The 72,089-nt window shown below is 46.6% G+C and overlaps 2 protein-coding genes across 2 annotated transcripts in view; one reads left to right on the plus strand and one right to left on the minus strand.

Annotated features, from left to right (window-relative positions):
* The window catches only part of LOC122937450 (DNA polymerase iota-like), a 9,316-nt gene extending 5,633 nt beyond the window's left edge, over positions 1–3,683 (minus strand). The window contains exon 1 of the mRNA XM_044292664.1: positions 3,506–3,683. The gene's annotated coding sequence lies outside the window, so the exon portion shown is untranslated. The remainder of the gene's footprint in view (positions 1–3,505) is intronic.
* A 12,652-nt stretch (positions 3,684–16,335) lies between these two features.
* Positions 16,336–55,680, plus strand: LOC122924865 (methyl-CpG-binding domain protein 2-like). Its single transcript, XM_044276380.1, has 7 exons — positions 16,336–16,531; positions 28,872–29,031; positions 33,560–33,697; positions 35,425–35,515; positions 36,939–37,116; positions 51,202–51,326; positions 55,222–55,680. The coding sequence occupies exons 1-6, from the start codon at positions 16,422–16,424 to the stop codon at positions 51,311–51,313; spliced, it is 789 nt and encodes a 262-aa protein (XP_044132315.1). The 5' UTR covers positions 16,336–16,421; the 3' UTR covers positions 51,314–51,326; positions 55,222–55,680.
* The last annotated feature ends 16,409 nt before the right edge of the window (positions 55,681–72,089 follow it).

The raw sequence follows: 72,089 nt of genomic DNA on the forward strand, positions 1-72,089 counted from the left end.
ATTTTTTCTGTAATTCTTCCATGAATTTGCATGTGTTTGGACATTGTTCAGGTTGACTAGGAAGGCAGTTTCTAGAAAATTTGGCCAACAGGCACATCAAATAATGCTACCTGGCTGTGGGGGGCGCCGTCCCTTCGGTTGTTCCTATATGCTGCTGAAGGCTATAACTGTGGCAACGGCCTGCAATGAGATACAGACAGACTGTGTTATATACTGATGGAAATGGACGAAAAAACTTCTGCAGCCGCTGATCTTCATTCTGTAGAACACCATGCCTCCAACACAATGAGGATCAGCAGACCCCACACCATCCATTTACATCTCTATATAACACAGCCTGTGTCTCATCACACCTCATGGGGTGTTCTTCATTATGAATGCATGGGGTGTTCTGCAGCTTGCTACAACCAGTCCACCATGCATCAGACCCCAAATTCATACAGACCCGAGACCAGCCTCAAATTCATACAGACCCCAGACCAGCCTCAAATTCATACAGACCCCAGACCAGCCTTAAATTCATACAGACCCCAGACCAGCCTCAAATTCATACAGACCCCAGACCAGCCTTAAATTCATACAGACCCCAGACCAGCCTCAAATTCATACAGACCCTAGACCAGCCTTAAATTCATAGAGACACCAGACCAGACTCAAATTCATACAGACCCCAGACCAGACTCAAATTCATACAGACCCCAGACCAGCCTTAAATTCATACAGACCGCAGACTAGACTCAAATTCATACAGACCCCAGACCAGCCTCAAATTAATACCCACCCCAGACCAGCCTCAAATTCATACAGACCCCAGACCAGCCTCAAATTCATACAGACCCCAGACCAGTCTCAAATTCATACAGACCCCAGATCAGCCTCAAATTCATACAGACTCCAGATCAGCCTCAAATTCATACAGACTCCAGACCAGACTCAAATTCATACATACCCCAGACCAGCCTCAAATTCATACAGACCCCAGACCAGCCTCAAATTCATACAGACCCCAGATCAGCCTCAAATTCATACAGACCCCAGACCAGCCTCAAATTCATACAGAACCACAGACCAGCCTCAAATTCATACAGACCCCAGACCAGCCTCAAATTCATACAGACCCCAGACCAGACTCAAATTCATACAGACCCCCAGACCAGACTCAAATTCATACAGACCCCAGACCAGACTCAAATTCATACAGACCCCAGACCAGCCTCAAATTCATACAGACCCCAGATCAGCCTCAAATTTATTCAGATTCCAGAATAAAGTCCAAATCAGCTCACAAATTCATAAAGACCCACATGTATGCCATGCACACCCCTGGGCTGCCACTGCTCAGAAATTACCCCTTCGGCCCACCCAACACCTCATTCCCCTAAATGCAGAGTTGCAAACCTCAGACCAGGTGGAATTTTTTTTTTAAATACTCACCTCTCCTTCACTCCACCAAGCGCCGCCACTCCTGCTCTTCACACTGATATGCAGGACCGTCACCTGCTGAAGAGGACCATGGAGCGGTGAGTAAAGCGCATATTCACCACTCCCTGAGGCCTCCTGACCTCTAAGGCCTCTTTCACATTTCTGTTTTTCACTGACGTGTGCTGTCTGCATTTTTCATGGACGGCACATGTACCCATTGATTTTAACACGCTTGTTCACACATCAGTATTTTTTTGCTGACCTGTGCTACTTTGGTCTGTAACGCCCCAGAGTGGCATTACCACCTTTGCGCCTTGCTACTGTCTTCTATGGTTAACCTAATGTTATTGCATGTATTAATTTCCAGGTCGTGCAAAATGTGTATTGCTATTTCTTGTTATGTGACTGTTTCAGTGTAATGTAACTGGTTCACCAGCAGATGGCGGCAAGCATGGCAGAGCTACATTTGCAGAGAATGGAACCTCCTTTCCATTCTAGATCTCTCCAAGAGAGGGAGAAATTTAGTCAGTTAGAAGTCAGTCTAGTTTACCCACTGCCAAGGGAGGTTGTGCTGCAGGAGCTCATCCCTGCCTAAGCCAGCTAGAGCACCTTCAGGTCTGCTGGACACAGAGGCCAAAGCCTGAAGCCTCAGAAGCCAGGAGGAGAAAGCTTCCTGGATAAAGAAAGTTAGAGACCAGATTACAGAGGAAAGTACAGCTAAAGCTAAGTTTTACAGTTATCCTGTTAGCAGAGCAGAGCCAGAGAGCGACAGATGTAGCAGGGTTGAGTTTGTTTGCCTGCCACCGTTAATGCCAAAGCCTGCTGGAAACCAAGACAAAGCCTGTAAATCGTGTTGGAAGAAAGTTTATTTAATTAAAGCTGTTATCAAGTTCATCACAAGGTCTGGACTAAATTTGTTCTTCATCCCACCATTCAACTACCCCTTTTTCTGCTTTCGGACGGCCACGCCTGGTGTTCCAGCGTATCCAGGTAGGAGCACCGTGACAAGTACAACGCCATTAAGGGACATTAGGCCATCCTACACCACTTTGGCATTCCTACCCTGGGTACCATCCATTTCACTAAAAGGGGCCCTGTGCCCTTGTTGCTTCACTGCAACTGGCGTCACGACAAAAATGTGTACTTTAAGGGACCCCAAGTAGTGCGTCTGAGGTTTGCAGGTCCACGATGCAGACCAACATGCCCATTGAGGCCTATGGGTCAATGCAAATCAACACCTGTGTAGCGTCCATTTTTCACTGATGTTTTTTAAATAAATTTTCAACTGAGAAGTGTCAGTGGAATACGGATGACACGTGGAAGGAAAAAACAGGCACGCGGACTAAACATGGATCCTTCACGAATGAAACACGGATTGATTTTTTTCACGGATGTCGAATGAACAGAAATGTGAACAAGGCCTAAGACTAGTTATAGCGCCTCCCCCCTTGAGAATCCTGGATATTAATCCCGGACAGTTTTTTAGGTTACAGAAAGAGGACATGTCCGGGACGAAGAAGACGCCTGGTCTCCCTAACGTAGTATAAGTGACAGTCAGGACGTTGTAACCGTATTCTGAAGTCGTCTCCCTTTAATCACCTCAAAAATAACCGCGAACCGATGACGGCGTCCCGGGCGGATCTTCCCACGGTGCAGTCACTTATGCCAGGAGGAGACGTCTCGTCCTGTCTCCGGCCTGAGAGTGACTTTTCCTGCTCCTCGATTTCCATGATTCCCAGGGAGACAATTCTCCAGAAGTTTCCGTAACAGATTTGACATGAAAAACTTCAGAACCTTTCGTATTTTATAATAAAACCGCACAGATTTCCCGATCCTCGGTGTCACACCCCTAGGAACTGGTTTCAGGGAGACTTTTTACTACACGAACCTCATACACACGTACAGTCCACACCCTGACGGCAGCCATGGTGCCTCCATGACAAGCAGAGCGCCTCTTAAAGTGACAGTAACCAATACTTATACCTAAGTACGAGAGACCGCCATACAGCGCTCTAATAAAAACACCATATAGCGACCAATGTGATCTCACAGCTTTCCACAGGGTGACAGAGCAGACACGTACCTTCCTCACGCCCATGACAGCCATAGTGCCTCCACGACAAGCAGAGTATCTCTTAAAGTCACAGTAACCAATACTTGATTTGCTCTGCGATTGTCTTCTCTTAAAGGGGAACCCCAAAACCGAAGATACCCCATGGTGCAACCTTTTTTTTGGCACCAGGCAACCGGGGGTTGACAAGTCTGGAATGGATAGTGAGGTACTGCCTGGGGGGGAAGCGTGTCATGCGCTCATGATGCGGTGGACTTTCATGGGTTAAGTTTGATCAGATCCGCGGTCAAACCATATAAAAGGAAAGCAAAGGTATTCGCCATGACCAGCGCCAAGCCCGTCTCGTCCTGACCTCTGATCTGGCAGAACGTTCTGTGCTAGCGGAAAGAACTGCACACTCTGCCTGGAAAGGGTTAACCCTTCACTGCCTGTTCTGGTTGGAGACGAGGGATTTAATGGCCATAGGGTTTCTTTTTTTTTTCTTTTTAATAAAAGGTGCAAAAAAGTTTTTGCGTGATATTGCATAACTATAGTGTGACTCAGCAAGGGCTACGGGCCAGAGAGATAGCTGGCGGTCAAGAGCGGGGAAGTTTTACGGGAAATGTGACAGAACGCGAGCACGTGATTTGGTGTTAACTCTTCGGGTGCTGTAACAAGCGAAGCTGCTCGACGAGATTTAGGAAATTTGTCTTAAAATAAAACGGTCTCTGTTGCCCCCGTAGCAAACAATCACAACCTGGCTTACATTTCTGATTGTGCTCCTGGAAAATGAAAGCTGCGCTGTGATTGGTTGCTATGGGCCACAGAGCCAGTGAGGCAGATTTATGAAAACTGGTTGTCGCCCATAGCAACCAACCCCGCCACAGCTTTCATTTCATACTTTGCTCCTGGAAAATGAAAGCCACGCTGGGATTCGTTGCTAGGAGCAACAGGCAGTTTTTAGTTTAGACGTTTTTTTTATATATCTGCCCCGCTGTCTTTGTTGCCCATAGCAACCAATCCCATCGCTGCTTTCATTTTGCATTCTCTTCCTGTAAAATGAAAGCTGTGCCGTGATTGGTTGCTATGGGCGACCAAGATAGTTTTTCTTTCACGCAGTTTTATGAATCTGTCTTACCACAAAGGGTACCGCAACCCATATAGTAGAAGTGTTATCCAGTTTTAAAATGGTTGTCTCATCTTAGCCACGGGTGGCATATCGCTAGGCGCATTTATCTCCAGAATGGCACCCTGAAGTGAGCGCAGAGCAGCCACACATGCACAGCCACCCTCCATTTATTTCCATGGGAGTTCCGAAAATAGTTAAGCACTGGTTCCGCTATCTCCGGCAGTCTCATAAAAGCTTGCGCAGCGCACTCTCCATTTATTCCTATAGGACTTCCTCACATAACCAATCGCTCTCGCTCGGCTATATTCGCGCTCCCATAGAAGTGAATAGAAGGCACACGGCGCATGCGTGGTGCGCTTTCCTTCACTTTGGAGGTCTGTTCTGGAAATAGGTGCGGGTCTCAGGGGTGGGACCTGTACCTGTCTGACTTTGATGGCACCCTCTTTAGGTCCCTGCTTGTCCAGACCCTAACTTGTCACCTCACCCAACCTCCTGGTCCCGACGCCCAAAATCGGCCTCAAAGTGGTCAGTGGAATTGACCATTACCAAAGCTTTGATTATGGTACCCAAAATAGGCACTTGTATGTGACGCGTTTCAGGCCCCTCCTGCTGCTCAGCCCATACTTACCAACATTATAGTTGGTAAATTTGGGGCATGAAAGCCCTACGCTCAGGAAGGACCCCAAACACACCTAGTTCTGTCCACTCATGGGTGGAAATAACATAAAACCCACTTATTTTCAGCTTGGAAAAGCCCTAATTTGCCAGGACTGTCTCAAAAAATTAGGGAGAGTCCCTGCAAATAGTTGGCAGCTATGTGAGCCCCATACCAGAGACGTAATATCAATGATCTGTACATGGAGGAATGCAGGGAAGACACAGGTCACGTCCTCCCGGCCCCTATCCCAGCTTTGTGTGACGTCATTACGAAATAGAAACAGCCCGAAAATTACGGGAAAACTAATATTTCAACCCTCCGTCAGGCTAGGCGGTCTGTGTGATGGGCTGTGCATCGCAGGATATATGCTGTATGGACCCATATGGTCCTTAAAGGGTTAGGGTCCATTCACATGTCCGTATGTGTTTTGCGGATCCGCAAAACACGGACACCGGCAATGTGCGTTCCACATTTTGCGGACCGCACATCACCGACACTCTCATAGAAAAGGACATGCTCTATTTTTTGGCGGAACGGAAGTGCGGATCCGCAAATGCGGATGCGGACAGCACATTCCGGCCCCATTGAAAATGAATAGATCCGCACCTGTTCTGCAAAATTGCGGAACGGATGCGGACCCATTTTGCGGACGTGTGAATGGACCCTTAAAGACGACTGTACTAATGAAGGACGACATATAGCTAAAGACTTGCAATCGCTATGTGAGTGGCGCAGCTCTGACCAGAGGGACCCCAACTGATCACAGCAAAGAAGGGGGCGCTGTGCTCGGTGAATGGGGCTGAGCAGCAATATCAGGCCCGGAGCATGGGCAAAGCTGGCGCTTAAAGGGCCCGCAGGGCAGCTCCACTGAGCACAGTGCCCCCTCTGTTGATGTCAAACCTGCACTGATCACAAGTTCTTATCAATCATTGCTCATAAGGAGGTCCTCCGAGGTGCTGAAGTGGTCGCTGCCTTGAACCACTGTCTTCAAGAGGGGTTCTTCATATCCTTTGTTTTGCGGATGTCCTGCTGGGTGAAGCTTCCGGAGCGTCCCCATTTACCCTCCTGAAATACCATACACACCTGACACCTAATCCATGATGGTTCCCCGGACCAGTAGGTCTTTTTGCCCTTTCTCTGACACCTGTAGGAGGCCCCCTTTAATAGACTCTGCTACCCCTTTGCAACAATTTTTTTTACCAGCTTTGCAAATAGTCTTCCTTGAAAATCTCCTATCACTTTTAGGTCTGCAGCTCCCATGCAAATCTATGCCCCTCCATGGTTGCAGACCACAAACAGACCCCGTGTAGTTGGATCCTGCAGTTCTCTGTCCTCCTTTTCTTGTAACCTTCAGTCAGTTTGCAAAAAGTAGAGGACAGTAGATTAACGCGTGTCTGCTGCATCAGGCTACTCGGGATTTGTTTTGTAGTCTGTACATAGAGACACATAGATCCGCGCAGGAGCTGTATACACAAAACGATAGGAGATTATTATGCATCCATGTGTAAAGTTGCTTCATTGGATCAATATATAAATGGTTGCAAAGGAGGATATAATATTGTCATGAGGCAGAGGGTATCGATAAGACACTGGGTCCTGAGCCCCCCGTTCCAGAGGAGATTGATTGAAGCGGCGGTCAGGCATGCCATTGATAGAACTGATGGGGATAGCCAAGTACAGTGCTCTGTGATCTCAGGGAGCGGCAGCGAGCACGTGTGACCACCACTCCATTCAGTCTCCTCTACTAGTCTAGTGGGATTTTGAAGTGGATGAGACTCATGGACCCCCCCCATTCTCCTAAACAGTGGGGTCTCAATGGTTGCACCCTCATCCATCAAACCCCTGACATGTCTACATGCATTCCCCATGTACTAACAATTCTGGAGCATCTCTTCTTATGGCTCTATAGTGTGCCATTCCTCTATTATTCCTGCTACAAGTTATGAATGAAGGGTCAGCTGGGTGTTACCAGTTTGGGGTGTGCCCCTATACAGTCTGACCTTGACAGCACTGATTGGATAGTGTCAGACTGTGCAGAGACACAGCTGCAACTGGTAACACTCAGCTGGACCTTTTTTTTTTTTTTTTTTTCATTCATAAACTTCCAGCAGGAATAATAGAGGAACAACACAACATAGAGTGGATGCTCCAGAATTATTATTACAAGGGGGATGCAAGCAGTTACTAAAACAGACATGTCAGGAGAGGGGGTAGCTCCTCTTTAAGCTAGCAGGAGTTTGAGCTGGCCCCTAATAGAACAGCACTATCCTTGTCCGTAATGCTTACAATAATAGGACATGTTCTATTTTTTTGCGGAACGGAAATACGGACATACGGAAACGGACACAAGAAGAAAATACGCTCTTGTGCATGAGGCCTTATTTAGATCCTGGGAAAGCTGGGTGGCAACCTACGTAGCCTGCACTGCAGCTTTGATAGGCCTAGCAATCCAGCTTTCCCAGAGTCCTGATTAGCGGATGTACTCAGCGATGCAGCAGTGCGGAAAATGAAGAATGTCAGAATATCAGCTCAGGAGCCTGGGAAAGCTGGGTGAGAATCATAACCCTGGGAGAGCAGGGGGAGAAACGCACTGACATCAACAATTTGTGATGACTGGAGATGTTCTTACTCCATTGAAAGCAAACATTAAGGGTTCTTTTAGAATGACAGCAAGCAGAGATCTTGAACATCATGCGAAATTGATACAGGATGTAAACTGGACAGAGCTGTCAGCTGCAAGCTCATCGGATCGACAGCTATAGATCCTGAATCCTCAGATGAGCTGAACATGTACGCTTACTGCAATAGGGAGAAAAGTGGCCGCCGACCGCTTCTGTTTGCTGCTTATCTCTCGTCAGAACAGAGGATGAATATGTTGAAATCCAGATGTTAGGCCACCGGTATGCATAGAGACTATTGGTTAAAAGCTAATGTTGTGGAGCCAACAGATGCCAGTATAAATATACATGTTCAGATTGACAGAGGATGCATGTTTACTGCAACCAAGAAATTGCAGTAAACATGCATACTTTGCCAATCGACTGACAAAAAATGGCTGGTGCTACGTATCCCCTAAGGAGCTTATAATCAGTGATTGAAAGGGTTGTCCAATCATCAGCAACATTGGAGACAAATTCCTGTCCATGAGGAGCTCTCATGCAATACCACATGCTCAGATTGGCAGAGGATGCATGTTTACTGCAACCAAGAAATTGCAGTTAACATGCATACTCTGCCAATCAACAGCAAAAAACCTCTGGAGCTTATCATCGGTGATCAAAGGGTTTATCCAATCATCAGCCACAATGGAGAAAAGTTCCTGCCCACGAGGAGCTGCCATGTAATACCACATTCTCAGCCTGGCGGAGGATATATGTCTACTGCAGACAAGAAATTGCAGTAAACATGCATACCCTGCCAATTGACTGACCAAAAACCTCTGGTGCTATCCCCGAGGAGCCTATCATTGATGATCAAAGGGGTTGTCCAATCATCAGCCACATTGGAGAGAAGTTCCTGCCCACGAGGATCTTCCATGCAATACCACATTTCCCCTGTAGTGGTCGCCAGCTGTAATCTTCAGTTTTTTTGTTTTCAGCAGCTGACCACTAGGGTGGCTTGCTGTGGAGAAGGGGCTCCCCATTTGAGGCCATCCCTTTAAGCTTTATTTACACAACATATATGTATTCAGACTCCTGTGACCATCATAACATATGAGCGATAGCCCTCCATGATCTGAACAGCAGGCAATTACGCTGAACCCTCTGGATCAACAGAAGCCGGCATCAAAGTGTTAGCTGCGTCTCGCCTCCTCCCTGATGGGTGAATCCCATGAGGCGCAGCGGCGGCGTGTATATTCTTGCAGATGTTTGTGGTGACATGTGCAGGACTCAGCGCTATCGGGCGCACATGGAAGGCAATGAGGTACAGGTTGTGGCTTGCAAGGGTTAAGGAAGGCGAGATAATTACTGGTGAGAAGAAAAGCCGACACCCTGACAGCCAAACTTTAAGGTGACGCGACCATAATGGGTATGTCGAGGAAATGTGCTGTCCCCTAGAACACAACTAAATATCATCGGCGCATGCACAGGGTCCATCCATGGTGCAGTTTATAGTATCCCTAATAGTTTAGAGTGTTTTAAGAATTAATACTTAGTGTCTCCGGTGGTCTAGGGTGGTGAGGACTGCTGATTTATTTCACTACTTTATATTTTTACACAGGTTCCAGCTCCAGATTTCTGATACAGATTTCTTACTTCCATATTACTTCAAAGACACAATTGTGGTTATCTGCAGCCACCACTAGGGGGAGCTCAATGAATTCAGATTTTTACAGCTCCCTAGAAACTTAATACTGGCTGTATAGTATAGATCTGTATGCAATCAGCTCCCCCTAGTGGCTGACGCACACAAATAATTTAGCAACTTCTTAGTTGTGAGAAATAGCTTTACAGTCTTCACCTCACCATTCGCTGGCAGCAATCAGAGATCTTACAAATGGTAAAGAAGGCTTCTTACATATAAGAAGAACCCCCCCCCCCCCCCCCCCCCACCTCAGACTTCTACCCCCCTTCATGAGCAGAAATGGAAAAGATCTTTCCTCTTGCTCACTACATTAGCATGTAAAAGGTAGGTTGGATCTGACCAGATGGTGACACCACCCCTCTGTCCTATGATGGCTGTGGAGGGGGATGGGTGGGGGTGGGGGTTGTGATGGGTGGAGGGGTCATACAGGCACTCACCTATCCTGTGCTGATATTGGGCGAGGTATGGCAGAGTGAGCCAGCAAGCCCACCGCCTCAGGTGTGCCCCGCGACTTCTGGCACACTGACATACCCAGATAGGTACACATTGCCTAAATGGATCAGATTCTACAACCGTTGCCTGTCAGCCCGGAGATTGATAAGACTTCTGCTGCCGCTTATCAGGGTCAATACAGTCAGATCAAACCCTCCTTGTCCAATCAGATGGAAGATGGCAGCTCAATGCAGAAAGCACTTCACAGTGAAGCTCCTCCTCCTGTACACCTGCAGGAGTAGAAACCTGGCAGAAAACAACTTCCTATTCACACTACTCCTGCTAATTAAAACTACACAGAAGTTATGTTTCTCCTGCTCTCCCCAGCCTCTACCTACTGCTGGCAGCAGTTTAGAATGATGAAAACTGCTGACAAACTCCCTTGCAACCATTTTCTTTAAAAAAAAGACAGAAATTCTGGGACATCAAGCGATGACATCAAGCAGTCAAGCATAATTTCCAGGGGTCAAACCTGTGTAATGGTCGATAATACTGATTAAAGGATCATGTAATGTTAAAGGGCATCTGTCAGCAGGTTAGTCCCTATTAGTGGCGTGCCTAGGTTGTTTGGCACCCGGGGCGGTTCCTTTCTCTGACACCGCCCCCTCAATACTTTTAAAAAATCGTACCCCCCTCAAAGTATTATTGCCCTCATTGTACAACCTTCACAGTAGTTTTGTACAGATGTGTGCCCCCTAACAGTAGTTATGCCCACATTGTGCCTGCTTAAAGTACTTATCCCTTCTTTGTTCCCCCCTCACAGTAGTTGTGCCCTATCTGTGCCCCTTTACAGTTGTAATGCCCTCTTTGTGCCCCCTTCACAGTAATAATCCCCATTGTGCCTTCTTCACAGTAATAATGCCCCTTAAAGCGGTTGTCCGGGTTCAGAGATGGACCCGGACATACCCTTATTTTTTACCCAGGCAGCGCCCCCCTGATGTTGGCATCGGAGCATCTCATGCTCGGATGCGCTCCCTTGCCCTGCGCTAGATAGCGCAGGGCACGGGCTCTTTCGTTTACTATAACACACTGCTGGGCGGAAGCTTCCGCCCGGCAGTGTGTTCAGTGACAATACCGGCTCAGATAGGCGTGATTTAGCGCTGCCCTAGCCGTTTAGTGCAGCGCTAAAGCCCGCCTATCAGTGCTGGTGATGTCACTGGGCTTCCTGGCAGTCCCATGGAGAGCCCGGTACGTCACCGGAACTCTTCAAGATGCCTTTGCCCTGTGCGATTTAGCGCAGGGCAAAGGAGAGCATCGGAGCATGAACTGCTCCGATGCTCAAGTCAGGGGGGCTGCCTGGGTGAAAATGGAGGTATGTTTGGGTTCAGCTCTGAACCCGGACAACCCCTTTAATAGTAGTAATGCCCACTGTACCCCCTTCACAGTAATAATGCCAATTGTGCCCCCCTTAATAGTAGTAATGCCCTCCGTACCCCCTTCATAATAGAAATCCCCATTGTGCCCCCTTAATAGTAGTAATGCCCTCTGTGCTAGTAATGCCCACTGTGCCTCCTTCACAGTAATAATGCCCTCTGTGCCCCCTTCATAGTAGTAATGCCCTCTGTGCACTGTGTCCCCTCCAGAGTAGAAATGCCCATTGTGCCCCCTCTGTGTTAAAAAACAAAAAAACACAGTACTCACCTTGTCCCGTTCCTGAAGGTCACAGTCCTCTCTCCCCTGCAGACACAGATTGCTCGGCAGTACAGTATGGGCGGAGCTTATGCAGATTTCCTTGCTACAGGCTCCGCCCACACAGGTCGGCAGCGCGATGGAGCGGGGAGAAGGCTTCCTGCCTCAACATTCAGAGCGCCTCGGCCTGAAGGAGGGGAGGAGCGCAGGGAGCTGAGCGGTGAGTGACAGGACCACAACTCCCAGCGCTCCAGCAATGAGAGCTTCTATCTTTATTGATGGAAGCGCTCATTGCTTCTGGACTCTGGCACCCCCGAGAGCATCACTCGGGGCGGAATGCCCCCCACACCCCCCCTTAGCACGCCACTGGTCCCCATGACACTGGCTGACCTGTTCCATGTGCGCTTGGCAGCTGAAGGCATCTGTGTTGATCCCATGTTCATATGTGCCCGTATTGCTGAGAAAAATGAGGTTTTATTATATGCAAATGAGCCTCGGAGCAAAGGGGGCGTTGCCATTACACCTAGAGGCTCTGCTCTCTCTGCAACTGCTGTGCCCTCTCCACTGTGATTGACAGGACCAGGCAGTAGAAACATCATCACACCTGGCCCTGTCCATTAAAGTGCAGAGGGCACTTCTGCTGCCGCTTATCTCTAGAAAGGGGGGGGGGGGGGACCTTTAAATTCGTAGATGCAGCAGTTTACATAACAAGAGGAGGCCTGGCATGTTCTCTGACCCTGAAGGCTTCTCAAACACGTGGTCACCTCTCACCGAATCTTAAAGGGGTTGTCTGAGATTTTGATATTGATGGCCTACCCTCAGGATAGGTCAATAACAGATCGGAGAGGATCCGACTCCGGGCACTTCCTCTTTCGTAGGCCAGTGACTCCACTTTCCTGCTCCTCAGTCTCATTCAAGTGAATGGGCCTGGGCTGCAATACCAAGGACAGACACTATACAAGGTACGGCGCTGTGCTTGGTAAGATGTGAGAAGGCTGTGGCGCTTCGGTGAGCACCATGGCCTCTTCAAGCAGCTGATAAAGGGGGTCCCGGATGTTGGACCCTCACTGACCAAATACTGATGACCTGTCATGTGTATACGTCATCAATATCAGAATCTCGTATGCTCACACCCTCCATTCATTTCTAAGGGAGTGCCAAAAACAGCCAAGCAGCTGAATAGCAAGCAAAAGCCCTATGCAGACATTGAGCCAGTAGTGAATATTAGAGCTCAGCTCTGGAGTATAATACAGGATGTAACTCAGGATCAGTACAGGATAAGTAATGTAATGTATGTACACAGTGACTCCACCAGCAGAATAGTGAGTGCAGCTCTGGAGTATAATACAGGATGTAACTCAGGATCAGCACAGGGTAAGTAATGTACAGTATGTACACAGTGACTGCACCAGCAGAATAGTGAGTGCAGCTCTGGAGTATAATACAGGATGTAACTCAGGATCAGTACAGGATAAGTAATGTGATGTATGTACACAGTGACTCCACTAGCAGAATAGTGAGTGCAGCTCTGGAGTATAATACAGGATGTAACTCAGAATCAGTACAGGATAAGTAATGTATGTACACAGTGACTGCACCAGCAGAATAGTGAGTGCAGCTCTGGAGTATAATACAGGATGTAACTCAGGATCAGTACAGGATAAGTAATGTAATGTATGTACACAGTGACTCCACTAGCAGAATAGTGAGTGCAGCTCTGGAGTATAATACAGGATGTAACTCAGAATCAGTACAGGATAAGTAATGTATGTACACAGTGACTGCACCAGCAGAATAGTGAGTGCAGCTCTGGAGTATAATACAGGATGTAACTCAGGATCAGTACAGGATAAGTAATGTATGTACACAGTGACTGCACCAGCAGAATAGTGAGTGCAGCTCTGGAGTATAATACAGGATGTAACTCAGGATCAGTACAGGATAAGTAATGTAATGTATGTACACAGTGACTGCACCAGCAGAATAGTGAGTGCTGCTCTGGAGGTACTCTATGTGAAACACACTTAGGGCTCATGCACACGACAGTATTTTGCGTTCAGTATACTGGACGTTTTTTTAGCTCAGTATACGGAACATATACTGAACCATTCATTTCAATGGTTCAGCAAAAAATACTGAAGTGTCTCAGTGTGCATTCCGTTTCAGTATTTCAGTATTTCCGTGCCGTGAAAAGATAGAACATGTCCTATACTTGTCCGCAAATCACGGTGCTTGGCTCCATTCAAGTCAATGGGTCCGCAAAAAAAACGGAACACATACGGAAATGCATCCGTATGTCTTCCGTTTCCGTTCCGTTTTTTCCTGAACCATCTATTGAAAATGTTATGCCCAGCCCAATTTTTTCTATGTAATTACTGTATACTGTATATGGCATACGGAAAAACGGAACGGAAAAACGGAAAGGAAACGGAAACACAACGGAAACAAAAAACGGAACAACGGATCCGTAAAAAACGGACCGCAAAACACTGAAAAAGCAATACTGTCGTGTGCATGAGGCCTTACATTGTTTTTGCCTTTCAAAGGGGTAAAAACGGCAGACAGATGCCAGAGATACAAAAGGAAACAACAGGGGCTCAATAACGCACAGTGTTCGGCCGCATTGTGTGAATGGGAATTTGTGACCCCCGTTGTTCCACCTCTGGCCGCTGGCGGGTTGACATGTGAAGGAGGTCATCAGGCAGACGCCCGTATTGTGATGGCGCTATGAATACAGGCTTTGTGGGTCGGGCGTATGGTAGGGGTCAGCAGGGAGCCTGCGTCATGTGAAGTCTAGCTAACTAATGCACCAGGAGGTTCTAGTCCATGCGGGATGATGGGAGTGGATGGGTGTGTATGGATTAACCCCTCTACTGCCGACGCTGGCTGGTGATGTAATGGAGGAAAATATGCTCCTGCGCTGGAACGGATCCCAGCAGAGGATGGTTTTCATCCTTCCCTCTACTGGGACCCATTCCCACTCTGTGAGAAAATCCAAAAATTAAAATCCGCACCCTGGGTCGATTTCCGTGCAGAATTTTCACCCAAAAAGCTGTGGAATATACCCCCCATGTGGATGCAACCTAAAGAGAGAGCAAATGGCCCCAGAAAAGCCCCAATTACAGCACCCCCTATAGGCATAGAGCGTATATACACGCTCTGTATACATCAGATCAGTGACTGTCGGGACATGTTGGGAGTTGTAGTTTCACTCCCTTTACCGATCCCCGCATTCAGTATTTGACAGTGGATTCTGCCAGTTTCTAACGTCTACGGCAGGAGTCAGAAGTGAAACTATAACTCCCAGCATGCACCATTCACTTCTATAGGAGTTCTCACGACAACCAAGCAAGTGTGCATGCTGGGAGTTGTAGTTTCACTTCCATTACAGGTCCCCGCAGTATTTGACAGTGGATTCTGCCAGTTTCTAATATCTATGGCAGGGGTCAGCAGTGAAACTATAACTCCCAGCATGCACCATTCACTTCTATAGGAGTTCTCATGACAGCCAAGCAAGTGTGCATGCTGGGAGTTGTAGTTTCACCACAACTGAATCGCCGGAGGTTGCTGATACTTGGTCTGTGGGGTCAAGAAGGTCGGACGGGTTCAGGCGCCTAGCTTAGGCGGTCGGCCCACACCATGGTACGTACATGCAGGGCCAAAAGGTCACCAGTATAGGTAGAGAAGGGGGGGGGGGGCGTTTCGGATTTAGCATTGGGACCAGGAGATTCAGGTTTCACCTCATGCAGACGGATGATGAGGGTAGAACGGATCGCACCCGGACTGAACCCCAACCCGTTATAGCCAATCCGGTCCGCGAAGAGAAAATCCCAGCAGGTACCATTCAAGTCAATGGGTGCATGACAAAAACAAGACCGCACACGGACGCCGTTCTTCTGTGGTCCGTCCCGAAAAATAGTCCTTCATTTTGGACAGATCGCACATCTGAAAGAGCAGCCAGGGGTGACCGCTCTCCTCCACGTGAGGCGGTTTACCTTTATAGTGTAAAGTATATGTATAGTTAAAGGGGTTCTCCGAATGTTTGCTGTCGATGAACGGAAAGGTAAATATAGGCTTTAAATAGGTTCAGACGCGGCGGAAATTATGTGACGTGGCCTAATACCGCTCACAGCTGAGGCTTTGTTACAACCGTATCCAGTCCGATACCTTTCTCTCTAGTCTGATACACTGTGACAAACCCTGAAAATGGAAAAGACAGAACGTTTCCAGCAAATTTTTGAAAATTTTATTAGTATTGGACACGACGTGGCGCGCGTTTGTAATTGGTATCTGGCAGCGTAAGGGTTAAACTGCACCACAGAGAATATAAAATCCCTGCCCATTCCTCTCGGAAGAACACAACGAAATTCGTTCTGGTACCGATTAAACTAAAGCTCCCAGGAACCCACAGCCCCCCCCCTCCCCCCTGCTTGGCTGATGGGAGTCGTAGTTCATTCACACAAGGGATAAAGGGTTTAATCGATACATAAACCGAGCCCGCGGACTATTTTGCGTCACCGCACCAGGAAAGGGTTAAACGAGCGCCTGTCACCGTGGGGACTCAGCAGAACACCGGTTTCCTGGTCTGCGGTATCCCTCCGCCAGCTCAGGGCCCGGGACTAATTTGCGGAAGAGTATCGCGGCTGCTAGGGGGCGCTGCTGTCACTTGACAGCGCCGTGTGAGGCGGGGGGCAGAGAGGAGCCGCCGGGCTATGGTGTAGGTCGTGTGCTGGTCCATGGAGAAGAGGAGGATGGACTGTCCGGCACTGCCGCCGGGCTGGAAGAAGGAGGAGGTCATCAGAAAGTCCGGGCTGAGCGCTGGCAAGAGCGATGTCTACTACTTCAGGTGAGGGGGGGCACGAAGTGACAGGTTGTAGGGTGGCACTAGAGGTGTGGTGCCCAGGGGGTTTGTCTAGGTGCTGGCCCTTGTCAGGGCCATATGACCTTTTTTTTTTTACACTCCCCCCCCCCCCCCCCATTTTCCGTTTCATATGACTCGTCGAGAAGTGTTAAGGCGATATGGTATTTGTAGTCCGCCAGATAAAGTCGTTCTCCGGCTGATCTGTTAGGTGATCGGGGGCGCCACCCCAAAGTCTTTTTTGAGGCATGTTCACACGTCGTGGGCGTCGACGCGCGTCCGGCGCGGTTTTCCAGTTAATCACGTCGTAGACTGATGTTAATAGTCGCGACTTAACTTTCCAGCAGGGGTTGCCCCCACGATGACCACTTACCGCCCACCTACAGGATGGGTCGGGGGTCAGCGTGAAAACGACAACTCCCAGCAGGCACACTTGGCAAGCTGTTCTGGGAAGGAAGTGAATGGAGCACGCTGGGAGTTGTAGTGTCACGACCCGTGGTCATGGACGCGCACTCCCGCTCCATTGATTTCTATGGGAGATGACCGACCGCCGCTCCGTTTAGATGGGGGCAGGAGACCCTTGTTCTCTTTATCGGTGGGATCCCCAGCGATTAGACACTCAGTGATAAGAAATCATCCCGGGACAAACCTTAAAGGGGTATTCCTATTTTAAATATTTTTTACATATCCGTGGGGGTCCCACATATCTCCAGAGCGAGACCCCCCACTGCCGGAGCGGGCTGTGCTACGCTGTTTCCGTAACTTCCATAGCAGTGCTGTAAGTGGGCGCGGTGTCCTGGTCCCGAGATCGGAGTTCCCCTTTAACCACTGTATAATGTAAAGTTTGGCAATTTTCTAATTTACTTTGCGCTTAATTTTATCACCATTTTCAAGGTCTCTGCTTGTTATCAGTGAATGGAAACTTTCCTAGAACCCCCTACAGACCTCATTCTTCTCACAGCTGATTACAGTGGTGGACCCCTTGGCAAACCGCCTGAACTCCAGACCGATACATGTTCCCTCCGTTGATACATTGTAACAAAATTGCTGTGAGAGGATTTCGGGCTGGATACAACTGTAGCAAAACCTCAGGGGTGAGAAGTGTTAGGGCCTCTGGACAGGTTTTTCCGCCTCTGGGTGTAAACAAGAATGCTTCCATTCACTGACAGCAAGCAGGGATCTTAGTGGTGAGGAACTGAAACCCAAAGCAAATCAGAAGGTTGTAGACATTTTCATGATACGTTGATTTAAAGGGGTTCCTCATTTCTCTATGGCAGGGATCAGCAACCTTCGGCACTCCAGCTGCTGTGCAACTACAACTCCCAGCATGCACACTTACTTGCAACTCACATAAAAGTGAAAGGAGGATTCTGGGAGTTGTAGTTTCAGAACAGCTGGTCCCTGCTCTGATCACTGGGAGAAGGGGGGTGTGGGGTGGTATTGCTGCAGCCCCATCACTTATTTTTTTTGGGGGGGCGCTACCATTGTGTCCATATTTAGTCTGCCGCCTTAAAATTTAGTATTACGCTGTGCCCCTTGAACTCAATGGATAGTTGTGCCAAGTGCTCAAGAGACTGAACAGTTAGATCTAGATCAGGGGTCCTAATTTTGGAGTCCCCCTTTATGACCATCCATAACGCATGTGGACAGGGGCTCCCCTGACAACCCCCTCTTATCTAATACTTACCAAAAAGCTGTTAGTGTTGGGCATGAGAGGGCATGTATGCTGGTGGGAGGGTGGCATGGTGCCCGGGGGCGTGGACAGGATCTGTGCAGTCCTAGCGCCACATCTAGAAGGAGGGTGGCCTTGGTGGCATGGACTATATTTGGTCTCAGACCCTTGTGTCTTGGGGGGTGTTCTCTGCCCCGTTCCTTGGCAGACGGTGCAGTCTACAGTGGGAATGCGCCACGCCATCTGGTGCATGTGGCAGTAATCAAGACCTGATGGAATATGAGAGGGGGCCACGCGGAAAAATCCAGAGTGGTCACCTCCGCTGGAAGGGCTCAGGGCGAACCCATCCCTGCTCAACCAGCGCCATGATGATGGAAGATGAGTTGCAGTACCCTGGCACGACCACTGCACACTGGGTGGCGCCTTCTGCTTACGCCTCAGTCAACTTTTGTTGTTTCCAGCGACTGCTGCAAACAGCGGTTTGGTGGGGGTGCCGGGTGTCGGACCCCTCCACCGATCAAACTGTTAGATCCGACCATTAAGACCCCCATAGATCACAAGAAGGGGGGAAGAGTCCTAAATCCCTTGTTTGAATGGAGCGACCTCCATTCAAAGACTATGGGACTGATGGAGGCCGCTGAGCACTGACCAGTGCCAGAGGTCAGACCTCCATGGCACTCCTTTAAGGCTGTACACACATGCATTGGGGTGACCCGACTGCCCTTTGCTCTTGTCCGGTGGACGCCCCTCAGGGCAGACATGCTTCCAGCTCCTCATAGGCGTCCTCGTTCCCCTCCGTTTGGGTATGAGTCTTTGCAGGTGTCTACATGGCTTCTGCCGCCCCCAGATGCCTAACGGTGGGCAGAAGTATCGGCTCCAGACACCTTCCCGTGATTGTTATATGACGTCGGACGGGTGGATGAGTCACCAGTCACGCCCCGTGTCCTGTATTGATGATAGGAGGGTGGATTTATGGCGGGCGTGGCCCTTTCATTTGACTCTTCTCCTTGTCTTCGTTCTCTGTCTTAGGCCTCCTGCACGCAACCTTACCCCTTTTCGCGGATCCGCAAAATACAGATGCGGTCCGCACTTTTCACGGGACCCGCTGTAAAGAAGCCTTTGCTTGTCCGCAAAACGGACAGGTTCTGTCATTTGCAACGTTTTTTTAATAATTTTTTTTTTTGCGGACCCACAGAAATGCATTTTTAGCAGATCGCACCCAAACCAAAATTACGGTGCTGTGCATGAGGCCTTCCTTGTGACGTTTTCACGTGAGCTGCGGACCCCCTTCTGAACAGACAGGATGGACAGGGCTCGTCTTCATAGACCGACCCTTTAACTAACCGACGAGGGTCTTGATTATGGGACCCCCCTCTTCATGGCTGCAAATTGTATGAAAATGGAGCATCCAAAGCAGACAACCCTTATAAGAAATAGCGTACGGTATTATTTATTTGCTCGTGAGGGGTGACGCTTCGGGGGGCAGTGTCTTCTCCTGGGCGGTGGGGATCAGCTGTGATGGTTGGAGGCTGCACGTCTGCTCTTAAGTTTAGAAGCGGCAGAGATCTAATCCCCGGACGCTTCAGCAACAAAGACCGTTCATTGCAGCATGCGGGCGACATGTGGTAAGAACGGCGATCTCAGTGGGGAGTCGCCGTCTGTTTAAAGGGGCGGTCCGAGGGTTTAATACCGATGGCACAATAGGTCATCAGTATGTGATCTCTGGGGGTCCGACACTCGGATCAGCTGTTTGAAGAGATCTCGGCCCTCCATGAGTGCTGAGGCCTCTTCTAGCCCTAGTGACGTCACGTTCATCGGTCACATGACCTAGGAGAAGCTCCTTCAAGTGAATGGGCCTGAGCTGCAATACCAAGAACAGCCACTATACAATGGACGGCGCCGTGGACAGGATATCGGGTCATCAGTATCAGAATTTCCACTGTGGGATTTTCTGCAGCAGCAAAGTCATGCGGGTTTTGGCGCGGTCTCTATATTGCAAATAGCGCCGGAATCTGCCGCGGAGGTTTTCGGTAGATTACGTTGCGGATATGTGCAGCGGATTTCACCCTTTGTAATGCGGAAATTTAAATCTGTAACAAATCCGCCCAAGATTTGACTTGTGGTGCGGATTTTAAAGGGGGTTTCGATAGCTTGTCAAGGGGCTCTGTCTCCTCCGCCAATCAGCTGTTTGAAGAGGCTGCAGCCTACTCCTAGTCCAGGGATCAGCAACCTTCGGCACTCCAGCTGCTGTGAAACTACAACTCCCAGCATGCACACTTACTTGCAACTCACATAAAAGTGAAAGGAGGATTCTGGGAGTTGTAGTTTCAGAACGGCTGGAGTGCCGGAGGTTGCTGATCCCCTGGCCGAGGGCCAGCTCAGTCCTATTGAAATGAATGGGCCTGAGCTGCAATACCAAGGACGGCCACTGTACATCATATGGCGCTGTGAGGAGGCTGCAGAAACGGATGATGTCTGTAAAGCTAGAGAGTCTTTTGTGTGGTGTGCGCGAAATGTCCAGATAATGTTAAAAATGTTTTTATTTTTCTGCTTTGAAGCCATCAATTAAAAATACCAGAACCAAGGTTAATTGCATAAAAAAAATATAATTATTTTTTATTTATTTTTTCTTCTCCGGGAGAGGACAAGGGACGGTTATAGTAATGTAAACTGAAAAAAAAAAAAAAAGTATAAATCAGCTCCAGTACTGTACGGTATTTTTCTTCACCTCCACTTCTGATTCATTTCTTTCCGTCACAGTGGATGTGCGCAGTATAATGTGCTGCTGTCATACACAGCCCGGCCCCCGATGACTACTTCACCCCTTCATGTTGTAGATGTCTTTTGTAATGGCCTCTACAATTACTATAAACAATGCCGCTGCTTTCAGAAAGAGCGCCACCCCTGTCCTGCAGGTTGTGTGTGGTATTGCAGCTCAGCCCCAGTCCCTTCAATGGATCTGCAATACCAGATACGACCCATGGACAAACGTGGCGCTGTTTTAGCAAGAAAGCAGCCATAGTTTTCTTCTTATATTTGCAGAAATGTAGTGTCCTGTGAACCCCTGTGTCATGCTCTGCCCCCTCAGACCCTGCACAAGGCAAGTCCGAGTTCAGACGCCTCGTTAAAAAAAATAATAATCCACCGACCTAATCGGTATGCGGTGGATTTGACCGTCCATTCACGTGCATCGTGCGGCTGGACATTGTGACTTAGCTCATGGAAGCTGCAGGAAATCCTCCAGGTCTGAACGCAGCCTTCAGTTTTCTTCATGGAATCAGTCACTACTACTGGATTAGAGCTCGGCGACACTGAGACAACCTGTTAGGTGCAGTAGTACAGGCCGCGCGGCGTCTGTGTGTGTATGAAGATCAGGCCTCGCGTCTGCTCCGATCCTGGGCTTATGGGTCTGTAGGCGCTGTGTGTGTGTCTACTAAGGCCTTGTTCACACACATTGCGTCAGTGTTTCGAAGCCAAAATCAGGAGTTAATGCAAAGAGAAGTCAGACTCTTCCCATTGTGGGCCCCCTAAGTGCGCCCTCTCTTTGGTCTTCGGTGCACCGAGGGGTGGCCCTGAGCCCCTCGCAGCCCCAGCGTTCCTCTGCTCTGCACTTAGCGCCAATCCCCCATCCCCTTGATTGACAGGGCATCTCACCGGGCCCCTGTACCACCAGCTCATGCGCAGTGCATCTGCTTCCTTCAGCAGCACAGATGACTACTGGACATGTACGGATGATGTCATCCTCAACATTAAAGAAGCCAGGCGTCTCCTCCTCCAGGTGGTGGATGATGTCATCAGCGCATGCGCTGCTGGGGAAGCAGAGGCAGATGTTATGATGGAGGCAGATCACACAGATATTTGGCGTTCCTCGCGGGCAGAGTCACCCTGTAGCCTTATGGTTCACTTTTATTTGTTCACATGGCTTGGAAAGCCTCACCACTACGTGTAGGTGCTAAGACGGCCAGTGAGGGGTTAATTGCTCAGTTCTTCTGGGCATCCCATGATGAAATCCTGCAGCAGCAGAGTCATTAGGCTATAGACGATGTCCGGGGTGATTCATCGCTTCCCCATGTTCTCGCTTACAGTAAAAGGACCGGAGATCTACACCAGTGACCGGCCTAATGTCCTCAGTCATGGTGATCACACTCGGCTATTGTTCTTTTCACCTAACATCTCACCATCCTTTGTGGAGTGGAAGCCGTGGACACTAAGCTATTCTTCCTCACCCCCCCCCCACCCCCACCCCGTCCCATACACGCGTTCGCTCAGTTTGGGCGTGCATGCCTGTGTTTTCAATGGGGGAGATGGGAATAAACCATTGCCATACGCCTCTGCCAACAACTTACGTCCTGTGGGTCAAAGAATCAGGCAAGCCCAGCGTGCCCAACATCTGCCCTCATGGCAGTCCTGAAAGAAAGGTCTCCTGTTCTGGACCCTCCTCTATCTGCTGTCTAGACCAGTGTTTCCCAACCAGTGTGCCTCCAGCTGTTGCAAAATGACACCTCCCAGCATGCCCGCACAGCCAAAGGCTGCCCGGGCATGCTGGGAGTTGTAGTTTTGCAACAGCTGGAGGCACACTGGTTGGGAAACACTGGTCTAGAGGGCCAGGTGGTTCTGTGCGTTAAGAAGCGTAATACTGAATTTGTCCTGCGGGGGCGCTGTGGGGGAATTAAACACTTGCTTATGGGCTCACTGACAGGTTACAGCCGATTGCTGGGGGGATTGGGACAGAGCAGCAGGACTCTCTGGGACCAGCATATCTTTGAGAGACCTTTCAACCCCCTTTTTTTTACCTGCAGAGGCGCTATTTTATTAGAGGGCACCTAAGAACAGCTGCTCGCGGTCAAAGTGCAAAGACTGGACAACGAAGACCTAAAGGATAATATAAAAAAAACACATTTATTGTAATTTTTTTATATTTGTCTAATGTGACGGGAAGTTGTCTCTGAAAGGGGTCTGGAGAGGAATCGTCAGCCCGGCATAATGAGCGGAGCTGCAGCCGCGGACCCTCTGGTCACTATATATTAGTAGTCTATCATGGTTGGCCGTTTTACATCGTACCTATTATGCCTACAATTTTTACAGATGAGTGTTTTGGTGGATTTCACACTTACAAAAGGATGAAATCCGCACCGAACAGAAAATATTACCAGTTTTTTTTTAGACTTTAATTGATACATATTACTTTTTCTTGAACCTGTTTTTATTTTATTTATTTTGTTCTATTTTCTGTACATAATTACAGGGGCGGGTCATCTTACATGAGCCGCTGTCAACAGCATTCATAGCCACATGGACCCTAGAAACCTGTTGTCTGGAGATGACTCCTTGTCATTGTGCAGGGAGGGGGAGGAAGCGAGCTGTGACATTACCTATTGTGAATGGTGGGTTCTGTGTTATTGCTATATAGGTGTGGACTGTCAGTATAATCCTGACTGTAATGATAATAGGATGACTGCTGAGGAGTGATCTCTCCAGGACAGGAAGCGTTGGTGGCCTAGTGGCCATTGTGAAAACAAACTAAAGGACTTTTTTACTTACCGGTATATAAATTTGGATGAGAAAAACAATCACCAAAAAATGTAAAAAACGATTCATGTTCAGGTCATTTTTTGGATGCGTATTGCATCCCTTCCCGTGCGTTCTTTTTTTTCCCCAGTGAACGGGTCAAATTCGGCCGCAGCCAGTTGTCTCCTCCGTCGCTTCCTTTCGTTTGCATTCTCCCCATTGTCTTCCATGTTGATGTATATGTTAATTTACACTTCACTACGTCACAGTTTGCTATATCCACAGTCCGGGGGCTGGTTTGGCGGTTGGGAGGGCTACACCATTGTCCGCCCATGTTTTGGCTTCTAAGACATGAATGACCCCATTCATCCTATGCACAGTCAATAATGGCTTTGTGACATCCCAGGGGAGCGACGTTTTGTTAGATTGACTGCTTTCTATGGGCAGTGAGTCAGTAAACGCATTATCAAGGCTCCGGCCACTGATCACATGTGGACACAAGGACTAGCTCTGAAACCTGAGCCGCATCTCAATTGCACAAGTAGGTCATTGGCTATAAGGCTGCACATGGCCAGGCCTCCCTGCCTAGGACTCCTCGTGTCCCCTCCATCAGCCAAAGAGAGTCCCAAGTGCCCAGCTGGACGAATGAAAGCAGTGAAACCTGCTTTTGCTTTCACTTTCAGCTGCATTCACTGCCATTCCTTTTTCCAAAAGCTATATCTTCCGATGTAATTGATATAATGCTGGGATTGTGCTATTGGTTGAAAGCCAAGGCTGATAGCTCTTCCAATCCTCAGATACTATGAGCAGCTAAAGGCGCCCTCCCCCCTTCTTGTGTCTGGTTAGCCTTGGGCACTTTGAGCAGCTCACCCCGCCCAGCCAGGCACTTGGGAGCTGGTTTCTAGCTGAAAAGCACTTTTTCTGGACACAGAATGAAGACACCAAGTAGCCACAGGTATGTTTGGGATGCGTTTGCAATCTTCTGTGGGGTAATGCTGTTAGTTATATTTAGTGTTGAGCGAATCGGGTTTGGATACAGCAGTTTGAAAACTTCATTAACGATATAGGCTCCGTCCTACCGTAAAATGTATGGGCTCCACGGAGGGCTTTGCGATCTTGCTGCAAATATTGCGATCCAGTGAGGTACTGGGCTAGAGAAAGCTAGGTGGAGGCTTCTGCCTAGCAGCGAGCCCGGAGACGTCACTGGCACTAACGGGCGTGCTTTAGCGCTGCCCTAGCCTGTAAAACAGCTAGGGCGGAGCTAAAGCCCGCCCATCAGAGCCGGTGACGTCACTGGGAACACTGCTGGGCAGAAGCCTCCACCTAGCTTTCCCTAGCCCAGTACCTCACTGGATCTAGCAGAGTAAAAACCTAAACAAGAAAGCCCTATCGTGGATCATCGCGCAGGGCAAGGGAGAGTATCAGAGCATGAAATGCTCCGATACTCATGTCAGGGGGTGAAAATGGGGATATGTCCGGGCTTAGCTCTGAACCCGGACAAAACCTTTTTTAATGAAGTTTTCAAACGAATTGGGTTCGGATACAGCAGTCTGAACCCGATTCGCTTAACGTTAGTTATATTAGCTAAAACAAGGGGAATCCGTCACCTATTTTGAGCATATAAAACTGCCAACATAGCAATGTTCAATAAAGTACCTTCATTCCAGCATGGGTCTTCAGATTTTTCTGATCTGCTAATTAAGCTTCAAGATGCCCAGAGGGACGTTATTACTCTCCTCTAGTGCCCAGAATCGCCCCCCTGCAGTGCCCAGCCCGCCTTTCTTCCAAGCCCAGCACGCCTCCTTAGGGCTCTTTCACATTTGCGTTCTTTTCTTCCGGCATAGAGTTCCGTCGTCGGGATCGTTCTCTGCTGGCCCTGCCTGTTTGCATTTAAAATCTTGCGCCTGCGCCGCGGCCGTACCTGTCTTCAATTGGCGCAGGCGCACTGTGAGGCGGCCGCTCGCTCGGCTGCTCTATCCTCAATGCGCCGATGACGTCACATGTACACCCGGCGCAGGCGCATTGAGGATGGAGCGGCCGCCTCTCAGTGCGCCTGCGCCAATTGAAGACAGGTACGGCCGCGGTGCAAGCGCAAGATTTTAAATGCAAACAGGCAGGGCCAGCAGAGAACGATCCCGTTCCCTGGCCCTGTCAATCACAATGCGGAGGGGGCGTCTTTACGATCGGAGGATGCGGCTGCTACCAGCAAGTAGCCGCCCTACTTGCTGGTAGCAAGGTATTTAGCATATTTTAAAAGCTTGTTTTAAACTAAATCTACAGGACCAAAATGAATAATTAGATCATATAGGCATAAATCGCAGTGTAGGGATTATAAGTAAGCAAAAAAAAAAGGTTTAGTGGGGTGACAGAAGCCCTTTAAGCTAAACGTCGTTTCGGCGCATTGCCGGATCCGATGTTTAGCTTTTTCTCAATGGTTACCATGGCTGCCGGGACGCTAAAGTCCCGCCAGCCATGGTAAAGTGTAGTGGGGAGCAGCATACTTACCGTCCGTGCGGCTCCCGGGGCGCTCCAGAGTGACGTCAGGGCGCCCCAGGCGCATGGATGACGTGATCACATGGCACGTCATCCATGCGCATGGGGCGCTCTGACGTCATTCTGGAGCGCCCCGGGAGCCGCACGGACTGTAATTATACCGCTCCCCCGCTCCCCACTACTACTATGGCAACCAGGACTTTAATAGCGTCCTGGCTGCCATAGTAACACTGAACGCATTTTGAAGACGGATCTGTCTTCAAATGCTTTCAGTTCACTTGCGTTTTTCCGGATCCGGCGTGTAATTCCGGCAAGTGGAGTACACGCCAGATCCGGACAACGCAAGTGTGAAAGAGACCTAAGAAATAAATTTACTCCCACATCCTTGCCGGACGGCGCCGCCCCCTCCACTACGTCATGTAATTTATTCACCCCACCATCCTTGCGTCCTCCTTTCGTGGCCTCCGAAATCTCGCGCAGCCGCAGTATCGCTGACTGCCTGCGCCTGTACGATACTCTGGCTCCTGTTGCCGGAATATCGTACAGGCGCAGGCAGTCAGCGATACTGCGGCTGCGCGAGATTTCGGAGGCCACGAAAGGAGGACGCAAGGATGGTGGGGTGAATAAATTACATGACGTAGTGGAGGGGGCGGCGCCGTCCGGCAAGGATGTGGGAGTAAATTTTATTTCTTAGGAGGCGTGCTGGGCTTGGAAGAAAGGCGGGCTGGGCACTGCAGGGGGGCGTTACTGGGCACTAGAGAAGAGGAATAACACCCCTCTGGGCACCTTGAAGCTTAATTAGCATATCAGAAAAATTGCTTTTTGATCTAAATGAAAAGTTGAATAAAAGAAAGAAGACACGTGCTGGAACGAAGGTAGTTTACTGAACATTGCTATGTTAGCAGCTTTATATGCTCAAAACAGGTGACAGATTCCCTTTAACATAGGATCTGCAGTCATACAGTGGAGGAGGAGTGAGGCCGCTGAACTCGCTGATTTGTGGCAGGACCGGGCAAATATCTAAGGCTGGGTTCAGACCTGAACGTACGCTCTGTATGCGCGATTGTACAGGCGTTTGCAATTGCGCATACAGAGACAAGCGAACGCCCATTGTCGCGCGTTCCCGCTGAAGTCTATGTACGGGAACGCGCGACAAGACGCCCCAAAGAAGCTCCTGTACTACTTGGGACGTCGGGCGTTTTACAGCGCGATCATTGGTTCTTGCCTGTTGAGTGTTTTACAGCGCGTAGGAACGCGCTGTAAAACGCTCAGGTCTGAACCAGCTGTTAAGGCAAGGGCTACACGGCGACACTGGTCACACGCCAGGATGGCTAAGTTGCGGTGATCCCATAGAAATGCATGGGGTCACCACGGCAAGAGATCCAGCCGTGCTTCTGACTGGTATGACAACCCCTCCTACCCTAGTTGGCATCAGCAGTACTATAGTCCATCCCTTTTTAATTGCAAGGTGCTGTACATATGAAAAATGGTCTAAGTGCATAACAAAAAACAGTAAAAAGTATGATAAACATGAGCTTGCGTAGTGAGAGAAAACCCTGCCCTTGAGGACTTACGGCCTACAAGGTTAGGGGGAAGGAGACAGGAGGTGAGCGCAGAAGCTTTTCGATTGGCAGCAGGGATGTTGTCATTGGAGGCTTTTCCTAAAAAGGTGAATTTTCAGGTTACTTCTGTGGTGGGAGAAGAGAGCCTTATTTGATGGTGTAGTGCAGGGATGTCAAACCTGCAGCCCTCCAGCTGTTGCAGAACTACAACTCCCAACATGCCCTGATATCTAAGCTGTCCAGGCATGCTGGGAGTTGTAGTTTGGCAACAGCTGGAGGAGGCCGCAGGTTGGGCATCCCTGGTGTAGGAGTTCCAGTGTATAGGGAAAGCACAGGAGAAGTCTTGGAGATATTTGTGCGAGGAACAGACAGGAGGAGAGCAAAGAAGTAGGTTTGGTGAGGACAAGGGTCCATTCACAAGGCAGTAAGTCTCCGTATTGCGACCCATTGACTTGGATGGATCCACAAGAGATGGGAAAAGATAAGACCTGTTCTATCTTTTGTGGAGCGGAGGCATGGATTACTTCTGAGGAGGGATCAGGAGATTAGGTCAGAGATTCGGTCATGTGGTGGACATTGTGTTGAGTAATGGGCAGGCAGTGAAGGGATTGGCAGAGGCGGACTAACCATGCGGGTGAGGATGGACTGGAGGAGGGTGAGAACGTTAGATGGGAGGATGTTGTGGACTAGTTTTTTTTTGTTGACCTGAGATTGAAGAAAGAGATAATTTGAGAAATATAGGGGGTGAAGGCACGACCACCACTGATGGATTGCAGGGTGGTCTATAACTATGGAAGCGAGCAGTGTATAATGTGATGGAAAAATGAATCCAGCCAGCAAAGGAAGCAATATGGATAATAACTATACATTAGTAAGTGGCTTGTATTAACTTTCTCTGTGATAAATGCCACTTACTGAAGTGAGACAACCCCTTTAAAGTCATATTTCATGCATACGTTAATTTTTTTAAGGACTTGGACTATAAGCGGACGATGATGGGTTTTATCTGTAACTTTGACCATAGAGCTGTAGGACTTGTTCCTGACCCCTCTGGTCTCAGGGGAGCCATACTTATATATTTTCTTCTTTCCAGTCCGAGCGGTAAGAAGTTCAGAAGCAAGCCTCAGTTGGCCAGGTACCTGGGGAATTCTGTTGACCTCAGCAGTTTTGACTTCAGAACGGGAAAGATGATGCCCAGTAAATTACAGAAGAACAAACAAAGACTAAGAAATGACCCTCTCAATCAGACGAAGGTTTGTTAGATGCTCCAATGATATGTTCATGTACTTGGCCTGAGTGGTGTGTGCACAAATGATTTTTTTTAAAAAAATCCCCCTCCCTACAGCGCCACCTTGTGGTGGTAGCTAGTAGTACAATCAGGAATAACAGGAATCATTTTGGTCAGATAATTTAATGACATCAGAGTGCGTTAGATCCTTTGACCATGTCTGAATCTCAAATGCTGATTTATTTAATATCCGATCCTGCGGATCGAGTTTAGGTGGTTTCCCCCACTTTTTGTGCGTTTTTTTTTTTTTTCTCAGCATGTTTCCGAAACTAAAAGCCTTGTAGAAATCCTGCAGAAAATACTGGGGCTAATGTCCTGCTTATTTCTTCCATTTTTAAGATAAGAGGATGGGGCTTGGGGAAGGGGTGGGACCCGTAAAGTCAGACAGAGCAGAGGGTGGGGAGGCTCCTGCTGCAGCCAGATGCAGGACATCTGTATCTGATCGGTTGGAGTCCGACGCCCAGGACCCTCACCGATCAGCTGTCTGTGAAGGCATTGGCCGGCGCTCCTATGTGTAGCCTTCTCTCAACTCACCAAGCACAGCGCCATACTATGTATAGTGGCTGTGCTTGGTATCACAGCTCAGCTACATTCACGGCTGAGCTGCATCTAGGCCATGTGACTGATGAATCCAGCGTCACGTGGCCGAGGCTAAGCTGTGAGAAGGCTGCGGCACTACTCAAACGGCTGATCGGCGGGGGTCCCGGGTGTCAGTCTCCCATGATCAGATACTGGTGACCTATCCAGAGGAGAGGTCATCAGTATAAAAGTCTCGGAGAACCCCGGTAATTGTTCAGTTAGGGCTCATGCACGTGACCGTATGTATTTTTCTGTCCGCAAAAAATACAGATGATGTCCGTGTTTATTTTGTACTTTGCGGAACTGAACAGCTGGCCCCTAATAGAACAGTCCTATCCTTGTCCGTAATGAGGACAATAATAGGACATGTTCTGTTGTTTTGCGGAACGGACATACGGAAACGGAATGCACACAAAGCAACATTCTGTTTTAAGCCTAAGGGGTCATGTACACGAACCTATTTTCTTTCCATGTCTGTTCCGTTTTTTTATTTTTTTTAGCGGACTGAATGCAGAACCATTCTTTTCAATGGGTCCGCAAAAGAAAGGAAGTTACTCCGTGTGCATTTAGTTTCCGTATGTTCGTATTTCCGTTCCGCAATAAAACATATGTCCTATTATTTTCCGCATTACAGACAAGGATAGGACTGTTCTATTAGGGGCCAGCTGTTCCGTTCTGCAAAACACTGAATGCACACGGACGTCATCCGCATTTTTTGCGGATCCGTTTTTTGTGTGCATGAGCCCTTAGACAAATTGGGATCAAAGGAAAAGAGGAGGAGTGGGGCTGTACGTCGTTTCTAGTGTGTCCCCCGTGGCCTGGCTTTCCGCTATATTAGGTTATATTATGGAGTCGGACATAACACTGACTACATCAGGATACCCTGTATATAGGCACCAGCCAGCCAGCCAGTCAGCATAGCAGAGCCAGTCAAACGAATCTGGCTCTGCTACACTGAACTCTTTAACCCCGCGCCATCTTTCAGTAATGCATATCCTTCACATGTACTCAGTGTAACGCCTGTGTGCTGGTAGACTATACTCTCCCCGGTTGTCTATTTTATTCCCCACCATATTATGTCTCGTTCCGCACCAGTAAAAGCTCAGGTGGACATGGAGGTTGTCGCAGACACGGTGCCTCCACACACATGGCATACACGGTACAGCTCTGCCTGCACGCCGCTGTCTGACTGAAGCAGGCCTTTTCTACAATTGAATATGTTGCATCGCCCCCTATGGGAGGGTCGTCGCCGTGACGGTAGTGACTGCGGAACTGGTCAGATAGATCGCTGTGGATGCCCTCATCACAGAACAATATTCATACGATTCAGTTTTCTGCAGTGTCGTATATTCCATGACGGTTGACCTTAGCATCAGCTCGGAGGTTAACACATCATATCTGAAAATGGCTGTGCAAAATCTAGTACGTCCTTGCTTTTGGAGGATGAATGATGGGCGGGGTAGTTGGCTTTACTTCAATGATTACTGGTGATCAGCGTTATCTTGTTATCATGGTGCTTTCCCTTTGGACAAGCAATAAAACAGTGGCAAATGGGATTTCTTAAAGGGTATTTTTAATTATTGAAACTTTGTACGTGCATTTTGTTACTGACCCTGAGTTGTATCCTGTATTCTACTCCAGAGCTACACTCACTATTCTGCTGGTGGTCACTGTGTACATACATTTCATTACTTATCCTGTACTGATCCTGAGTTACATCCTGTATTATACTCCAGAGCTGCACTCACTATTCTGCTGGTGCAGTCACTGTGTACATACATTACTTATCCTGTACTGATCCTGAGTTACATCCTGTATTATACTCCAGAGCTGCACTCACTATTCTGCTGGTGCAGTCACTGTGTACATACATTACATTACTTATCCTGTACTGATCCTGAGTTATATCCTGTATTATACTCCAGAGCTGCACTCGCTATTCTGCTGGTGGAGTCACTATGTACATACATTACATTACTTATCCTGTACTGATCCTGAGTTACATCCTGTATTATACTCCAGAGCTGCACTCACTATTCTGCTGGTGGAGTCACTGTGTACATACATTACATTACTTATCCTGTACTGATCCTGAGTTACATCCTGTATTATACTCCAGAGCTGTACTCACTATTCTGCTGGTGGAGTCACTGTGTACATACAGTACATTACTTATCCTGTACTGATCCTGAGTTACATCCTGTATAGTACTCCAGAGCTGCACTCCCTATTCTGCTGGTGGAGTCACTGTGTATCTACATTACATTACTTATCCTGTACTGATCCTAAGTTACATCTTGTATTATACTCCAGAGCTGCACTCACTATTCTGCTGGTGGAGTCACTGTGTACATACATTTCATTACTTATCCTGTACTGATCCTGAGTCATATCCTGTATTATACTCCATAATGGCTGACATAACTATGTAATATTGTGACTGGAAGGGACACAATGTCATTTAGAGGGGAGAGCGTTGCGATACAGGGCGAAATCCCTCGTTTTCATCCCAGTTTGATGGCGGCTCTTACCGATGCTCCTGGGGCCTCCAGTTTGCTTCCTGCTAATGTTCTAGTGACCTCAGGACAGATGAGCTTCTGAGTCTGGGAGCTGTAGCAGAAGTGCCACCATCTCGTGCACCTGTTTCTCACCAGAGCGACTTTCATTTCGCGTTGTGGTTTCTCGGGCGCCAGTATCACTTCTTCATTTTGTTAATTGAGGCCTTGTTCAATTTCTGGGGGGAAGGGTGGAAAATTGGTTATTTATTTATGATTGTTGGTACCGAGATCCCCATGGGCGATCCACTGTATCCAAGGAGGATATGTTGCCCTCAGATGTGTCGTGATGTACCCCGCTTACCTTATTGAGAAAATGTGGATGCTGGGCGTGAGGCGGGAAGGATGGAGGGGTCGGGAGGAGTAGATGTCGGGCAAAGGAAAGTTGGCCCAACAACTGTCTAAAATGTACGTCAGGTTTAAAAGGCCTGTGAGTTTTAAGAAAACTTTGGATACGTCATAGAGACCTATGGAAAGTTCTGATCAGTGGGGGTTTCAGCGCTCAGAACGAGGAGCGAGAAGTGCTCGCATATCACGAGAGGATGGGATTGAGACCCTCCTGCTTTTTCTCCCGCAGCGAGGAGAGAGAGAGAGCGCAACATGTGAGAGCTTCTGTCTTTTCGTTCTAGTGATCGGTGGAGGTCTCAGCACTCGGACCCCCACCGATCAGGTTTGATTTGTCGCTAACACATCAAACCTTGGTGACCCTTTAACATGATTTTGAGGTTTTCAGTTTTTCTGTGGGTGGGGGGGGACAGACCCTGCCCTTTCCTTACGCGCTTGCGCAAAAAAGGTGGGTTCAGGAGTGTGCGCATGCACGAGAAATAAGGATAGTGCTCATCCCATCTGCAGCGGAAATGACGTCCTGTCCATAGTCTGACCTAGTAAAGGACTTGACATTGGCAGAAGCTGGAGTATCAGAAGAGAAGCGTCACATGACCGGGGACGATAAATGCAACTTTGGGAAATAAAGTATATTATAAACTTTCTCCTACAGTTGTGTTATGTGCAGTGAAAGTGGGTTTGAGGGACTCAGTGGGTCCCGGCACAGCTATGTAATGGTCATTGGAGCTCCCATGGTGCACTGCCAGCTCCAAACTTTTTTTTTTTTTCTTATGTGATCTCTGCTTGCAGTCATTGAATTTGAACCTTCACGGTTTGCTTTCAGTGGATGAAAATCTTCCTGGTGGTCACGTGACATTATCGGAGTGCTCTATTGTAGCAGGTTTCCACCTCTGTGATCATCACACAACCATCTAGAAATAAACTGTGAAGCTTCCCGTGTAATGGCGTGTACATTATATGTCCTTTTTATATGCTTAACACCGGGAGTCACTTTGGTTTGTTTCTCGCCAACAGTTGAAACCAGACCTGAACACGACGTTACCCATCCGTCAGACGGCGTCCATCTTCAAGCAGCCGGTTACCAAAATAACCAACCACCCCAACAACAAAGTCCGATCCGACCCGCAGCGGGTCATTGAACAGCCTCGCCAGGTAAGCAAGTGCCGTATGACGCGCTGACCGATCCGTCGCTACCGAGCTCCAGATTCCCTACCTTCATCAGCCACTAGGGGGAGCTGACTGGATACTGGATCTCTATCTCATGAAGGGGGCTCTGCCATGATTGGAGAGGGTGCTGCACATGCACAGCTTTCTCTCTCTAGTCTCTGCTATGGGGTATAACTGGTTACTGGGTACCCCATTAAATGTACAACCATATAAGCCATCATTCCTGGATACTCGTTCAGCCATTCACGTGCACGCAAGAGGTTCCAGTCAGCAAAGTGTTAATGAATGGCGGGGGTGACATGCAGGAAGCCACAGCTTTATATTTGCACCCAACTAATTTCCTTTGTGGTTGAGAAACTGATATCTCGCTGCAGAGATCACCTTCTACTGAGCCGGAGGTAGAGACTTCTCCAATGATGAGGGTGATCTGATGTCTGGGGCTCTGTTCACATCTGGAACAGCGTCGCTCCTGTTTGTAATGGCGACAACACCAATATAGCGCTCATCGATGGGTGTCTCTGTGTGCAAACAGAGACCTGTCAGAGAAGCCAAGCGGTCTCTTCATCTCCCCCCTGTGTGCAGACCACTCTTCTCCACCCTCCCCCCCAGTATGTGGGCTACTTTTCTCTCCCCCGTGCACGGGACACTCATCTCCCTGCATCGTGCAGGCCACAGCATATTGATAGTGGGAATAGTAGAATTCAGTTGGCCTTCATTTATACATTTCTAAGGGGAATAACCGAAACAGCGCAAAGCAGCCATATACTAAAACTCCTTCAGAGGGCACAAGGCTGCCATCGCAAGCAACCGAACTGCTCGCTCAATCGCTGCACGAGAGAGCCATTCGGGCTCCGGGAGTGCAGAGCTCCTGGGAAAAACCGCCTCAGATGCCGTGGTCACAATTGCCCATGGAATCTGATGGGTTAAGTGTCCATGATTGGCATTATCGCCGATCAAAACCATTGCCCCTTGTGTCTGTTGTGTGTAACAGCAGGCACCGGGCGTCTATGGTGCTCTGCTCCTGAGTGAGCGCCATCTTTAAAGACCCAACATGTGCTGTACATGGGAAGAAGTTAAAGGGATTATCCCACAAAAATTATTTATCACCTATCCAAGGGTTAATAAATAACAGATCGTGAAGGGTCTGATCACTAAGACTCCTGAGAACGTGCGCACCGCCGCTCCGTGGAGCAGTGGACTGACGTGCGCACCGCCGCTCCGTGGAGCAGTGGACTGACGTGCGCACCGCCGCTCCGTGGAGCAGTGGACTGACGTGCGCACCGCCGCTCCGTGGAGCAGTGGACTGACGTGCGCACCGCCATTCACAGAGGAGACTCACTTTTTGGATCCCGGAGGTCCCAGCTGTCAGACCCCCACGATCTGACATTTATCACCTATTCTGTAGATGGGTGATGAATAATTTTCATGGGATAACCTCTTTTAAAGGGATCCAGACATCTATGGCACACCCACAGACAGTATGCCATGCACAGACGGCTGTTTCCATAACTCCCATAGAGGTGGATGGAGACCTCTGCTCACATGGTAACGACCACCTCTCCATTCATTCCTGGCCCCACCAGACAGGACGGGGATGGGGTGTGCTACTTCTGGAACCCATTAATGTCTGCAGGCCATACACTGGTCACACTCGTGTACACGTTTCGGCCTGCTGCAGTTTTATCATTTTCCATCCTTTTATCTCTTTCCAGCTTTTTTGGGAGAAGAGGTTACAAGGACTAAGTGCATCGGATGTAACGGAACAAGTCCTAAAGTCCATGGAGCTTCCTAAGGGTCTGCAAGGTAGGTCTGCACACTGACTGCACCAATCACTAGGCCAGCAGACCCACCTACCCCTGTTCCTCCTGACACAGCCGCTGATGAATGTTACTCATAACAGAACCCCCTTTAAGTGAATGTCCAACTTTTAATACCGCAGTATGTGGAAAATACTGTGCTAATATTTGTAATGGAGGTCAGAGCTTAGCTTTTCTCTAATATAAGGACATCCAGTGGCCGGTAGAAACTCATGCCTTCTTTGCTATGCATCATGACCTCAGCGTATGAAAGCACCCCTAAAGGGGTTCTCCGGAAATATGCACGTTTTAGTAGTGCCCGCAGGCTGCCTCCCTAAGCTGAAGATTCATACTTACCTGCTCTGCATCCGCTGTGTCCATGTTTCGGTCCTTGCCCAAAAGCAGCACATCACTGCTGAAGCCAGTCATTGGCTGCAGCGGATTATGTGACCATGCCCTTGCTAAGTCGGATGTCAACTGTGCGGGGACCGGAACATGGACACAGCGGAGAAAGCGTGAAGAACCGGAGCGGCGGGGAGAAGGTAAGTATGAATTCTCAGCTTAGGGAGGCAGCCTGGGCGCACTTGCTAAAATGTCCTTATTCCCAGAGAGCCCCTTTATGTTAGGTAAAAAGCAGCATTAACCCTAAGTTCACACTTGAGCGTTTTACAGCGCGTTCCTACGCGCTGTAAAACGCGCAACTCATGAAAAACAATGCTTCCCTATGGGGCTGGTTCACATTTTCGCGTTTTACAGCGCGTTTGAACGCGCTGTAAAACGCCCGACGCTCAAACAAGTACAGGAGCTTTTTTTGGGGCGTTTGGGCCATAGACTCTTTGGACAACACTGCTGTCAATCACCCAAACGCGCGTCAAACGCGCGTTTACTATTACAAAAAACGCGCATAAAAACGCGCATAGAAACGCACGTTTGAGAAACGCTTAGGTGTGAAACCAGGGTAAAACCCGCATGTGAGACACTACGTGCGGTTTTGTATGGTAGAGTTCCATTAGACTGGATGCAGTTGCAACAGCCCCTCTGCTGTGAGGAGTATTAGGTCTGTACATGTTTCTACCCTCTGGAGGTAAATAAGAATACTTGCATTCATTGACAGCTAGCAGAGGTCTTAAAACCGGTGCGATTCTGATGCAAAATCCATGTGTTACCTATTATGGATTCATTGCAGATTTCACTCTATACAGTTTAAGGGGTGAGAATCTGCTGCTTGTCTGCACAGGAATGAGCAGGGACTGATTTCCGTGTAGATTTATTTTTGCTGTTACCTGTAGATGAGCTTTTGGGGAAACCTCCGTTCACTTACTGTACGGTAAGTTGCTGTAGGTTCGCGTCTCGGTAAGAATAACCTTGTGCTTGGTGAAGTGCGTTACATAAAAGGAACTATTTTTTCTTTTTTTCTTCTTTCGCCATAGCGGTCGGGCCAGGGAACAGAGAAGACACCCTCCTCGCCGCCATCGCCAGCGCCCTGCACACCAGCTCTGCACCAATCACAGGACAACTCTCCGCAGCCGTAGAGAAAAACCCATCCGTTTGGTTAAACACATCGCAGCCGCTCTGCAAAGCTTTCATAGTTACAGACGAGGATATCAGGTAAGGACTTGATGGTGGGAGAAGGAACATGATGATACCCCATGGGGCTTCAGTGCATGAAGTTCTGAGCTCACAGGGGGGTGCCGGATGTATTTAGAGGCTGTTGTTTGTACAATTAGGTGCATAGTGTTTATATTGAAGGTGTGAGTGTACACAGGAGAGATACCATTGACGCTGCGCAGGAAGTCACACGTCCAGTCCTGTGAGTATAGACATTTCCCCATTTATCTACGACATTTATAGTAGAGCTCCATGCTTCACTCCAGTAGTGTATACACCGATCATCCGGAACATTAAAGGGGTTATCGTGGGCGATGCTAGGGAGGCTTGTCCCCGTCTGCCATTGGCTGCTCCCCCCCCCGACACCGGATGTTTTCATTCGTGTGCAGGGAGAAGCAGCAGCGGCGGTGCGGGGACCAGGAGCAGGGTAAGTATATTACCTGTGAGGGGCCCGATACATTGGGGGGGATTTTTCAGAATATGGATAACCCCTTTAAAGGGCATCTGTCAGCAGATTTGTAACCATGACACTGGCTAATCTGTTACATGTGCTCTTTTTTTACTGAAGACATCTGTGTTGGCCCCATGTTCCTATGTGCCCGCATTGCTGAGAAAAATGTGGTTTAAATATATATAAATTAGCCTCTAGGAGCAACGGGGGCGTTACCATTACACCAAGAGGCTCAGCTCTCTCCGAAACTGCCGCGCCCTCTGCGCTTTGACAGACCCAGGCAGTGTAAACGTCATCACACCTTTCAGGCCCTCAGTCAATGTGCAAGGGGCGCTGCAGATACAGAGACTCACAGAGCCTCTAGGTGTAATGGCAACGCCCCCGTTGCTCCTAGAGGCTCATTTGCATATATTAAAACATCATTTTTCTCAGCACTGCGGGCACATATGAACATGGGACCAACACAGATGCCTTCAGCTGAAAAGAGCACATGTAACGGGTCAGCCAGCGTCATAGGGACTAATCTGCTGACAGATGCCCTTTAAAGCCACCTGCCTAATATTGGGTAGACCCCCTTAATTGTGCCAGAACAGCTCTGACCCATTGAGGCATGGACGCCACAAGATCTCTTACATGTCCGGGGGAGAAAACCAGAACTGGATCGCACATCCACAGTGCTATGCTTTGACCTAATTAAACTCGCTTCTCAGCGATATATTAAAGTGTACATCCCCCCATACTTAATGCTGTACAAGAGGCATTGGTGTACATTTTGATCAAAAGGCATAAGCCCACTCACCACGCCAAGGTCGCCTCTTTGAGTGGGACCTACTTTGACAAAAAGGTGCAGCACAATGCAGGGACAAAGAAGCACTGCCCTAGTAGGCGGCGGGACCCAGGAGTCAAACAGTAACCCTGCTGTCAGACAATGCCACCCATGACACTGGGTCCCACCAGCACAGCGCCACAAAGGCCACCACGCAGTACTGCATCATGTGAACAGTTGTCTAACACAACATGTCCATTGCTATCAGGAGCTACAGGTCAATGACCACTTCTATGCAGACTTCTGCGAAATTAAAACCACCTGTGCCGAATGGGAGGAGTGCTGATACCAGTGGTAAAGAAGCAGGCAGTATAGGGGGCTGTACACTTTTATATTGCGCTGAGAAGCGAATTTAATTAGATCCAAGCATAGCATTGTGGATGTGCGGTCCAGTTCTGTTTTTCTCCGCTTGATATATACAGGTCCTTCTAAAAAAAATTAGCATATTGTGATAAAGTTCATTATTTTCTGTAATGTACTGATAAACATTAGACTTTCATATATTTTAGATTCATTACACACAACTGAAGTAGTTCAAGCCTTTTATTGTTTTAATATTGATGATTTTGGCTACAGCTCATGAAAACCCAAAATTCCTATCTAAAAACATTTGCATATCATGAAAAAGTTCTCTAAACGAGCTATTAACCTAATCATCTGAATCAACTAATTAACTCTAAACACCTGCAAAAGATTCCTGAGGCTTTTAAAAACTCCCAGCCTGGTTCATTACTCAAAACCGCAATCATGGGTAAGACTGCCGACCTGACTGCTGTCCAGAAGGCCATCATTGTCACCCTCAAGCAAGAAGGTAAGACACAGAAAGACATTTCTGAAGGAATAGGCTGTTCCCAGAGTGCTGTATCAAGGCACCTCAGTGGGAAGTCTGTGGGAAGGAAAAAGTGTGGCAGAAAACGCTGCACAACGAGAAGAGGTGACCGGACCCTGAGGAAGATTGTGGAGAAGGACCGATTCCAGACCTTGGGGGACCTGCGGAAGCAGTGGACTGAGTCTGGAGTAGAAACATCCAGAGCCCCCGTGTACAGGCGTGTGCAGGAAATGGGCTACAGGTGCCGCATTCCCCAGAAACAGCGGCAGAAGCGCCTGACCTGGGCTACAGAGAAGCAGCACTGGACTGTTGCATGTCATTCGGAAATCAAGGTGCCAGTCTGGAGGAAGACTGGGGAGAGGGAAATGCCAAAATGCCTGAAGTCCAGTGTCAAGTACCCACAGTCAGTGATGGTCTGGGGTGCCATGTCGCTGCTGGTGTTGGTCCACTGTGTTTTATCAAGGGCAGGGTCAATGCAGCTAGCTATCAGGAGATTTTGGAGCACTTCATGCTTCCATCTGCTGAAAAGCTTTATGAAGATGAAGATGTCATTTTTCAGCACGACTTGGCACCTGCTCACAGTGCCAAAACCACTGGTAAATGGTTTACTGACCATGGTATTACTGTGCTCAATTGGCCTGCCAACTCTCCTGACCTGAACCCCATAGAGCATGGGTGTCAAACATGCGGCCCGCGGGCCGCATGCGGCCCGCAATGAATATTTTTGCGGCCCGGCAAGTATTTCTGAACATGAGCGCGCTGCTATCGGCGCGCTCATGTTCTCTCAGCAGCACAGGGAGAAGGAAGCTGTCCTCCCTCCCCCTGTGCTGCTGCCGCTGCCACCAATGAGAAGAGAGGGGGGGGGGGAGAGGAGGGGTGGGCGCACTGCGCCACCAATGAGAATAGAGGGGGGGGAGGAGGGGCGGGCGCACTGCGCCACCAATGAGAATAGAGGGGGGGGGGCGCACTGCGCCACCAATGATTGGACTATTTCCACACAGAGCGGCGCCCAGCGATGTCTCAGCACTCACCATTAGTCCTGGGTGCCGCTCCGTTCGCCCGCAGTGCCCCATTACTGTCTCCTCTCCTGCTCCACATGCTGCTTACTATCGGAGCGATGGGAGGAGACATCAGCTTCACTAGTGGGCGTTCCTTCTCACTGGCTGTAGCGCTGTCCAATCGCAGCGCAGAGAGAAGGAACGCGCACTAGTGAAGCTGATGTCTCCTCCCATCGCTCCGATAGTAATCAGCAGCATGTGGAGCAGGAGAGGAGACAGTAATGGAGCACAGCGGACGAACGGAGCGGCGCCCAGGACTAATGGTGAGTGCTGAGACATCGCTGGGCGCCGCTCTGTGTGGCCTGATAGTGAAAGTAGTTTAACACAATACAGGAGGCGGGTGCCGGCAGCAGAATCGCATTGCCGGCACCCTGCCCCTGACAGGGAGCTGCGATCAGAGGCAGTTAACCCCTTAGGTGCCGCACCTGAGGGGTTAACTGCTGATCTGCCAGTACCAGCCTCCTGTATAAAGGGGTAATTTATCATTGGTGGTGCAGTGTGCCCCCCTCAACCCCCCCATCCCATTAAAATCATTGGTGGCACAGTGCGCCAGCCCCTCTCAACCCCCCCAGTATTGAAATCATTGGTGGCAGTGGCCACAGGGACCTCTCCCCTCCCCCTCATTGGTGGTGCAGTGGCAGCTTCTGATCGGAGCCCCAGCTGTGTAAGCCTGGGGCTCCGATCAGTTACCATGGCAGCCAGGACGCTACAGAAGCCCTGGTTGCCATGGTAACATCCCTGATACTGTGTGCACAAGGCACAGAGCAGCAGGGACAGTGTGAAGTCCTATTCACCCTGATAGAGCTGAATAGGACAAGGGATGAAAGATCCCAGGTTCTCGCCCCTAAGGCTACTTTCACACTTGCGTTCAGAGCGGATCCGTCTGAGACGGATCCGCTCATATAATGCAGACGGTGGATCCGTTCAGAACGGATCCGTCTGCATTATATTGTAAAAAAAATTCTAACTGTGAAAGTAGCCTGAACGGATCCGTCCAGACTTTTACATTGAAAGTCAATGGGGGACGGATCCGTTTGAAGATTGAGCCATATTGTGTCATCTTCAAGCGGATCCGTCCCCATTGACTTCCATTGTAAGTCTGGACGGATCCGCACGCCTCCGCACGGCCAGGCGTGTTTTTTTTTATGCGGCCCACATAAACTTAAATTTTGTTTTTTTGGCCCATGTTAGCCTTTGAGTTTGACATGCTTGCCATAGAGAATCTGTGGGATATTGGGAAGAGAAAGTTGAGAGACGCAAGACCCAACACTCTGGATGAGGTTAAGGCCGCTATCGAAGCATCCTGGGCCTCCATAACACCTCAGCAGTGCCACAGGCTGATTGCCCCCATGCCACGCCGCAGTGAAGCCGTCATTTCTGCAAAAGGATTCCCGACCAAGTATTGAGTGCAGAACTGAACATAATTATTTGAAGGTTGACTTTTTTTGTATTAAAAACACATTTCTTTTATTGGTCGGATGAAATATGCTAATTTTTTTAGATAGGAAATTTGGGTTTTCATGAGCTGTATGCCAAAATCATCAATATTAAAACAATAAAAGGCTTGAACTACTTCAGTTGGTGTGTAATGAATCTAAAATATATGAAAGTCTAATGTTTATCAGTACATTACAGAAAATAATGAACTTTATCACAATATGCTAATTTTTTGAGAAGGACCTGTACATGTCCTGTGGTATCTGGCACATGCTTGGTGCGGCCTCCATGGATCAGACTTCTTTTTCTAGCACATCCCTTAGATCAGGCATGTCCAAACTGCGACCCTCCAGCTGTTGCAAAACTACAACTCCCAGCATGCCTGGATAGCTTACAGCTATTTGGGCATGCTGGGAGTTGTAGTTTTGCAACAGCTGGAGGGCCGCAGTTTGGACATGCCTGCCTTAGATGCTTGATGATGAGATCTGGGGAATTTGGAGTCACGTTCCTCAAGCTATTCCTGAACAGTCTTTGTGTGGCCGGGGCATTATCCTGCACTTCCACCACTGGCATGAAGGAGATTCGTGTCTGTACAGTGTTTAGGAAGGTGATATGCATCACATTCACATCATACTCAAGGTTCCCAGCCGAACATTGATCAGGGCATCCCACTGCCGCCACCGGCTTGTCTTCTGCCCGTAGTGCATCCTGGCGCCATCTCTTCCCCAAGTAAGTGACGCACACGCACCAGGCTGTCCACATGACGTAACACATGTGTCATCAGGCCAGGCTGCATTAATTTTCCATTGCTCCATGGTTCACTTCTGATGCTCAGGTGCCTATTGTAGTTGTAGTCGCTTTCCATGGTACACTGGGGACAGCATGGGCACTCTGACCAGTCTGCCATGTCGCCAGCAGTAACTCTTTGTCATGGCCTATGGTGTACGCTGTGACACTGTTGCCACACTTCCGGTTGCCCGTGGCAACGTTTTGCTGTGAGAGCATGCGGTGGCAGGGTCTCGGCCTTCTGGGTGATTGCCGTGACATGGTTGCCACGCATGCTGTTGCCGTTGGTTACGTGTGGTTTGGCATGCTTGTGTGTGCACTTCCCCTTTAAGTGGCTTCCTTCCTCTGTCTGGTGTTGGAAGGGTTAACTCAGTTTTTGGGTGTGGCTGCTTGGGCTATTTAGCCTCTGCTGGATGCCTGAAGCTGAGGGTTCCTTCAGCCTTGGTGTATGCTGGTGGTTTTCTGCTCCTGGCTTTACCATCTTTCCAGTGAGGGCCACCCTTGTGGTCATAGATGTTCTTATGGTGTCTCACGTTTATTGCAGCTAATGGTGTCCTGGGTTCCTGTGTGGTTTGTGGTGTGTGCTGTGTCCTTTAATGTTGGTGTGGACACTAGCACTTGTGCACGGGTTCCAGTCAGTGTGTCTGTGGCAGGTAAGTGTGTTACTGGTTTCGCTTACCTGCCATCTCCTTTGGCTGTATGCGTTTCCCCTCCTTGCAGCCTGGCCTTAGTTAGAGACTCCTGTTCCTCCGCGTTGTGGATGAACAGGTCGTCTCTCCCCTGCTCCTAAGTGAGCGATTTTTCAGGGCGACTCAGGATATTAGGTATCCAGTGTATGAGCCGTCCCACCATCGGGGTCCACTCATATGGTGAGGAGTCAGGGAGAGGATTAGGGACGCTGTAGGAGGTGACCTGCTCCCTTATTACTCCTTTTTGGCCAGGCTGATCCCCTTTACCCTTTGACACCGCACGGTGGGAGGTTTCCCCCACTCCCCACCGTGACACTCTTTCAGCAGATTGTCTTACAGTCTAAGGCCTAGTTCACACGACCGTATGGCTTTTATTGTTTTTTGCGGTCCGTTTATTACGGATCCGTTGTTCCGTTTTTGAGTTCCGTTGTGTTTCCGTTTTCTTTCCGTTATTCCGTTCCGTTTTTCCGTATGCCATGTACAGTATACAGTAATTACATAGAAAAAATTGGGCTGGGCATAACATTTTCAATAGATGATTCAGAAAAAACGGAACGGAAACGAAACACATACGGATGCATTTCCGTATGTGTTCCGTTTTTTTTGCGGACCCATTGACTTGAATGGAGCCACGACCCGTGATTTACGGCCAAATATAGGACAAGCTCTATCTTTCAACGGAACGGAAAAACGGAAATACGGAAACGGAATGCATACGGAACACATTCCGTTTTTTTTGCGGAACCATTGAAATGAATGGTTCCGTATACGGACCGTATACGGAACACAAAAAAACGGCCCGTACACCCGCAAAAAAAACGTTCGTGTGAACTAGGCCTAACTTTTATGGTATCAGACCCGATGGGCTAGCCTTCACTCCCTACATGTATCGGTGAGCCTTAGGTGCCCATGACCTTGTCACCTGTTTACTAGTTGTATTTCCTTTGGACCACTTTTGGTAGGTTCTAACCACTACTAGGCATTACCAGTAGAAAGAGGGAGGCGCTCATGCCGCTCTACAGAGCACTGGTGAGACCTCATTTGGAGTATTGTGCTGAGTACTGGAGACCATATCTCCAGAAGGATATTGATACTTTGGAGAGAGTTCAGAGAAGAGCTACTAAACTGGTACATGGATTGCAGGATAAAACTCACCAGGAAAGACTAAAGGACCTTAACATGTATAGCTTGGAAGAAAGACGAGACAGAGGGGCTATGATAGAAACTTTTAAATACATAAAGGGAATCAACAAGGTAAAAGAGGAAAGAATATTTAAAAGAAGAAAAACTGCTACAAGAGGACATAGTTTTAAATTAGAGGGGCAAAGGGTTAAAAGTAATATCAGGAAGTATTACTTTACTGAGAGAGTAGTGGATGCATGGAAAAGCCTTCCTGCAGAAGTGGTAGCTGCAAATACAGTGGAGGAGTTTAAGCATGCATGGGATAGGCATAAGGCCATCCTTTATATAAGATAGGGCCAGGGGCTATCCATAGTATTCAGTATATTGGGCAGACTAGATGGGCCAAATGGTTCTTATCTGCCGACACATTCTATGCTTCTATGTTTACTTACCAGAAACATAACCCTCCAAGACTGGCCATTTTGGAGGTGCTCTAGTCATCACGATTTGCCCCCTGTCAGAGCTCAGATCCTGACTCTTACCTATTACTCCTGCTTCCAACACATCAAGAACTGGCTGATGGCCGTATGTTGTGCAGGGAGAGGTTTTCTGCAATGCGCCCACTAGGTGGCAGTGACGAGTAATTCTTTCTGATCTGGTTTTACAGCCTGTAAATTAACATGATCTATGAAAACTCATTTTTTGCTGTTCGGCCAAGCGCACAAATTCATACCATTTTCCTAATATCCCTATGTAAATTTCTATTATCCCTCAAAATGCTGAAGATAAAAATCAGCCGCTCTCACAAGCGTACAGCCAACGCCGCTACCACAGCAGTGACAGCCTGCGCAATATAACATCTCCGAAGGCGAATGTCTCCCCTGCCGTTCGGTGATGCATCCCCCTTATCGGGAGCTTTGTGTGAAGAATCTCGGGTGCATTATCCAGCCGATCCATCAGTCGTTAGATTTACACCCCTCCAATACTAAGAATGCGGCTACGTTACACAGAAACGCGGCTGGAATCAGAAAGTTTTATGTCGTAGGGGCTGAAAGGGCAGTGAAAAGGTTGTAAAAATGCTTTTGGTCGAGGGAGAGAATCTCCCCGGCGTCTTCTAAATGAAGAGATGGTGTGTGAGAAGACACCGGGAAGAATCCTGGCTTTATAAAAGCCAAACCCCTACTCAGTGTAACTGGTGTGTGTGTGTGTGTGTGGACTTTCTGCATTCCCCTCGTCTGCCTGGGAGTAATAGTCTGCAGTCACAGTACCCTCTACCAGCAAATATAGCAGAGAACTTCATTATCTGCAGCAGTGGGAAAACTACGACCCTCATTATTCCAGACCGATTCACACGACCGTGCTCGGTCCGGGAAACTGGGCGCGTATATCAGCCGTGTATCATCTTGCAGACGGACCGCGGCTCCGAACTGACTGCATCGTAGTGATTTATAATACAGTCAGTTCATGTCTGATAGACCCACGATCAGATAGGAGCTGACTGTATCCTAAATCGCTAATGTCCAGCTCCGGCAGTGGGAAAAGTAGCTAACTGGAGGGGGGAGGGGGGGGGGGGGGCTGCTTTAGATGCTGCTATCTCCTGAATGGCAGCAGCTAGAAACATGCAACTGGTCTTTGTTTGCATTTTATTCATTTTGGGCTAAAAAATCATATTTTCAATTGGTCTTTATTAAAACTATTGAGCCGTTCTCTGTCTGTCTAGCTGTGTGACTTTCACTCTAATAACCCTTATCTCTAATTTGCTAAGAGGTCATAAACACAGATTTAAGCCCCATTTTTATCAGTAAGGTAAGACACTGCGCGCGCCTTCTCTTCATACAGCTGAGCCTTCTCTTCATACAGCTGAGCCTTCTCTTCATACAGCTGAGCCTTCCCTTCATACAGCTGAGCCTTCCCTTCATACAGCTGAGCCTTCCCTTCATACAGCTGAGCCTTCCCTTCATACAGCTGATCTGTGCTGGGAGTCGGACCACCACCGATCTGATATTGATTACCTATCCTGAGGATAGGTCATCGATATTAAAAGCCCGGAGAACCCCTTTAAGCAGGAAAGAGGCCGTATGTAATACATTCCTGCTGCTATTACAGCAACCAGGGCCGAAGATTACTCTGATCTCGGCACATTAACCTTTTAGATGCTGCAGTCAATTGCCACGGTGGCACTAAAAAGGCCCCTTTCACACGGGCGAGTATTCCGCGCGGATGCGATGCGTGAGTTGAGCGCATTACACCCACACTGAATCCCGACCCATTCATTTCTATGGGGCTGTTCACATGAGCGGTGATTTTCACGCATCACTTATGCGTTGCGTGAAAATCGCAGCATGCTCTATTTTGTGTGCGTTTTTCACGTAACGCAGGCCCCATAGAAATGAATGCGGTTGCGTGAAAATCGCATGCATCCGCAAGCAAGTGCGGATGCGGTATTATTTTCACGCACTGTTGCTAGGAGACAATCGGGATAAAGACCCGATCATTATTATTTTCCCCTATAACATGGTTATAAGGGAAAATAATAGCATTCTGAATACAGAATGCATAGTAAAATAGCGCTGGAGGGGTTAAAAAAAATAATTATAAAATAAAAAATATTTAACTCGCCTTAGTCCACTTGATCGCGAAGCCCGGCATCTCCTTCTGTCTCCTTTGCTGAACAGGACCTGGGGTGAGCATTAAATACAGGTAAAGAACCTTTGGTGACGTCGCTCCGGTCATCACCTGATCCATCACATGATCTTTTACCATGGTGATGGATCATGTGATGACCAGAGTGACGTCACCAAAGGTCCTTTACCTGTATTTAATGCTCACCACAGGTCCTGTTCAGCAAAGGAGACAGAAGGAGATGCCGGGCTTCGCGATCAAGTGGACTAAGGCGAGTTAAATATTTTTTTTTAACCCCTCCAGCGCTATTGTACTATGCATTCTGTATTCACAATGCTATTATTTTCCCTTATAACCATGTTATAAGGGAAAATAATACAATCTACAGAACACCGATCCCAAGCCCGAACTTCTGTGAAGAAATTCGGGTTTGGATACCAAACATGCGCAATTTTTTTCACGCGAGTGCAAAACGCAATACAATGTTTTGCACTCGCGCAGAAAAATCGCGAGTGTTCCCGTAACACACCCGCACATTTTCCCGCAACGCCCGTGTGAAAGGGGCCAAAGGGTTTTATCACTTCAGAAAATAGCATTTATTATGTAGAGAAAGTTAAGGCACTTACTAATGTATTGTGATTGTCCATATTGCCTCCTTTGCTGGCTGGATTCATTTTTCTATCACATTATACACTTCTCGTTTCCATGGTTACAACCACCCTGCAATCCGCACCCGTTGTTTGTAGCTCTGTCACCGGAAGCCGGAGCTAGAACTGCACGGCACCGTCCATATTGTAGTGGAAAGTGCTTGTCACTGCAGCGCTGCTCCCGTTGACTTCAGTGTCCTCTGAAATGTTGACATAATAATACACATTATACAGAATTTTTTTCCCACAGAATCAATCTGCTCAGCTCCTCCTGCTCTGTAACATGCCGCTTGTAGCCTGCATTGCATTTTCATGGTGACAGGTTCCCTTTCAATAGGGCTGGACAAGCCCCTAAAGGGGTTGTCTCATCATGGACAATGGGGGCATATCGCTAGGATATGCCCCCCATTGCCTTATAGGTGCGGGTCCCACCAGTCCGGCCACCACGAAGCCGGCTCCCCATAGAAGTGAATGGGAGCGTACCGCGCATGCGCGGCCCCCGCTCCCATTCATTTCTATGGGGCCGACGGAAATAGCCGAGCCATAGAAAATGAATTAAGGGCGCCCTCCTTCACTTGCGGGGCTCTGTTCTCGATATAGGTGCGGGTCCCAACAGTGGGACCCGCACCTATAAGACAATGGGGGCATATCGCTAGGATATGCCCCCATTGTCTGATAGGTGCGGGTCCCACCTCTGGGACCCGCACCTACAAGGAGATGGGAGCGGAGAAACTTGAGGAGGGCGCACTGCGCATGCGCAGCCGGCCTCCATTCATTTCTATGGAGCCGCCAAAAATAGCGGAGCGCTGGCTCGGCTATTTCTGTCGGCCCCATAGAAAAGAATGGGCGCTCTGGCCGCGCATGCGCGGTGCGCTCCTATTCACTTCAATGGGAGAGGCGGGGAGCTGCGCCTGGTGGTGGACTGGCCCCTGGAAACCCGGGGTCCTCCAGCCACAACTCTCCCCGGCTCCGTTCTCCTTGTAGGTGCGGGTCCCACAGGTGAAAAGCTGAGATGAAAGCTGATCCCTCTGTAATCTGCCTGTAGCATGGTCAGCGGTGAAAAAAAGTAGAAGAAAAATAAATAAAAAAAATTTGGATTTGAAACTGCATTTTATTTCCACCTCTCCCATAAATAAATGAAGAGATTAAATTTAAAAAGTTATAAGTTCCTGAAAGCTGTCCAAAAAAATCCTCTTCTTCCTAAAAAAAAAAACCAACAAAAAACAGACTTCAGTCTGCCTTATAGCTACGTCAGTGAAAAATTTAAAAGTTACATCTCTTGGAAAGCAGCGACTAAAATAAAAATCTGTGTTCTGTAAGCCTGGACTTTAGGGGGTTAAGCACGGTGCGTTGCTGGCTGTATACCCCTGCGCTGTGTTCTCCTTGCTGCGGTCAGGACTGTGCTTAGACGCAGTTTGTGTGAAAGCCTCTGCTCATTAGGATTTAATGCAGGCAGGTCGTTTAATCAATAAATTAATGGAGCTTGCCCAGCGCTACAAATCTCGCTTGAAGGTGCCGTTTTGCGAATCCTCTGTCCTGCCAAGTCTTTCGGAGTCGTCCCTGGAGTTTCATCTCTGGAGTTGAAACTCTGTCAGTGACTGATCGTGGATCTTAGTAGTCTGTGCGCCGTCAGCCTGCCCCGCGGTGCGTCACAGATATTCTCCGATTTCAGTCTTTCGGGCTATCTGCATGATGATGAATATATACAGTTCTGACATCTCCAGTGTAGAAATGAGTTGTGAAAAACTGCATTTGGTTTTTAAAGGGAGTCGGTCAGCAGTTTTGAGCATGCACAACTGCTGGCAGAACTAGGTAGGGGCTGGGGACAGCAGGAGCTTTTATTATCAGGAGTAGTGTGATTATGAGGTTTTGTTCTGCCAGTTTTAGCATTGTGAAGTGCTCTCTGCTTTAAGCTTCTTCATAGCCCCTCTGCTCTGAGTGACAGCTGTAGCATCCAACAGGGAGACCAGTCCAGCTGTCACAGAGGGGAGGGGCTGTGAAGCAGCTCAAATGCAGACAGCACTTCAAAGTGAAGCTCCACCTCCTGGTTGCTTGCAGGAGCAGAACATTGCAGCATAAAACTTCAAATTCGCATGGTCAAAACTGCTGACAGACTCCCATTAAAGATTTGAAGTATTCTATGTATAACAAACATATCAAGTGTGAACTATATTGTAAAAATGTAGCTTTAGTTACCAGGTACTAATTCTTTGCTCCACGGCTACATTTATAATTCTGCTGGTCTTTTCTTGGCTGTGAGCTCTAAAGTTTACCTCCAGTTGTGAATGAAAATCCATATGAATCAATACTTGCTGTAATCTTTAACTCTGGCTAAAGAATTGTGAATTCAGCTCTGGTCAATAATGCAGTTTGTTGACTATTTGCCCCTTTTACCTAAAAACCCTAATTATAGCACAGTGGCTTGTTGGTGAGTCAGTCATCCTCGGCACCCAATAGTGTACATGAACTGAACAGTGAGTGCAGCTCTGGAGTGTAATACAGGATGTAACTCAGGATGGTTACTCGATAAGTAATGTATGTACACAGTGATCCCACCAGCAAAATAGTGAGTACAGCTCTGGAGTATAACTCAGGATAAGTAATGTATGTACACAGTGACTGCACCAGCAGAATAGTGAGTACAGCTCTGGAGTATAATACAGGATGTAACTCAGGATCAGTACAGGATAAGTAATGTATGTACACAGCGACTGCACCAGCAGAATAGTGAGTGCAGCTCTGGAGTATAATATAGGATGTAACTCGGGATCAGTACAGGATAAGTAATGTATGTACACAGTGACTGCACCAGCAGAATAGTGAGTGCAGCTCTGGAGTATAATATAGGATGTAACTCAGGATCAGTAGAGAAGTACACGATTGCTTTATTTAGCTGCAGATCCGCCAATCTAGGCTCCTCTTCCGCCATCCCACATGGCCACACCGCCTCTCAGACTACCTGATGCATACTGTTAATATGGTAGCCCAAGACCCTTCCTCCTGCCCTTGATTTGGCCAGCACTACTCACGTGAACCATGTGGGCCAATGCAAGTAGAAAGTGTCTTGGACTTCTGATGCACATTACTGACCCTGTAGATGGGGTAAGCTTAGGCCGGTGTCTAGATCTGCACCAGATTTATCTCGGGGGCTCAGGCTGGATGATGAATGCGGTGCAGGGACTGACTGACTCTATACCAACTATCGGCTGGTTTACTTTGAGACAGAGTCTTACGCCAGAATTGCTGCACAGTTTTAGTGCAAAATGGCGCAACATAGGCCCTGCTCCCTTTCCCATTCCCATGAACTCCTGCCCCACCCCTTGTCGATCATGTCGGAAAAAGTGTAGAAACCCCAATATGCGCCACTTTAGACATATATATTTGGAGCAGACACAGAAAATCTGGGCCAGTGTTTATCAGTCTGAGAAGTGGCGCGCCATCTTGGATGGCAGATAAGGAGCCCGGGAATTGGTGTTCTGCTCGCTTCCTAATTTATGTAATATTTTTTATTTTATTTTTTTCTTGAACTGGAGGGTCACTTCAAATTTTTCTTCTTTTCTTTTCTTTTTTTGTCTTTTAGCCTTTCTCACAACTCCTGTCTTATGTTGTGTATTTCAGGAAACAGGAGGAGAGAGTGCAACACGTTCGAAAGAAATTAGAAGAGGCATTAATGGCCGACATACTTGCACGAAGCGCTGAAAGTGACACAGAGAGTTCTGTGGAAACATAATTTTCTGTCTTTGGTAAGAACACATAATGTGTTTGTGCACATATCCCATAGAACTAGAATAACAGGACCCCTTTAGGCTTAAAGGGACACTGACAGGCCCAATAAGCATATTTAGGTATATATATGACAGTACAGGTCTTCTAAAGTGTATTAAAATCATACAAGTATCCCCCCTGTCCACCAGTAAACTGAAGTTTTATAACCTGCTTGAATCGTCTTCAATCTGCCCAAGGGGCAGCGTTTCATCTCCACTTGGGCCCAGACAGCCGCCCCCCAACTGCCGGTTTGAAGAGCCGCCCAGCTCATCAATATGCACTTCGCTGGGCGGCTACTACTGTCCCCGACTTCACAAGATCCGGCGCATGCCCAATACAATCCTATTGGCATCGGCCTCCGTCTCATCTTCAGCGCATGCGCCCGGCACCCCCACTGGCCGGGAGCATCGCGCCTGCGTACAGTCAGCATCTTGGAGACCGCTTCAGCCTCTGCATTATGCGCATGCGTTGGGCACTGTTCAGCGCAGCGCTTCAGAGCGGGGACAGCAGAAGCCGCCCAGCAAAGTGAAATATTGATGAGCTGGGCGGCGCTTCAAAACGGCAGTTGGGGAGGCTTGCTGGGCGCAAGTGTAGATGAAACGCCGCCCCTTGGGCAGATTGAAGACGATTCAAGCAGGTTATAAAACTTCAGTTTACTGTATTTATAAGGTGGACAGGGAGGATACTTAGATGATTTTAATACACTTTATAAGACCTGTACTGTTAAATATGCTTATTGGGCCTGTCAGTGTCCCTTTTAAAGGGGGTTCTCGAGGATTGATTTAAAATGGCCGCCAGCAACCTGTCCTAGAATGTGAGCAGGATTGGTTGCCTCCACTTGCATAGCGGCTTAGGAGGGTGAGAGGATGGGTCCTCGCCACACTCTGGCACTTGTCTATACTACATATTGGTGAGCGTTCCTGTCAGGCTGCTCAGTCATGATGGCATATCGTAGGCAGGATCGCATCATCCCCATCCGTTGTACAGCAGAGCAGTGGGTTGTGAGGCACCCTCACCCTCTTGGGCTTCTCTGCAAGTGGTGGCGACCAGTCCTGCTCACATTCTAGGACCGGTTACTGGCGGCCATTTTAAATCATTCCTGGACAACCCCTTTAATTACACCAATTAACAATTCTGTGTTGAATAAAGGGGCTATGTCATCACAAGTATCCTAGCGATACGACACCAATGTCTGATAGGTGCGGGTCCCACCTCGACGACCTCCACCTATCTCTAGAATGCACGGCTACCCTCCATTAGTTTCGATGGGACTGTTTAAATTAGCCGAGCTTGCCTCTTTCTGTCCGCTCCATAGAAGTGAATGGAGCAGTGGCCGTGCATGGCTATTTTCAGCACTCCCACAAAAATAAATAGGGGGTGGCGGCACGTGTGTGGTCCGCTCCCCTTCACTTCGCTGGCTCCATTCTAGAGATGGGTGCGGGTCCCAGAGGTGGGGCCCACACCTATCAGACATTGGTGGCATATCCTAGCAATATGTCACCAGTGCTTAAATGACACAACCCCTTTAATTTTTCAGAATCCATTTATATTTCTAATAAACCGGACTCTCCTTTTCTGATACAGAGCTCCAAACCTCCTACTTCACATCACGCAGGGTAGTGTCTAAAAATCCCATGCACCGTAAGGACTTTCTGATGTCGCAGGGTCACAAGCCTCGTTCCCAAACTCACCATGCACCTAAGGCTACTTTCACATCTGCGTTGTTAATTCCGGTATTGAGATTCGGCAGAGGATCTCAATACTGGAATTAAACGGATCCGTTTTGATTTTGCACATCAGGAGGCATCCGTTCTGTTAGGGTCCATTCACACGTCTGTATGTGTTTTGCGCAAAACACGGACACCGGCAATGTGCGTTCCGCATTTTGCGGACCGCACATCGCCGACACTCTCATAGTAAAGGCTTTTTCTTGTCCGCAATTGCGGACAAGAATAGGACATGTTCTATTTTTTGGGGCGGAACGGAAGTGCGGATCCGCAAATGTGGATGCGAACAGCACATTCCGGCCCCATTGAAAATTAATGGGTCCGCACCTGTTCTGCAAAATTGCGGAATGGGTGCAGACCTATTTTGCGGACGTGTGAAATCAAAACATAAAAAATTGATCCATCACTAAAGACATTAAAAGTCGATGGGTGACGGATCCGTTTTTTAGGCTTCCAAAAGAACAGATCCGTCACCATTGACTTGCGTTGTTTTTTATTTTTCCCCGTTTTTATGACCGGACACAAAACCACAGCTTGCAGTAGTTTTGCGTCCAGTCACAAAATGGAATTCTGCCGGAACGGAGGACATCCTGATGCATCCTGAACGGATCTCCTTCCATTCAGAATGCAGGAGGACTAAACGGGAACGTATTTTTCTGGTATTGAGATCCTCTGCCGGATCTCAATACCGGAAAACGACAACGCAAGTGTGAAAGTATCCTTACTGAACACCGCATCATTAGGCTTATGTATTTTTTTATATTACTAATTATTACCACAGCGCATGGGTACACATGACCCCTGATGTTATATCCTACTTCTGCTTCAAAGCCATGTGACTTTAGCATGTCAGGTGACCTTGCGACGTCAGAAGATCTTTATGGCTCATGGGATTTAGTCTCTAGGCCTCACACAGCTGTGCAATAATGGGGTTCTGCAGTTCTTTTAAACTGATCGGCGGGGGTCCAACACCTGGGACCCCTGCTGATCAGCTGTTTGAGAAGGCAGTGGCGCTGGCAGTAGCACCGCTGTTTACCGCCGGCCCAGTGACGTCACGACTAGCATCACTGGCCTGGGTGCGGCTAAACTCCATTCAAGTGAACAGAGCTTCGCCTCGCCCAGGCCAATAATACTAGTCGTGACGTCACTGGGCCTGAGGGAAACCGAGAGAAGGCCGCGGCGCTCCTGCCAGCGCCGATGCCTTCTCAAACAGCTGATCAGCAGGGGTCCCGGGTGTCGGATAGATCATCATTTTAAAAGAACTGCAGAACCCCTTTAAGCAAATAATAAACCACATATGCTCCCCCTAGTGGTGATTTACACTGTTCACATTGAGCTCTATGGGCTGTCCATGTAATATGCAGACGTTTTCAGTCCTCCAGCACAAGAGATGCACTCTTTGCTTTGGCTTATAAATGAGGACCCTCAATGGGTGACAACCTCCCACTTTATAAAGCTCTGAGGATGCCATAATCGCCTATGGGTAATGGATGGCACTGTCTGGCATCTGTCTAGTATACATATTTATCGGGAAGCTTCCCCAGGTGCTTATGACTATACCGGGCCCCGTGGACGACTGTGGGGGCCCAGCATCTGATAGGACGTCCTCCTACGAGTCCTCCCACGACTCCCCAAATATCACCCCCTCTTCTCTCACTTCTCCATACAATAGTGACAGCACAGCATGAGAGAAGCGCCGCTAGCTCCGGTTACGGCTGGAGCCCAACCATGTATTACAGCCGGATCCCCCATTGTCATCTCCCACAGACATTGGGCCGTGCAAGACCGTTATCACCAGCATTAAGTAAATCGCGTATCATAAAGGGTTTCTGTAGAATTAGAATAAAGGGTCTGCTTGTAATTCAAGAAACAGCGCCACCCTTGTTCTATAGGCTGTGTCTGGTACTGCACCATTAAATTAAACTGAATGAATTGCAATAAAAACACAGCCACAGACAAAAGTACAGTTTTGTGTGGTTCTGCCTCCAATATCTCTTATGCCACCATTATAACATTTTCTATCATAATGTTATGTATTATTTCGTTTTTTTGCCACTTTTGTGTGGTTCTGCCCCCCAAACCCTATATATAACCATTGCAAAATGTATTCTCATCATATTTAATATATTCTTTTTTTTCTTTGCAGGTACCATGGCTATTTAAGAATAAATGCAATTCCTGGTTCTCCCCTTACAATAAAGACACCTGCACATTTATATAGGATTTTTTTTAATTTTAATCGCATCGATCCAATGCCTTCCTAGAATTCTATTTTTTGATGTATATATCTATATTATTATGGAACAGAGCGATTTTTATTTTGTCTGACTTTTTAAATGTAAAGCAATATTAATAATCCAGCCTCAGTTTTATCTATCAGGTTCCAGGCCGCCGGTGTCCTGAGCAGATTTTTTTTTATTCTTAATATTAATAATCCCATGACGTGCCTTCTTTATTTTATTTTTTTTATTTTATTTCTGATTGGCGTTTCTGGTAATTCCACTTTATTTAAATCCCTTTTTGTACCTCAGAGACGTGTGGACGCTTATCGACATCTTCTATTTAAATATAAAAAAAAGAAAAATAAAGAATTTATATGCAATTATTCCCGCCTGTTCTCTCCTTGCAATCCGGAATCCGGACCCATTCATTTCAATGGGTCTGTGTACATGAGCTCTGGTTTTCACGCATCACTTGTGCGTTGCGTGAAAAATCGCAGCATGTTCTATATTCTGCGATTTTCTTGGCCCCATAGAAGTGAATGGGGCTGCGTGAAAATCGCTAAGTGCGGATGCAATGCGTTTTTCACTGATGGTTGCTAAAAGATGTTGTTTGTAAGCATTCAGTTTTTTTATCACGCGCGTGCAAAACGCATTAAATCGCTGAACGCAGACAGAACTGACTGACTTTGCGAAATCGCAAATTTTTCACCGAATGCATTCGCAAAACATCCGGACCTAATCTGCACACGCTCATCTGCAAGGGGCCTAACTGTCACAGCTTCTAACAGAAGATATGGCTGGTGGCAGTTGAAGATTTAAACTGAGCGCGTGCGACCACCTCAGTGAGGTGGACAAGAAATAGAAGAAACAGCAGGTGGCGCTATGCAGATACATTTTATTGACTAGCTCAGCGTCTATACAATTTTTTTTAATCGCATGTAATTACAAAAGTATTCAGATCCAGGGGCTGGATTGAACAATTTAGAATATTTTTTGTGGCACGACCCCTTTAATCAACGTTTTTGAGAGGAAAAAAAAAGGTTGTGGACTGAAAGTGTCCCGTCTATCATCACGTTCACCACTTGCAAACTATAAGCAGGGGGGATGAGAACCTTGGTGCAGGAACGTCAGTGAATCGGTAAGTGTCTGTTTTTGTCTTTATGCTAATCACTTTCAGGGTCATAATCAAAACTGCTTTAGGGGGTCAGACAACTGCTTTAAAGGGGTTTTCTCATCTCAGACATGGCATCAATGTCAGATAGGTGCAGATACCACCTCCGGAACGGGCTCCCTGAAGTGAAGGGAGAGCAACAGAGCCGCCACGTCCACCCTCCGTCCACCGCTTTCGATATTGGCCAAGTGAGCTCGTGTGGCTATTTTCGGGACTCTCGTAACAGTGACTGGTGAGCACGCTGCCCCTTTCTAGAGACAGGTGAGGGTCCCAGAGGGGTTGTTGGGTGGGACGGATCAGAAAATTAAACGGTCTGTCTTTCATCCTTGTCCCAGGAGATCAACCCCCGTTAGAGATGTCTGGCATCTCTGTCGAGCTGAATGTGTATGATGGCTGCCGACCAAACCAGCATTCAACTAATGGGTAGCTTATGTATACAGCTCCTCACAGACCTGTGTGGTCCCTTCTAGCAGACATGTTCCTTTCTTTCTTTATTGGGAGTGGCCCAGGTAGGATCAGACTATACAGAATTTGTAGTCATAGAAACACATCGAACTACAAAGGAGCTGTGTACTCAAAACGGATCTTTTATTTTTTTTTTCTTCTTTAAATCAAGACTATTTGTAACTTTTGACATTTCTTGTATGCATTGGATCAGTAGAACAAATACTAAATTCCACTATTCCTTAGAAACGAGAAGATAGGAATAAATTTTTTATCCGTTTCCTTAGTTTGGATGAAAAAACTGGGTGACAACAAATATGGCTGACAACATATCTGGACTGAATGCAATGGTAACAAGCGCTCCGCTATGAGAAGTACTAGACACGTTTTTCAGACTCTGGATCTGAATATTCCCCAGTCACTGACAGCCAGCATGGATCTTGACATTAATGAGGAATTGAAACACAAAGACTGGCTTTTTACTTGTCTTTTGCGCTGGCTTTGCGCCTAATTTATGACTAGGCATGCGCCCTTTCATAAATTAGGTGCAGTTTGTGCGCCTGGTGAAAAAATTAGACCAGTGCCCGGCTGGAGTCGTTTTTTCACTCCTTTTTCCAAGTGTAAATGTATTGGGGGTAAAAGTCCCATCGCGTCCCTGCCACTCCTTCGACATTCCTATGCGGCGTAAAACGCCGGTGCGGCAAAATATCGTCGCACAGGCATTCAGAAAATTGCAAAAGGGGGGGGGGGGGGGGGCGTGCAACAATTGTATACCAAAAACTGGTACAAAAATGAAAAAGTTATGGTGTTCAAAATATAGTGACACAAAAACAAATTTTATTTTTTTTATTTTATTTTTTTTATTGTGCAAAAGTAGTAAAATAAAAAACATTGTATCCATTTTGTATCAACGTAATCGTACTGACCCCGAGAATTAAGTTAGCATGTCACTTATAGTGCATGGCGATCGCCGTAAAATTGGAACCCAGAAAACCAATCCAAATAGATTGTGTAAATGCATAAAAAAAATTTTATTAACCCCAAAATGGTAATCAATACATTCTGTGTGCCCCAAAATGTTGTTGAAAAATACAACTCTGCTTGCAAGAAACAAGCCTTCATCTACAGGGACGGAAAACTAAAAAAGTTACAACTCGTGGCGTGCGACGAAGAAAAATAAAAAGCATGGTCCTTAAAGGGGTTGTCCGGGATTTTAGTATTGATGGCCTATTCTTGGGAAAGGCCATCAATATCTAATCAGCTGTTTTGGGGAAGCGCTGATGTTGGAACTCCACCGTGTAATGGATGCTGCTGTCTACTGCAGTACTCGTTTCAATGGGAGCAGCGCTGCAGTAATCAGCTGCATCCATGGAGGGAGCTGTATAGTTCTAGCTCTGATTTATGGCGCCTGAGCTACTGCAGAACTTTTGATTGACAGGGTATGGGGTGTTGGACCCCTGACTATTTAGATATTGATGGCTTATCCGTCATAATAGAAGTCTATGGGCTGCATAACGTATCCGTCCCGTTTCCATTATGCAGGTGAGTCCTCTTCTGCATAACGAAAACGGGATGCATCCGCTATGCAGCCCATAGACTTCTATTATAACGGAATGAATAAACGGAATGCCTATAAAGGCATTCCGTCATAGAATTGCGTTATGGTCCATGGTAACTGAATCCATAACGCAATTCACCTTTTACCAGTAAAAATAAAATTTTAAAATCGCAAACAAATTTCATAACCGGAAATTCGCTTATCTCTAGTTGCAATGATCTCACTATAAAGATCTATGGCTGATGTCCCCTCCTCCTTCCTCCATCTTAGAAACCGTCAAAATAAATACCACTTGGGGTCCATTCACACGTCCGTTAGTGTTTTGCAGATCCGCAAAACATGGACACCTGCAATGTGCGATCCGCAATTTGCGGACCGCACAACACAGACACTATAATAGAAAATGTTCTATTTTTTTTCAGGAACGTAATTGCGGATCCCGAAAAAATGGATGGGGATCCCGAAAAATGCGGATTCGCATCCGTTCCAGCCCCATTGAAAGTGAATAGGTCCGCAAATTGCGGAACGAATGCAGACCCAAATTACGGACGTGTTAATGGACCCTTACAGTGGTTTTGAAAGTTTGTGAAACTGTTATTTTTTTTATATTTTTTTTTTACCTAAAACTACCTCCAAGCCCTAAAAGTAAATAAAGATAACTAAATAAAACAAATTAGTAAAAAAATATTAATATTGTTAAGAGAAATGATCCAATATTGCATGACTGTGAGTGGGGAAAAAAGTATGTGAACCTTTAGGATTAGCAGATAATGTGAAGGTGAAATGGATTTCAGTCAATGAGATGACAATCAGGTGTGAGTGGTCGACCTGTTTTATGGAAAGAACAGGGATCTATTAGGTCTCTTTCACACGAGCGGATGCCATGCGGGTAATCTGCTTCGTGAAAGAGAGACCAGCCCCGTTCCGGACAGCAGAGACACGGAGCATTAACATGAATAATAATGCTCCATGCCTCTGTGATTTTGTACAGGGTGGCCAATTTTATATGGATACACCTTTAATAAAATGGGAATGGTTGGTGATATTAACTTCCTGTTTGTGGCACATTAGTATATGTGAGGGGGGAAACTTTTCAAGATGGGTGGTGACCATGGCGGTCATTTTGAAGTCGGCCATTTTGAATCCAACTTTGGATTGTGTTGGATTGTCAATGTAACCCTCTTCTCCCACTCTTCACACACTGATAGCAACACCGCAGGAGAAATGCTAGCACAGGCTTCCAGTATCCATAGTTTCAGGTGCTGCACATCTCGTATCTTCACAGCATATGCTGTGCAGCACCTGAAACTACGGATACTGGAAGCCTGTGCTAGCATTTCTCCTGCGGTGTTGCTATCAGTCTGTGAAGAGTGGGAGAAGAGGGTTACATTGACAATCCAACACAATGGGCAGCACATTAAACACATTTTATAAGTGGTCAGAAACTTGTAAAAAAACTCATGAAAGAATAAAGTTACGTTAAAACCAAGCACACCATTGTGAAATTCCCAATAAGTTTGATGTGTCACATGACCCTCTTCCTATTGAAAAAACTAAAGTTGGATTCAAAATGGCCGCCATGATCGCCACCCATCTTAGTTTCCGCCCTCACATATTAACTTCCTGTTTGTGGCACATTAGTATATCCCCAATCATTCCCATTTTATTAAGGTGTATCCATATAAATGGCCCACCCTGTAGTAAAAAGATCACAGTCAGATAAAGTTGTCACTGTGATTTTGTAGTAAAAAGATCACAGAGGCAAAGAGCATTATCAATCATGGTAATGCTCAGTGTCTCTGCTGTCCGGAACTGGGCTTGGCACTCTTTCACGCAGTGGATCCGTTCGTGTAAAAGAGCCCTTAAAGCCTGATCTTCAGAACACATTTGTGGACGTGTATCATGCCACAAACCAAGGAGATTTGTGTGGACCTCAAAAGAGGAGTTGTTGATACTCATCAGGCTGGGAAAGGTTGCAAAACCATTTCTAAAGAGTTTGGACTCCACCAGTCCACGGTCAGACAGATTGTGTACAAATGGAGAAATTCAAGACCATTATTACCGTCCTCAGGAGTGGTTGACCAATAAAGATCATGCCAAGAGCAAGGTGTGTAATAGTCCATGAGGCCACAAAGGAAGTAGAACACAAGATAACCTCTAAGCAATTAAAAGCCTTTCTCTGATTAGTTAATGTTCATCAGGAGGACACTGAACAAGACTGGTGTGCATGGCAGAATTGCAAGGAGAAAGCTGCGGCTCTTCAAAAAGAACATTGCTGCTCATCTGCAGTCTGCTAAAGATCACCTGGACAAAACAGAAGGCTATTGGAGCAATGTTTTGTATACGGATGAGACCAAGATAGAACTTTTTGGTTAAATGGGAAGCGTTAGGTTTGCAGAATGCAACACGCTGCATTCGAGCATATAAACCTTATCCCATCTGTGAAATATGGTGGTGGTAGGATCATGGTTTGAGCCTGGTTTCCTGCATCTGGGCCAGAATGGCTTCCCATCATTGTTGAAAGAATGAATTCTGAATTATATCAGCAAATTCTAAAGGAAAATGTCAGGACATCTGTCTGTGAGCTGAATCACAAGACAACGTGGGTCGTGCAGCAATACAACGACCCTAAGCACACAAGTTGTTCTACCAAAGAATGGACAAAAATGGATGAGCGAATTGGTTTTACTGGTTTGGGATTAGTTCCGAATTTCAGAAAAAAGTTCAGAATCACATGAAGCTGAATTTTTTTGTGGTTGAGAGAGAGAGATTAGTATACAAACCTTTGTTTCTTGACAATATATATGTGTTGTCTAACTAGTACTCTTTATCATTATGGAGAGTCCCTAGTATGCGGAGTACATGTGCGCAGTATTGTAGACCAGGCAATGCACCTGTGGGTTTCAGAGAAAGATATTCAGTTTAGCTTTCCTAAGCTTATCTTTTGCCAGCAGATGTTAGACATGATAATTTGCTTGCTAATATTTTCCCTAGAAATCAAGAGAGGCGTTGTCTAGCCTACAATAGTCATCACTTATATCAACTGGTCTCCATAATAGAAATAGTATCCACCCAGAGGTTCTCCCCCCAAGGCCTAGCAACTAGAAAAGTTGTTCTCATCTGCTTTGCTCTGATACATATTGTTGAGAAACATTGGTTTGTAAATCAGTGTCTGTCTCTAATCTACTTGTAGGAAAATCTGATGTAAATTTAGGTCAAATTTATGCAGAAATATAGAAAATCCTGAAAAGGTTCAGAAACGTTGAAGCACCACTGTAGAAACATGCAAATTAGAATCTGTAAATTTTGTTGGTGGCAAGTATACAAATCGTTCTTAGTGTAGAGTAACTGATACTAAACTTACACCACGTGCTCTGGTAGGTTCTCCTGTACTGCACTGGTCCATCTGTCCTCTGCAGTCATTACACAGAGTTCCAGTCTCATAGAAAAGACCATTCAAAGCTCCCCCCGCTAAGCAGAAGCATCCGCTCTAAGTCGTCCATCAAAAGAACAGCTTTTCTCTTTTCTTTGCCTGCACCATCAAAACAGAGATAAAGGCTTTAAAATTCTTTTTTTTAGTAAGTACCTTCAGGTCACCATCAAAGTGGGCAGTTGTAAGGAGCAGATGGTAAAAACAGAACCCTGGGACTTTTCTACTAAAACGCCTGCTCTTGAACACTTGTCATTTAATCCGGCTGTGAATTTTAATTAGGTTATTGGACAGTGACGAACGAAAATGCTATATGCTGCAAGCAACCTTAAAAATGGGCAAGACTGAGGAGAGTACATTTACGTTACAACACTATCTGAATCAGTATTGCACTGCAGGAGAGATGTACTGTATTTTTTTTCTAATTTTTAGAAGTATTGTAAATATATAGTTGGTCCCTAGATGGCAGCATTGTACAGTTTTAGGTGAAAATGTGTTCTTTTCCTTCTCAGATAAGAATTGTAACATTGTACAAATTCCAAGTTGTCCTCTGTCTTTATGTAATTATTATAATACTGCCTTCTATGTGCAAAAATACAACTACTATAATACTGCTTCTATGTGCAAAAATACAACTACTATAATACTGCTCCTATGTACAAGAATATAACTACTATGATATGCGCCTCTAAGGTACGTCTGGATGCAAAACTAGTACTCCCCTGGTGTCCCAATGATTACCTTACTCCTGCCAAGGCTGACCTCCCGACCATGCTTCTTACTGCAGCACGTATGTTGATACCCCTCCTCTGGAAGAAGAACTGTTTAGATTTGAGGAATTAACCCATTGGGAAAAGCGCACACGTTCCAAATTTCTCAAACTGTGGCGAACGTGGGAGAAGTATCGCAATCCCGAGTGAATTGGAAGAACTCCCTCTACCCACCCCATTCTACCCCTCCTCCCAATTCCCCACTCTTGTCCGTGTCTTTTTCTTTCATTTTTTGTTAACTAAATTTGTTCATACTCACTATGTTAGTAGATATGATATGGTCTGTAAGAATATTTGTACCCATTCTACTGCTGCCATTTGCATATGGCTATATGTTGATGCGTATTTTTTGACCAGACCGTTTGCACTCTCAATAAAGAGTTTTGGTTAAGAATATAACTACTATAATACTGCCTCCTATGTACAAGAATATAACTACTATAATACTGCTCCTATATACAAGAATATAACTACTATAATACTGCTCCTGTGTACAAGAATATAACTACTATAAAACACGTGTTGAAAAGATATCACAAAATGGCAGTATGCATAAGATGGTGGTTCAACTGTTCAATCTTTTTATTCAACATAAAATAGTGGATCTATTTCTCTCTTGATTATCTGTACTCTCACTTAAAGTTATTTAAGCACTTTATGATCTCTATGAGAGATATATCTAAGATTTGACAGATAGTGCTACTGATCTGTATGCAATTTGTATGGATTGCTATTTGTAGTTTGCAATTGTATCTGTAGTTTGAATTTGTATTTGGTGTAACTATTTTTGGCCTTTTGTTCCCATAAAACTATGCTCTCAGTGGAGTGAATGTCTCTTCAGCTCCTGTCTCTGGTGAATAATGATTCTAGCAGCAGGAGCTGGGGGAATTCCCAGACAGACTGTCTGTGAGGCTGGCAGTGGTGAAGACTCTTGCTGTGTGAGAACCAGGCTGTGATTGGTCTAGACTTTTGCCCAGCAACAACAGATTAACACTATACTTTCTGTTGTTTCTGCTGTGTCACTGAGCTTACCTTACATTATAAAATGAATCTTAAAGGCATATTATCTTTTTCTGCTTCTGTGAACACAAAATATAACAGTTGTATGACATCCAAAACATGTCACCGTAAATAACTCTGCTTTTGTCTTTAACATAGGAACTGTATTAAGGTTATTAGCAGGTCTAGCTAATACACATATAAGCTATACTAGCAACCTAGGACAGGTCTAAGGCTACTTTCACACTAGTGTTCGGGGCTCCGCTGGTGAGTTCCGTTTGAAGGCTCTCACAAGCGGCCCCGAACGGATCCGTCCAGCCCTAATGCATTCTCAGTGGATGCAGATCCGCTCAGAATGCCTCAGTCTGGCAGCGTTTGTCCTCAGCTCAGCAGGCGGACACCCGAACGCTGATCCGTTTGAAGGTGACACAATATGGTGCAATTTTCAAACCGTTCCGCCCCCCCGTTGACTTTCAATGTAAAGTCTGGACGGATCCGTCTGAATACAAATTACACTTAGACTTTTTTCTGAAATATAATGCAAACGGTTCCGTTCTGAACGGATACCATAGTTTGCATTATAGGAGTGGATCCGTCTGTACAGATACCAGACGGATCCGCTCCGAACGCAAGTGTGAAAGTAGCCTTAGCTGGCCAGCTGCACTAATTGCATTGGAGGGGGAACTGGAGAGGAGCAACTGATGGCACTGGGGAGGAACTGATGGCACAAGGGAGGGGGAACTGATGCCACTGGGGGGGGGAAGACTGATGGCAGAGGGTGCTGATGAGTTTTTATAGAAAACGTTATTTTAATTATTTTTTTTCTTATTAGAGTACTCGATTAATCATTGGATTAATCAGTAGAATACTTGATTACTCAAATAATCGATAGCTGCAGCCCTAGCCCACATATGTGCCCCCTCTCAGTAATTATGCCAGATATGTGCCCTTTTACAGTAGCGAAGCCTAGAGATGTTCCCCCTCACAGCAGTTATGCCCAGAGATGTTCCCCCTCACAGCAGGTATGCCTAGAGATGTTCCCCCTCACAGCAGGTATGCCTAGAGATATTCCCCCTCACAGCAGGTATGCCTAGAGATGTTCCCCCTCACAGCAGGTATGCCTAGAGATGTTCCCCCTCACAGCAGTTATGCCCAGAGATGTTCCCCCTCACAGTAGTTATGCCCAGAGATGTTTCCCCTCACCGTAGTTATGCCCAGAGATGTTCCCCCTCACAGTAGTTATGCCCAGAGATGTTTCCCCTCACCGTAGTTATGCCCACATATGTGCCCCCTTCACAGCACTTATGCCCAGATCTGTGCCCATTTCACAGTAGTTATGTCCAGAGATGTCCCCTTCACAGCAGTTATGCCCAGATATGTGCCCCCTACACAGTAGTTATGCCCAGATATGTGCCCCTTCACAGTAGCTATGACCAGATTTGTGCCCTCTTAACTGTAGTTATGTCCAGATATGTGCCCCCTTCACAGTAGCTATGCCATATATGTGCCCCCTTCACAGTAGTTATGTCCAGATATGTGCCTCTAACAATAGTTATGTCCAGATATTTCCCCCCTTCACAATCATTATGGCCAGATATGTGTCCCCTTCACAGTAGTTATGGCCAGATATGTGACCCCTTCACAGTAGTTATGGCATCTGTCTTGGTACCATGTTCTTATGTGCCCGCATTGCTGAGAAAAATGATGTTTTATTATATGCAAATAAGCCTCTAGGAGCATCACCATTACACCTAGAGGCTCTGCCCTCTCTAACTGCCACGCCCTCTGCACTTTGACATGGCCAGTTGTGATGACATTTTCACTGCCAGGCCCTGTCAAAGTAGACAGGGAGTGGCAGTTGCAAAGAAACCAGAGCTTCTAGGTGTAATGGCAACGCCCCCGTTGCTCCTAGAGGCTCATTTGCATAAATTAAAACATAATTTTTCTCAGCAATGCGGGCACATATAAACATGGGACCAACACAGATGTCTTCAGCTGCCAAGTGCAGATAAAACAGATCAGCCAGTGTCATAGGTACAAAACTGCTGATAGATGCCCTTTAACCCCTTAGGGATCGGGCTCATTTTCACCTTAGGGTACTTTCACACTTGCGGCAGGACGGATCCGACAGGCTGTTCACCATGTCGGATCCGTCCTGCGGCTATTTCGCCGTCCCAAGGTATTCCGTGAGGGGCATGGCGAGTTCCTAGAATTTTTTATTTTTTGTCAAAAGTTAGTGGAATATGAGACTTTGTAAGAAAAAAGAAAAATAAAAAAATCATCATTTTCAGCTAACTTGTGACAAAAAATAAAAAATTCTAGGAACTCGCCATGCCCCTCACGGAATACCTTGGGGTGTCTTCTTTCCAAAGTGGGGTCACTTGTGGGGTAGTTATACTGCCCTGGCATTTTAGGGGCCCTGATGTGTGAGAAGTAGTTTGAAATCAAAATGTGTAAAAAAAGCCCTGTGAAATCCTAAAGGTGCTCTTTGGAATGTGGGCCCCTTTGCCCACCTAGGCTGCAAAAAAGTGTCACACGTGGTATCGCCGTACTCAGGAGAAGTTGGGCAATGTGTTTTGGGGTGTCATTTTACATATACCCATGCTGGGTGAGAGAAATATCTCGGCAAAAGACAACTTTTCCCATTTTTTTTTTATACAAAGTTGGCATTTGACCAAGATATTTATCTCACCCAGCATGGGTATATGTAAAAAGACACCCCAAAACACATTGCCCTACTTCTCCTGAGTACGTTGATACCACATATGTGACATTTTTTTTCCAGCCTACATGCGCAAAGGGGCCCAAATTCCTTTTAGGAGGGCATTTTTAGACATTTGGATTCCAGACTTCTTCTCACGCTTTAGGGCCCCTCTAAAATGTCAGGGCAGTATAAATACCCCACATGTGACCCCATTTTGGAAAGAAGACACCCCAAGATATTCAATGAGGGGCATGGCGAGTTCATAGAAGATTTTTTTTTTTGGGCACAAGTAAGCGGAAATTGATTTATTTTATTTTTTTCTCACAAAGTCTCCCTTTCCGCTAACTTGGGACAAAAAGTTAAATCTTTCATGGACTCAATATGCCCCTCAGCAAATACCTTGGGGTGTCTTTCCGAAATGGGGTCATATGTGGGGTATTTATACTGCCCTGGCATTTTAGGGGCCCTAAAGCGTGAGAAGAAGTCTGGAATATAAATGTCAAAAAATTTTTACGCATTTGGATTCCGTGAGGGTTATGGTGAGTTCATGTGAGATTTTATTTTTTGACACAAGTTAGTGGAATATGAGACTTTGTAAGAAAAAACAAAAAAACAAAAAAAATCAATTTCCGCTAACTTGTGCCAAAAAAATGTCTAAATGGAGCCCTACAGGGGGGTGATCAATGACAGGGAGGTGATCAGGGAATGTATATGGGGTGATCACCCCCCTGTCATTGATCACCCCCCTGTAAGGCTCCATTCAGACATCCGTATGTGTTTTGCGGATCCGATTCATGGATCCGTAAAACACATACGGACGTCTGAATTGAGCCTTACAGGGGGGTGATCAATGACAGGGGGGTGATCAGGGAGTCTATATGGGGTGATCAGGGGTTAATAAGGGGTTAATAAGTGACAGGGGGGGTGTAGTGTAGTGTGGTGCTTGGTGCTACTTTACTGAGCTGCCTGTGTCCTCTGGTGGTCGATCCAAGCAAAAGGGACCACCAGAGGACCAGGTAGCAGGTATTTTAGACGCTGTTATCAAAACAGCATCTAATATACCTGTTAGGGGTTAAAAAAAATCGCATCTACAGCCTGCCAGTGAACGATCGCCGCTGGCAGGCTGTAGATCCACTCTCTTACCTTCCGATCCTGTGAACGCACGCGCCTGTGTGCGTGCGTTCACAGGAAGTCTCGCGTCTCGCGAGATGACGCGCCGATGCGTGACTGTGCCTGGGACAGCCACCTCCGGACCGCGATCCTGCGTTAGGCGGTCCGGAGGTGGTTAAGGACCAGGCCATTTTTTGCAAATCTGACCAGTGTCACTTTATGTGGTGATAACTTTAAAAAGTTTTGACTTATCCAGGCCATTCTGAGATAGTTTTTTTCGTAACATATTGTACTTCATGACAGTGGTAAAATGGAGTAAAAAAATAATAATTTTTATTTATAAAAAAATACCAAATTTACAACAAATTTTGAAAAATTAGCACATTTTTAAGTTTCAATTTCTCTACTTCTATAATACATAGTAATACCTACAAAAATAGTTATTACTTTACATTACCCATATGTCTACTTCATGTTTGGATCATTTTGGGAATGATATTTTATTTTTTGGGGATGTTACAAGGCTTAGAAGAAGTTTAGAAGCAAATCTTGAAATTTTTCAGAAATTTTCAAAAACCCACTTTTTAAGGACCAGTTCAGGTCTGAAGTCCCTTTGTGAGGCTTATATAATAGAAACCACCCAAAAATGACCCCATTCTAGAAACTACACCCCTCAAGATATTCAAAACTAATTTTACAAACTTTGTTAACCCTTTAGGTGTTCCACAAGAATAATGGAAAATAGAGATACAATTTCAAAATTTCACTTTTTTGGCAGATTTTCCATTTCAATAATTTTTTTCCAGTTACAAAGCAAGGGTTAACAGCCAAACAAAACTCAATATTTATGGCCCTGATTCTGTAGTTTACAGAAACACTCCACATGTGGTCGTAAACTGCTGTACGGGCACACGGCAGGGCACAGAAGGAAAGGAATGCCATACGGTTTTTGGAAGACAGATTTTGCTGGACTGTTTTTTTGACACCATGTCCCATTTGAAGCCCCCCTGATGCACCCCTAGAGTAGAAACGCCAAAAAAGTGACCCTATTTTAGAAACTATGGGATAGGGTGGCAGTTTTGTTGGTACTAGTTTAGGGTACATATGATTTTTGGTTGCTCTATATTACACTTTTTGTGAGGCAAGGTAACAAGAAATAGCTGTTTTGGCACTGTTTGTATTTTTGTTATTTACAGAATTCATCTGACAGGTTAGATCATGTGGTATTATTATAGAGCAGGTTGTCACGGATGCGGCGATACCTTATATGTATACTTTTTATTTATTTATGTAAGTTTTACACAGTGATTTCATTTTTAAAAAAATAATCATGTTTTAGTGTTTCCATAGTTGAGAGCCATAGTTTTTTCAGTTTTTGGGCGATTATCTTAGGTAGGGTTTTTGCGGGATGAGATGTCGGTTTGATTGGCACTATTTTGGGGTGTGTATGACTTTTTGATCGCTTGCTATTACACTTTTTGTGATGTAAGGTGACAAAAAATGGCATTTTTTTACACCGTTTTAAATTTAATTTTTTACGGTATTCACCTGAAGGGTTAGGTCATGTGATATTTTTATAGAGCAGGTTATTAAGGACGTGGCGATACCTAATATGTATACTTTTTTTTTATTTATGTAAGTTTTACACAATAATATTTTTGAAACAGAAAAAAAAATCATATTTTAGTGTCTCTATATTTTGAGAGCCATAGTTTTTTCAGTATTTGGGTGATTATCTTAGGTAGGGTTTTTTTTTTTTTTTCAGTATTCACCTGAAAGGTTAGGTCATGTGATATTTCTATACAGCAGGTTATTACGGATGCGGCGATACCTAATATGTATACTTTTTTAATTTAAGTTTTACACAATGATTTCATTTTTTAAACAACAAAAAATCATGTTTTAGTGTCTCCATAGTCCGAGAGCCATAGTTTTTTCAGTTTTTGGGTGATTATCTTGGCCAGGGTTTGATTTTTTGCGGGATGAGATGACTGTTTGACACTATTTTGGGGTGCATATGACTTTTTGATTGCTTGCTATTACACTTTTTGTGATGTAAGGTGACAAAAAACTGCTTTTTTAAAAAAAAATTACGGTGTTTATGTGAGGGGTTAGGTCATGTGATATTTTTATAGAGCAGGTTGTTACGGACGCGGCGATACCTAATATGTATACTTTTTTTATTTATGTAAGTTTCACACAATAATATCATTTTTGAAACTGAAAAATAATCATGTTTTAGTGTCTCCATATTCTGAGAGCCATAGATTTTTCAGTATTTGGGCGATTATCTTAGGTATGGTTTGATTGGCACTATTTTGGGGTGCGTATGACTTTTTGATCGCTTGCTATTACAATTTTTGTGATGTAAGGTGACAAAAATGGCTTTTTTTACACCGTTTTTATTTTTATTTTTTACGGTATTCACCTGAAGGATTAGGTCATGTGATATTTTATAGAGCAGGTTATTACGGATGCGGCGATACCTAATATGTATACTTTTTATTTATTTATGTAAGTTTTACACTGATTTTAATTTTTGAAACAAAAAAAAAATCATGTTTTAGTGTCTCCATAGTCTGAGAGCCATAGTTTTTTCAGTTTTTGTGCGATTAATAATTCTGGAGCATCTATTCTTATGGCTCTATGTTGTGCCATTCCTTTATTATTTCTACTAGAAGTTATAATTGAATTGCTATTAGCCTTCATTAAGGGTACAGAGGGGGAGGGGTAACCAGTTGTATCCTGCTCACCTGTATAAGACTGAATATGGTGTAACTGCCCCCTTTTTATACAATTGTTCATAATAAACATTTATTATTTTGTTTCCTGTAACGTTCTATCAGGCTGTAGAATTTATGATTATAACTTGAACGTATACCATCTAACGTTATTTTGGAGTGTGTTATGAGAACCACATCTCCCAGCATTTCTCTGGCACTTACATTCATTCCACGGCATCACAGGTCTTCACTGCTGAGCGCTGCCTCCTTCTGCTCTGGTTACATGATGGTGACAGGTCCTACCATCACTTCCAGTGTTGAAAAGATCACATGACTATGATGTCATCGCAGGTCCTTCAGCTATGGAGTATAGGCAGAACAGGCAGCAGATTCACAGTAAATCCTAATCAGGGCCCACCTGAGCTGTCACTGGGAAGTGCCCCCCCCCTCCCTCTCTGGGCTGAACTATTTCCGCCTTCAGTAACCAGTGGTCAGACATTGAAGAAGCGATGGTCAGCTCTGGGCCACACTGACCTCCTCTGTGACCAGATCTACTGTCGTGTATATACAGAGTGACCAGTCATTGTGATCGATCCACAGATCTTGGTCGTAAATGTCTACATTTCCTCAGTTTAGGCTGTATAGGGTTAATGTCTTGTGCCGTTTCGCTGCTCCCTCTCCTTGTTTACAGCTTAGGATACGACTCTGAAACATCTGGTCAGTATCACAGCAGCCATCGTCAATCTGTATCTATTTCATGGGCAGCCATAATGTTTACAACCTTCATCTGCGATCCTAATAAAATGTGTCTATTTTGCAGCGTTCGCTTTTGGGAGCTTCGTTCTGAATCCAGTGATGGAGGCTTTCAGGGGTTTTCGCGCATTGGACAATCCGTTATTGTTAGCGGAGTCCACAGGAATTAGTTATAATGGTGCATTCAAACTAAGGCTCCATTCACACTCAACTCCTGATCTTAAAGGGGTTATCCAATTCTAAAAATGCCCCCCACAATGCAAGAGCCCCTCCTATAGAGCAAAAGAATGCTCACCATTGTGCCTTGCTATTGGCTGCACCCCCAGTTGCCGGATATTTTGATCCGTGCGGCGAGGAGATGCAGCGGTGGCTGTGCAGGGTTCTGGAGTAATGCCGGTGTCGGGGAGTGGGGTAAGTATGATCTATAGGCGGGGCCTGGGCATTGTGGGGGGCATTTTTAGAATTGGATAGTCCCCATTCACACAACCATATTTTTGCTCAGCATTAGATCCGCACTTTTTGTGGAATGTATGCAGACTCATTCATTTCAATACGTCAGCAAAAAATGCGGACAGCACACCGTGTGTTGTACGTATCCATATGTCCATTCTGCAGCCCCATTAGAATAGGCATTGTTACAATGAGTCCGCAATAACAAAATAAAACAAGAACGGATGCAACACGAATGTCACATGGACGTCATCCATATTTTTTGTGGATCCACGTTTTGCGGATCGCAAAATACATACAGTCATGTGAATGCACCCTAAATAGGAAGGCAGCAGCAACAGTTCACTTTTCCTGCAGTGCCACCACTGGGGGAATTCAGTATTACAGATTCAGCACCCCCTCCTTTTTACTCAGTTTTTCTAGGAATTTCAGTGCACATAATACCGTCATATAGTGCCCAAATAATGTGCAGTATCCTTACTTAGCTACAACATACAGAGCCAAGATTTAAACTGGCATACACTAATATTCCCCTATAATATTACCCTATATAATCCTAACTTAAGTCTATAAACACACAAATAAACATCTGCAGGCATCTGTACCAGCTTCAAGCGAAGGACTTATGTCCACTAGGTTAGACTGATGTCCTACAGGTATCCAGAATTTGGTATTACTTA

This window comes from Bufo gargarizans, chromosome 1 (genome assembly GCF_014858855.1).
Source record: "Bufo gargarizans isolate SCDJY-AF-19 chromosome 1, ASM1485885v1, whole genome shotgun sequence".
Taxonomy (NCBI): domain Eukaryota; kingdom Metazoa; phylum Chordata; class Amphibia; order Anura; family Bufonidae; genus Bufo; species Bufo gargarizans.

Excerpts from the sequence above, each read along its gene's own strand:
- LOC122924865 (XM_044276380.1), top strand. The coding sequence starts at position 16,422 with ATGGAGAAGAGGAGGATGGACTGTCCGGCACTGCCGCCGGGCTGGAAG. Across the intron at positions 16,532-28,871 it reads AGCGATGTCTACTACTTCAG|TCCGAGCGGTAAGAAGTTCA; the intron begins GTGAGGGGGGGC and ends TCTTCTTTCCAG. Across the intron at positions 37,117-51,201 it reads GTTACAGACGAGGATATCAG|GAAACAGGAGGAGAGAGTGC; the intron begins GTAAGGACTTGA and ends TGTGTATTTCAG.